Source organism: Artemia sp. Qi Xiang Cuo, chromosome 18, assembly GCF_049724085.1.
Source record: "Artemia sp. Qi Xiang Cuo chromosome 18, ASM4972408v1, whole genome shotgun sequence".
NCBI classification, from domain to species: Eukaryota; Metazoa; Arthropoda; class Branchiopoda; order Anostraca; family Artemiidae; genus Artemia; species Artemia sp. Qi Xiang Cuo.
The window spans coordinates 7,804,727-7,876,815 of record NC_142811.1 but is presented as its reverse complement, the minus strand read 5'-3'; the positions used below and the strand labels follow the sequence as shown (position 1 = coordinate 7,876,815).

Here is a 72,089-nt window from a genome sequence, read left to right as displayed (position 1 = left end):
AATGTCGTCTGGCATATGCTTCTTATGCATGATACATAATGTGGCGCCACTGTCGACCAAGAAAGCTGCTGGCCACCCTTCAATTTCGCCTTCGAGATAGAAACGTTCGCTTGCATCTTCCAATCGACTAGGACTTAGAGCTAGAAGGGTTCGTTTCCTTGGCTGTCGGCAGTCTTTGGCCCTATGCCCCTTTTTCTCACAGTTATAACAGCTTTGAAAATTCTTCTGTAACGGGGAGGTGCAAGCGGCTGTATTTTGTGCATCTTTCTTCTCTGTCTTAGACTTCTCTTTGTGATTTTGAGTTTCTCGAGATCTGTTTTCTTTCCGTGGCAAATTCTTCGAATCTTGTTTTCCGTCTCTTCTGGCGAGAAAAGACGAATCCGCTAATCTGCGTACTTCCTCCAAAGGTGGCTGGTCGAGTTCCTTGAGACGTATGCGTGGTTGATAATTTCTTATAGAACCTATAAATTTTTCAACCACAATCAGTCGAAGAATATCATCTATTTTCTGTCTAAGGATCTCAGGATCTATTTCTGTTTTGTAGTCCTGGCACTTAAACCATTTGAAAGATAGTCACTCCAGCCTCCTCCCATACTCGATGAAAGACTGATCTGCCTGTTTCTCTTCGGAGCGAAAACGAACTTGGTAGGCTTCCAATGTGACCCCAAAACTACAAAGAATTTTCCATGTGACCTCATCATAGTCACTAATTTTGTTTGGTGGGAGCATCGAAGTAGCTTTGGTGACTTTTTCTGTCAACAAAACGCACAGCCTCACTGTCCACGTCAATTTGTCCCACTTGTTTTGAATAGCCGCATACTCGAAGGTGTTGAGGTATTTATCAATGTCACCCTCATTGCTGAACTTTGCTATTGAAATAGGCAACATCCCCACTATTCCGGTTGCATTCCAAATTGCAGCTTGGCCAACATAAATGTTGGGACTTAAGTGCGTTGCAAATGTAGCAAAACGCTCATTCATCGCTTCCATGCTCAACCTAATGCTCTGTTGTAGCAGGGCTACAATTGCCTCTTGATCCATTGTGACGTGTTGATCTATGCCAACGACAATATCACCTGAGTTATCATCAGATCGAGTTAGCTCCTTTTCTCCTTCTTCCTCTGAACCTCTTGTCTTGGCCTCTAGTGGTAGATGTAGGCTAGCGTTTAACTCCGGTTCTATAATAATAATGATAATAATAATCATAAGATATTTGTTTCAAAAAATCTCTATCACAAACCCATAAAGGGCCGAATTTGGACTTTGTAGTTGACAATATAAATGGTTGTACTATCAAAGCAGATGTCTCCAACCCGGCGTCGTGGCCACCAAGATTGGAAGGAACGGAAGTACTGGAAGATGTACTAGTCTTGGGTTTAACTGTCAGTCGATAATAGCTTTTTGAAGCCTCTTGTACACTGACTCGGTGGCTCCGTCGACAACTTTGGGTTTACAGTGACTTATGGGGTGTTTGGTAAGTGTTGTTGTCATTTGCAAGCTCCTGATGCCGTGGCATCCAGCTGTCAACCAATGCGAGGGTAATATAAAACTACTGCAAAATTTGGTATAGTATCAATGCGAGAGTAATATAAAATTACTACAAAATTTGGCTTTAACCGGAGCCCTCAATACACTGAATGGTATTCTGTAGAGCCGGGACTTGAAACTTCGGCCGCTCTGATAAGACTAGCGCTTATCCACTTCAGTATAGGACACAGGATAAAGACACTAAGTCCAACCGGTCCACAGAAATTCCTCTTTACCGCTGCACCACCGATAAACTGCTCTAGAACACACGGAATACTCTTTCGAAATTGAGTTGCGTTTACTACTTGAATGTACTATTTATTGAAATTTCTCCTGAACAATATCAAAAAATAGTCATACGGCCACCTTATGTATCATGCATAAGAAGTATATGCCGGACGACAGTTTCCCTTCAAAGAAGACAGAAGTTTGCTGCGTCTATGGGGACTGTAAATTGTATCCTGTTAAAGACATTCACATCCAGGTAGGAAGGAAAGGGGAAGGTTTCAGTGACTGCGTACCCGTTGCTGTCTCAAGCGAATTACCTGTGGACGTGATTTTAGGCACATCATTCCCTCGTTTCAATTAACTTTGCAGTTGGAACTTTGGAAAGAAAAAGCCAAATATTAGAGTTCTTGTCAGCACAAGGAAAAATAATTACTCACCTGAAGAGGTTAAACACGAGGAATCCGTACCAAGGATGATTTACTCGCCTACAATGCCGAGCATTCCTAATCCACCCTCTCTGAAGAATGGGGGAGTGAATCTGCCAGAAAATGATATTTGGACAATAGAGGTGGATCTTGGAAACACTGGGAGGCCAGATAGACGGAAAAAGAGTTGAAAGGAGAAACGTACAGAGCGTGATCTGCACACGCCTCTTTCGTTTTGTACAGCTCAGGAGATAAGTCCGCTTTTGCTTACTGGGGATGAACTCAAACCACTATAGGAGAATGACAAAAGCTTGTTAAGTGGTTTCAAGCAGGCCCCGCTACGTGAAAAATATGAGATCCTTGATGGTGTACTGCATAGAAAGAGGACTTCGTCAGTGGATGAGGAGGTATTGCAACTTGTTGTGCCAAAGTCTTGCAGATCCTTCATTATTAAGTTGGCCCACGACTTGCCATAAAGTGGACATGCTGGTAACCAGCAGACTTGTGATCGGATTTTGCATCGCTTCTTCTGGCCAGGAGTAAGAAAATATGTCCGAAAATACATTAAAAACCGTGTCACGTTTAAACCGTGTCAGCTCATCGCTGGACTGAAGGCAAAGGAGAAGGTACCACTTATTTCCTTACCCAAAGCGGAAGAGCCCTTCTACCGTGTGACTATGGACATTGCAGGGCCGTTGACAATATCAAGAAATGGTCATCGGTTTTGCTGGTAATTTCCCATTATGCCAAAAGATATCTGGAAGCCTTGTTTCTATGGACAATCAATGCAAGAAAGATAGCGGAGGTCCTTGAACAATTCTTTTGCCGAGTTGGAGTCCCTTTTGAGAATTTGACCAAACAAGGATCAAACTTTCAGTCGAAAAGTTTAAGGTAAGTTTATAAAATGCTTGGTATAAAGGCAATAAAGACTTCTCCGTATCATCCTCAGAACGATTGGATGCTCGAAAGACTCAATGGAACCTTAATCCACTTCTTAAGAAATAAGTCTTGGACAATCCAAAAGAATGGGACCAGTACCATCCCTACATTTTATTCGCGTATCGTGAAACACTTCAGTCTCCACTGGGTTTCAGTCCCTTCGAACACCTGTATGGTAGGCTGCCAAGAGGACCACTGGATATCCTCAAAGCACAGTGAGAGATAACACCAGTGGCTTTAAAACAAAATCGATTAGCTGCTGAACTGTTGCAACTACGCTCTCGTATTGAAAAACTACTGAAGGAAGCTCAACAAAACTGGACAAAAGCAGCGAGCCAACAAGAGAAGCTATACGACCGTTGTACAAAGCCTTGTGAACTTCCGTTGGATGATAAAGTTCTAGTGCTTCTGACCGCAGGTAACCACAAGATGGAAATGCGTTGGCTAGGCCCCTTCAAAATCTTGCATAAAATTGGCAGAGTCAATTACGAAAATGAGATGCCAGAAGCTAGGAAAAAATGCAGAGTTATTCACATTAACCTTCTGTGATTATTTGAGAGGAGACTTCCAGAAATTTCGATGACAGCCGTTGCCAGCAATCTGAGCGTATGTGAACGTATGAACGGTGGTGACAGCGAAGTTTTTTCTGATCTGGTTGAATCAGTAACTCACCTTGCCGGAAAGAGAAAGGAAGAGGTGCTAAATGTACTCTAGGATTTTCTGGAAACTTTTTCAGGGACACCGGGAATAACAAGGATCGTGAAAAATCAGATTAATACAGGTGATTCACGACCTCTGAGGCAGAGGTCATATCGCATCCCACAAAGCTGACAGGCCCCCATTGAGCAGGAAGTCAACCACACGGTCTACTTGTGCATCATTGAACCATATTCTGGTCCATGGTGCCCTCCAGTCGTCATAGTAAAAAAATCAGACGGATCGCTACGTTTTTGTTTGTATTTTTGTGAGCTTAACAATATATCTTGTTTTGATGAGTATCCTTTACCTCGTACAGACGATCCTTGGAGATGGTTGGCAGCAAGAAAAGATTTAGTGTCCTAAACTTGGTTAGACAGTATTGGCAGATCGAACTTGGGAAAGGTAGCGGGGAAAAGACGGCATTTCAGACGTCTTCCGCGCTCTATCAGTTTCTGATCATGCCATTTGGCTTGCATGGTGCTACCACGAACTTCAACCGCCCTTATGGATAAGGTCTAAGAGTCGTGTAAAGCAAACGCTCGTGTCTGTTTGGATGATACTGTCATCCTTAGTGACTCTTATGAGGAGCACGTAGTACATGTTAAAAGAACGCTAGAAAGCAAACAAGAAGCAGGATTGAGAATCCCCCCTGGAAAGATTAAAATGGTTCTGAACGAGGTTCGTTACCTGGGTCAAAGCATTGGAAATGGTGAAATTGCCCCGTTGGGAATCAAGGTCAAAGCCGTTCAATATTTTCTTTACCTGTGTTCAAGAGGGAAATTCGTTTTTTATTGGGATGGGAGCATTTATAAAGAATTTTGCTGAAATTGCTGAGCCACTCACTTCACTTCCGAAGAAAGGTTCTCCAACCAAGTTGGAGCTGAACGATATACAGGTTGGTGCATTTGAGAACCTGAAACTAGCACTCATCGAAGCCCCTGTTTAGGCTACACCAGATTTAAGTAAGGATTTTATTTTACAGACAGACACCGCTGACACAGGCGTTGGAGCGATCTTCACCCAAAGGGATGTTGAGGAGTACCCAATTGCAATCCGTAGTACGAAACTGGTCCCGGCGAAAAATGTTACTCGACCATGCAAAAAGAAGGTCTTGCTCTAAAATGGGGAATTGAAATTTTCAAATACTGCCTGAAGTGACCCCATTTCTTCATAGAAACTGACACAGCCCACTAGGTGGCTTAATGTTGCTTGAAGAAGAATTTATTTTACTATTAATAGCTGACCAGGATCAATGAACGCTAGTGCTGATACGCTTTCTAGGCTATTCTAAGTAATGTTGTGGTGACAGTTGTATGAAATATTTTTTTTTTTACAGATGAGCCTAAATAATTTGCCAGTCTCATTGAGGCGTACTGTTGAATTGACCTCTAGCTATGAAAAACCTCTTTTGTCATTTCAACGGAGTCAATCAACAGATCCTCAGCTTTCCGTTTCTTTAACGTGGAGGCAATTGGTCGAGCTGATGCAAGTGGGAATAAATACGAGTTTCGATGCGGCTTGTTATATAGTCAAGTCATTCGTCGAGACGGGTCCGTACATTACTGGTTGCTGGTGCCTGAAAGCTTCCGTGAACGAATAATGTGGAACGCTCATATGCTTCCCGGTAGTAAAGGCAAATCCAATCATAGAGGCCGTCCTTCAACTTCGCAGATACTAATGAGGTATTTTTACTAGCCCGACAAATACTCTTATATCAAACGGTTCCTGAACAGCTGTTCTTGTCGTGAAAAAGAAGCTTTTTCTGGCTACGTGGTTAGTCTTATAAAGAATTAACTTACTTATGAATGTCTCTGCCATCCTTTTGTGGGACGGAGGGGTGTCATGAATTGCCTATGTAAATTACACTTGTAGTTAAATCCTTTTTCATCTCAAGTCTTTGTCTGGGTGGGATTTTTCAAGTTTTGCAGTTACTACTCTGACCACTACCCATTTGTGCCACAATTGAGTGCAATGTCGAAAGGTAAAACCCCGCATGAGGAAAAGTGGTTTTATTTTCAAGACAAGAGTCACGCTGATCGTCAGCTATTCTTGTCCGAGTGTGACATGTTATTCAACAAAATTAGAGTTCCTTTTTACCTACTTAGTTGAGAATTTAGGTTTATATTAGTGGGAAACACAGCTTACGAGTTGTCTTGCTGAAATCAACCATGCCCTTTGATGCGCGGAAAAGTGTGCGGTCCCATCTAGACGTGTTCGCAAAAAGACGGAAGTCACAGACTGGTCATCTAAGTCTTGTTGCATCTTGCGATTTAGCTAAATTGTGGCTTCGAATTTGGAACGGATTTGATTAACCGCATTCCGGTAAAGTAAATGAATTGCGTTTGAAGACAAAATGAAAGCTCACAAGAGCCCTTAAAGACCACAAAATAATGTTGATTCAAAAAAATGTCAAAAAGATAGCTAGCGATTCTTCATTTTTGTGGAAAAGTCTTAAACACAGTGATCGGACTTCTGTCGGTAGTATTCCAGAAAAAAGCTGGATTGATTATTATAAAAGTGAGTTTTCGTTGCTTGACCTTGTTGCAGAAAGTAAATATGAAAAAGAGCTTGGCCGTTTGCTTGCTAACTCTATGCATTGTGCTTTTATAGTGACGCCGTCTGATATTGAGTTTACTTTAAAAAATCAAACAGTTCGTGGTAACAAACTGTAACTAAGGAACGACCCGGCTCAATGGTAACCGAAACTCTAAAAAACGGAATTTTGATACCAATAGATACATCAAAAGAATCATATTTTAATTATGATTTCAAATATATAAGTTTCATCAACTTTAATCTTACCTATCAAAAGTTAAGTGCCTGAGAAAATTTTGCTGATTTTCGAAAAAAGGAGGAAAGACCCCCTAAAAGTTATAAAATCCTAATGAAAATCACACCATCATATTCAGCGTATCAGACAACCCTACTGTAGAGGTTTCAAGCTCCTATCTACAAAAATGTGGTATTTTACATTTTTTGCCAAAAGAACGATCACGGATGTGTGTGAATTTGATTTTTTTTCCCCAGTGGTGATCGTATCAACCCTTTGGTCCTAGAATATTGAGGAAGGGTTCACTGGAACGGAACAGAAAAGCTTTAGTGCCCCTTTTAAGAGACCAAAAAATTGGAGGGTAACCAGGTCCCCTTCCACGCTCATTTTTTTCCAAAAGTCACCCGATCAAAATTTTGAGATAGCCGTTTTGTTCAGCATGGTCGAAAATATTATAACTATGTCTTTTAGGATGACTTAATTCCTCGAAGCCCCCAGGGGGAGGGCTGAAATTTATGAACTTTACCCAATGTTAACATATAGCCTAGTATTGGTTATTGCGACCCGGCTCAATGGTAACGGAAACTCTAGAAAACGGTATTTTGATACAAATACATGCTTCAAAAGAATCGGATTTTAATGCTGATTTCAAATATATAAGTTTCATCAAGTTTAATCCTACACATCAAAAGTTAAGCGCCTGATAAAATTTGGCTGATTTTCGAAAAAAGGGAGAAAGACCCCTTAAAAATTATAGAACCTTAATGAAAATCACACCATCATATTACGCGTATTAGAGAACCCTACTGTAGAGGTTTCAAGCTCATATCTACAAAAATGTGGAATTTTGCATTGTTTTTGCCAGAAGAAAGATCACGGGTGCGTGTTTATTTTATTTTTTTTCCAGGGGTGATCGTATTGACCCAGTGGTCTTAGAATATCATGGGAGGGCTCATTAGAATGGATATTAAAAATTCTAGTGCCCTTTTTAAGTGACCAAAAAAATGGAGGGCAACTAGGACCCCTCCCATGCTCCTTTTTTTTCCCAAAGTCACCTGATCAAAATTTTGAGATAGCCATTTTGTTTAGCATGTTCGAAAATATTATAACTATGTCTTTTAGGATGACTTAAACCCTCGAAGCCCCCAGGGGGAGCGCTGAAAGTTATGAACTTTACTCAATGTTAACATATAGCCTAGTATTGGTTATTGGGACCCGGCTCAATGGTAACCGAAACTCAAAAAAACTGGTATTTTGATACAAATAGATGCATTAAAAAAATTGGATTTTAATGTTGATTTCAAATATATAAGTTTCATCAAGTTTAATCCTACCCATCAAAAGTTAAGTGCCTGATAAAATTTGGCTGATTTTCGAAAAAAGGGAGAAAGACCCCCTAAAAGTTATAGAACCTTAATGAAAATCACACCATCATATTCATAGGATGACTTAATCCCCCGATGTTCCAGGGAGGAGGGCTGAAAGTTATAAACTTTACCCACTGTTAACATATAGTATTGGTTCTTGGGAAGTACACAGTACAGACGTTTTCTGGGGAGATTTTTCCTGGTAGTGGGGAGGGGTGGGGGGTTATGTGGGAGGATCTTTCCATGAAGGAAGTTTTCATGGGGGAAGGGACATTGCTATGAAGGGGACGCCGGACTTCCCGCATTATTTAAAAAAAGATCTGAAATTAAATATAAAAAACAAGTTTTTCAACTGCAACAGCAGCAACATCAAAACTTTAAACGACCAAAAAATATTACATATATGATTGGGTTCACCCCTAGTCAATACCTCACTCTTTAAGCCAGACATTTTTTAGTACTTTCATAAGAGCTATTTATTCTAATTAACGGCCTTTGTGATTAAGCGGTCATTTTTAAAGAATTGGAAAAAAAATTCGAACTTTTGCTTACAGAGCAAGGTATTGACTAGGGGGCGAACCCTCTAATATACGTATTAAAAATATATGAATATAGAAGTTCGTTACGTAGGTTAATTCGTAAGTTACGTATATTTATTACTAATAAAAACGTTCGTAAATAAAATGAAACAAGTTTCGAGAAAGCTATTTAACCAAATAAAAGTAAATTAATATGAAAATTTTGTTTTAATTATTCATGTACTATGAGCCAGGATCAAAACCTGCATTTATTCAAAACCATTCAAAAATTAAATAAAAAAAACAAGTTTTTTTAACTGAAAGTAAGGAGTGACATTAAAACTTAAAACGAACAGAAATTATTCCGTATATGAAAGGGGCTGTCCCCTCCTCAACGACCTGCTCTTTACGCTAAAGTTTGACTTTCTCACAACTTTATTTTTTTTAAACAATAAAAAACTTTAGCGTAAAGAGCGAGGCGTTGAGGAGGGGACAGCTCCTTTCATAAACAGAGTAATTTCTGTTCGTTTTAAGTTTTAATGTCGCTCCTTACTTTCAGTTAAAAAAAACTTGTTTTTTTTTTATTAAATAATAATAAAAAATCATCTGCCGGTGTTGATTTGATATCTGCTAAACACTTCGAACGGGGTAGTCATCTTTTGTCGATGACAACAATGTTTCGTTACTTTTTCAAATGCCTATTTCCTCTGGTTTTGTGCCTCAACCACCGTTTTGTATTGGCCATATTACGCCTTTACCCCATAAAAGAAAAAAAGATCTCGATGATTGTCGATCGTATCGGCCTATAGCCGTTTCTAGCACTTCTTGTAAAATATTTGAGTCTATTATTCTTAGAGATATTTCCCTTAAGTTTTCTGTGCCTGCGCATCAGTTCGGTTTTCAGAAAAAAACTTAGTCGTTAGCATGATCCTTTTTCACGTTTCTTTTTCCCGCTCTTGTAGAAGTGGAAGGTTCCGGGAATTTTCTTCTTCTATCCCCACTGGACATACCCAGAGCATTTGATTCGTGGGTTTTTGCCCAGATATTGGTAGAAGCTCTAAAGAGAGGGGTAGACTTCTCAGTTACAAAGTTTCTTTGATTTTTCTGCAAACATTTTCTTGCCAAAATGAAGTGCAGTTCAGAGATTTTTAATATGCTAGAGGGCGTTAGTCAAGGGGGTTTTACTGCCCCAACACTTTTTAATAATTTGGTCATGAGAGCACTTTCTTTAAGTTAAAACTAGAATAGCAGCAGATTGGTTTAAGTTTTAATGTGAATAAAACTGTAACTGTCGGTTTCAACCTCAAAGAATACTCTGATAAATCCCTCCAAATTATTGAAACTTGTATCTCCCTCTCTAAAAACCTTATTTACCTGGGAATGACCATTGGAAATTCAATTAAAGAAACTATTAAGCTTGTCATCCAAAATCTTGGAAAAAAGACAAGGATAGCTTATGCGTCACTTGTCTCTGACGTTACACACCTTAGTCGTTTCCATCTTTCTAAACTTAACAGTAGTCTAACTGTGCCTCATCTTATTGCTCTGTCTCGATTTATTTTGAATTTGCAAAATTTCTTTTGCATTTGCCCCCTTGAACTAGCAACGCTTTTTTGTCCCAAAAGTTTAAGCTCATCTTTCCATCTACATTATTGATAAAAAAAAGTGAAAGATTTTAAATCTTCCGCCAGTAAATTCAATCACGTTTGGTCTTCTCTATTTTGATGATCTTATGATTGGGTCATGATTTTTATGTCTTATGTGTTTTTTTATTATGAATGTGTTACATTAAGGATCTTATGATTATGTCCTTATGATTGTACAACTACTTATTTTTATTCAGTGTACCAAATTTCTTCCTTTTCTCTTTTTTTTCCCTTATTTTGTAGGCCTACTCTTTCATTTAAGACATGTGGGCACTTTTTTGTTTTGAAAGGTAATAAGTTGAATTGAATTGAATATGACTAAATTAAAAACTAATATTTGTGTCATGATTTTTAAAAGGGTTTATGTTGTTAAAAATCGCTGGAAAAGTTTTTCCAGCATGGAAATAGCATGCCAAATTATAAATTCTTAAAGAAAAACCAGAAAAATCCAAACTATTCTTTTATTTTCCCCTCAAAAAAGACCATGTCAATGTAAAACGGTTCTAGGTCAATACCCCCCCCCCCCATGAATACCTTCGCGGAAAATACCCCTGGAAAATACCCCCGCAAAAAATACCCCCCGCGGAAAATACCCATTGGAGAATACCCCCGTGGAAAATACCCTCCGGCGGAAAATACCCCAGAAAACACCTCACATGGAAAATACCCCCCAAAAATACCCCCCCCCCCGCGGAAAATACCCACCCCCGGAAAATACCTCCTGGGAAATCCCCCCGAAAAATACCCCCAAGTGGAAAATAAGACTTTCCAAATTTGAGAATTTTATTTGAGTTTTCTTTTTTTAATATCAGTAGGGGGAAGGAATTTTGGTACTTGTGTATTATGCGCCGTTCTCTTAAGTTTACGCTGTGTAGCATTCGAGAACACACCGGTTTTTTTTTGTTAGTTTCTTCGTTACTTTAGATATAAATTTGCGCTATAGATTTGCACATTAGGGGTGGGGGGGGGGGGTAAGCATAGCGGGTCTGCATGCAAAATGTGTTTGGTACAATTATTCTGTATATTACATAGATAGACACATAAGTGTATTTTAAAGCCAAATATACGACCATGAACACAGAAAAAAAAACCTAAATGAAAGGCATAAATAACATAAACTTTGATCAGCGATCAAAGAGTTCGTGGTAACGAACTGTAAGTAAGGAGCGACCCGACTCAAAAGTAACCGAAACTCTAAAAAAAAGAATTTTGATACCAGTGCATACATCAAAAGAATCTTTACGCTGATTTCAAGTATGTTAGTTTCATCAAGTTTAGACTTAGCCTACTCATCAAAAGTTACGAGCCTGAAAATATTTGCCTTATTTTCAAAAAAAAGAAAAAAAAACCTAAAAGTGATGGAATCTTAATGAAAATCACAAGATTAAGCGCAACAGAAAACCCTACTGTAGATGTTTCAAGCTCCTATCTGCAAAAATGTGGAATTTTGTATTGTTTGCCAGAAGAAAGATCACGGATGCGTGTTTATTTGTTTTTTTTCTGTGTTTTTTTTTCCCCTAGGGGTGATCTTATCGATCCAGTAATCCTAGAATATCGTGTGATGGCTAATTTGAACGGAAATTAAAAGCTCTAGTGTCCTTTCTAAGTGACCAAAAAAATTGAAGGGCAGCTTGGCCCCCTCCCACGCTAGTTTTTTATTTCCCGAAGTCACCCAATCAAATTTTTAGATAGTCATTTTGTTCATCATAGTCGAAACTTTAATAAATAAAATTTGTCTTTGAGAATGACTTAGTCCCCCACAGTTCTCGGGGGAAGGGCTGCAAGTTATGAACTTTGCCCATTGTTTAAATATAGTATTGATTATTGGGAAGTATACCGACGTTTTCAGGAGGGATTATTTCTGGTGGAGGGGGGGGGGTCGGAGTAGTGGGTTACGTGGGAGGATCTTTCCTTGGGGGATGGGACATTTCTATGAAGGAGGCGCCGGATTTCCCAGCATTATTTAAAAAACGATCAGAAATTAAATTTAAAAAAAGTTTTTCAACTGAAAGTAAAGAGTAACATTAAAACTTAAAGCAAACGGAAATGATTACGTATATGAGGGGGTTCGCCCTCTAGTGAATACCTCGCTCTTTACGCTATGTTTTTTTAATACTTTCAAAAGAGCTCTCTAGTGTAATTTCAAAGCAGTCCTAGCATCCTTACTTCAGCGAAGTTCAACCAGGACTGATAAAAAATAAGGTAAAACAAGGCGATTCAATGAGATGAAAGAAAAATAATTTATTATTTAATTTATTTTCTTTCATCTCATTGAATCGCCTTGTTTTACCTTATTTTTTATCAGTCCTGGTTGAACTTCGCTGAAGTAAGGATGCTAGGACTGCTTTGAAAAAAAAATTTCACTTTTTTGGTTTTATTGGTCGCATGTTGTTTTGAGTCTTTTTTCTTTCATATATTTTTGTCTTGCTGAGGACGGCCCTTGGACATAGGGCCGGAATATTCATTCAAATTACCTCCACTGTCTTACAAAAAGATTTCCCTTTTGTTCTTCGTACTTTTGTTGTTTGGTAAGTTTAAACTTTACCACCTCCCCTCCCCCCTAATGTGTAAATATATGCCCAGAATTGGTATATATAGGGGTGGGGGTAAAATTCATTTCCGACAAAAATTATTATTATGTTTGGAAAGAACATAAAAAAGACATCGAGTGGTATGTTTACTTTATTCGTAAGTCAATAATATGATTTGCAAAAAATTTACCATATATATATATATATATATATATATATATATATATATATATATATATATATATATATATATATATATATATATATATATATATATATATATATATATATATATATATATATATATATATATATATATATATATATATATATATATATATATATATATATATATATATATATATATATATATATATATATATATATATATTATATATAAATATAATCGAGCTATATCACCTAACATTACTTACTTAAATTTCTCTCAGCTCCTTTCACTTGATGAAAATTTTCAAACTGAAGGAATTTACCCCGGGTGATTGACAACTTGGCTTTAGTTTCGATTTCAGACCATCAACAATCGAAAGGTTTCATTTTGTTAACTTTTCATTGAGCTTTGTGACGTTCGGAAGCCGGAAGTAAGTTTATATGAAAAAGGCGACAGTTTATCTTGACTGTGGTGAGTAAAAATCTGGGCTAATAATACCATTTATAGGTGAAAGAATTTTGAAGGTATTTTCAGAAAGTTTGCTTCAGGGAAGAGCACGCAACCCCAGAAAATAAATACAGAGCTTAAAAAATAAGTAGATATAAGTCTTAGCACTAATTTGGTTATGAGTGACATTTTTTTATGAAAGTAACGTGTTTTACATAATAGATTTGGAAAATGTGTCCACTTTATGTCCCAAATGTCTAAAATGTGTCCATTTTTTGCCCTATTATGTCCAGGCACATGGAAATATGTTCTCTGGACATAAAATATGTCCAGTCGGCAACCCTGTAAGGGAACCCATCTTTTAAGTGACGGGTTAAGGAAGTTAGCAATACCTACACTGTTAAGAAAGTCAAAGACGGTTAGATGCACTCTAATAGTTTTAGAGCGCTTCAAAAATTGTAATAATTGAAAAATGGTTTTCTTCAAATACGTGATGAGCTTCATGGCAATAAATTCAATTTTACGTAAGAAAAGTATACAAATAAGCAAATGCAATTTAAAGATTATTAAAACTTACATCAATAAAGTTTTATATATTTTATCATTCAAATATTATTTGAAATCTTTATTATAATCAAAAATATATTTCGAGTTGCTCAATAATATATTAATAGCATGTAACTGTTAAAACAAACTTTTTTGATCTCCAATATTATGCAAGGCAGGTGACGCAAAAAAAGCTTCCACAAGTTTGTCTGATTTATGTATAATAAAGTTTAATAAAATCGTTGATTAATATAAGTGTATAAGATTGCTCCAGCTCTATAGAAGACGCAGATTCTCAATTCATTTGATTAATAATACCCTCCCCATTCATTTGAAATTCTATATTAAATTTGTCCTTAAAAATTCTAGCACAAAAACATGGCTGATAAAATATTTTGGTAGTCTTGTATTATGGGGGCCTCTCGGGTTAAGTGCTATAGAGCAAGCAATGATAAAACCCATTTTTGACTTGCTTATCGCTATAGACTAGGCAATGATAGTGTGGTTTTCACTGTGTATACGATATTAAACTGTTATTTTTTGGGGTTAAGGGGGGGAGAAGGGACCGAGGTTAGGTATCTAGGTACTCCTGTATTAAACTCACTCTTTTATATACTGCTAGTTGGCTAATTCTAATGAAATAAAATAAAATAGGATGAATATATAATAGTTTAGAAACAAATTTGGGCTATATAATTGCACATCAGGGGGGGGGGGGTAAAGCATAGTATATATTGTTACGTAATCTAACCTAATCTAGGTACCCCCCCCCCCGAAACCCCAAAAAACAACAGTTTAATATCGTATATGCAATGAAAAACACGCTATACATTGTATTACCCTATAGTGGTGTCTTAGATTAACCCGTCAAAACCAGTTTTTTCGTGACTGGTATCCATTGCAGTGTAAAAAGAATGCGTTTAATACAGGAGTACCTGTATTTAATATATGATCTGCTCTACCCCCACCCCCTACAGTGCAAATATATATCCCAAATTTGTTTATAAACTATTATATATTCATACTATTTTATTTTATTTAATTAGCATTAACCAAATTTGACTTTTTAGAAAGGCCCGCATTATGCAAGAGGACCGAAATTTGTATTGAATACATGTTTTTGTGCAAACTTCTAATTACAATTGGGCATTATAATTCTTAGCCAGTAAACCTAAAAATGGGTTTACAATTAGGAATAGTTTTAATTAATGATAAATTATCTCTATAAAAAACGAATAAGATTTACTTCATTTTTTTCCAAGAAATGAATTTTTCTAAGAAAATTAAAAGTATATTAAATCCTAAGAAAGGAAGAAATAAAGTCATATAACAAGACAAACTTAAAACCAACACATTTTACGCTCATTGAATAAATGAGACACAAAGAGAACAGAAATTATAACGAATCCATTCAATTTGGGTTTTCTTCATTTATTGATTAACTAATCATAGGATTTTTTCCACAAAACAAGATTTTCAAAGGAAAATAAAGAGTTCCATGAAACTAAAATGAACAAAAAGCGAATTGCTAGCTGTACGAGTAGTAATTATTAAAATATAAGTATCCCTTTTGTTAACTTAAATTACTAATTTACATGGTAGCCATTTTACATTTGTTTACATTTACATTTGTTTTACGTCATAAATTTGGAAAAGGTGTCCACTTTATGTCCCAATTGTCTAAAATGTGTCCATTTTTTGTCCTATTATGTCATTATGTCCAGGCACATGGAAATATGCCATTTGGACATAAAATATGTCCAGTTGGCAACCCTGTCCGCAAGTCGCGAATAAATCTAAACCTCGCACTCTCGACCTTGCGAAAAAAAGCCCTTTATCAAGAGACCTACCGTATGTCATTTCGGTTGAAAACGGGTATTCGATCTTCAATCTGATGATAGACAAAATTAAATCAAATCGTTAAAAAACTGGAATCGACAAACGAGAGCCAATAACTGAAATTGTGCATCAAATCCAAAAGCAAAAACACTGCGTATCATATTTTCGGATTTTAGACGATTGATATATCAATAAACTTTTAACTTGTGTTAGATGTAATTATATATGTTACTCAGGCAAATTATAGCCAAATACTAGCTTTTGGTAAATTATAAAAGTCTTACAGATAAGTTCTTTCATAAGAACAAGCCGGTTTTCCCCTTTTCTCTTTCATTTCATTTACGGAAAACATTCAGATTACAATACATGTCCGACAGGCTAGGAATAACAAAAACCAGCAATAAAGGAAGAAGTCGGTACGTGTTTCCCCTCGGATATTTAAGTTTGATTATAGTCTGGGTGCATTTTCTTTGACTCTGTCAACTTGAGAGACTAAACCAGTTTTCCTATAGTAGTAAAAAGTTTCTATAGGGACAGAAAACGGGGCCCATTTGTTCCAAAAAAAATGTCTGAAAGGGGTTACGACAAAATTATGTCTAGTGTAGCAAAACTGAATTTCTCAAAACACTACAGCATTAATCGGTCCTATACACGAAAATGAAATCTTAGCTCCCTGGTGGACTTATTATATATATATATATATATATATATATATATATATATATATATATATATATATATATATATATATATATATATATATATATATATATATATATATATATATATATATATATATATATATATATATATATATATATATATATATATATATATATATATATATATATATATATATATATATATATATTATCGAGCCACCGAAGGTTGATAGTTGATACAGTGGTAAACATTTTTCTTAGTATTCCACTCAGTTCAAAGCTTCTACTTTGGCGGGCTCTGAACGAATATCTGGAACACAGGGTTCTCAAACCAATTTGAAGGCTGTTTATGAAAAAAATATCAAAAGAACAACATCTTTTTTACAACCGAAATTAAGGAGCAATAAAGAAACTTAAAACGAACAGAAATTATTCCTTATATAAGGGTGCTGCCCCCTCTTAAATCTCTCAATTTTTACGCTAAACAATTTTAGTGCTTTAAAATAGCTTCTTATTCCAATTCAACGGTCATTGTGTCGTCGTTCTTAGAGAATCGGGACAAAAAATCAGAATTTAGCTACAGAAGAGCTCTGCCCAAACTTTAGGAGTTTGAAACAGTATGTTCTGAATTTGACGGTGTGGTTTCAAGTAAGATCACTTGACTGCCTGGGGCTGTTTCCTTTCTTTTTCGGAAATTACGTAAATTTCTCAGTCTCGTAGGCTCTGATGAAAATATTAAACTTAATGAACTTTGTACATTTAGAATCAGCATAAAAAACCAATTCTTTTCATGAATCCATCTTTATCAAAATTCTGTTTTTTAGAGTTCTGGTCAACAGGCTATTTGGCCGAGTCGCTGCTTATTTACAGTTAGTTATCACGCCATGTTTGATAGTGTTATTCTAGGCATGCGGCCATTATCCATCCTAAGGATATGTCTAAGCACCATAAGCTGCTCTTTTATTATATATCCAATCAGCGGCGTCATACGACACTGTTATTGCATAAAATCAGTGCAAACGCGTAAAAGACCTCATATATAAAAATCTGACTTACATGAAAAATTAACACACAACACGGAAAGTTCCCCAACAACCTGAAATTTCAGTTCCATCAGCAAGTCAAAAAACTTGAGGTGATATGGAATGGGTGCTGCTTGCTCAAAATACCTAAAAGTGTTGGGCATTTTAACGGTTTCTTTTTTATACAGAAGTTAGAGCAGTATTCGAAGCTGAGGGGGAAGGGTTCTCATACACAAGCATTGCCGATAAATTTAAAAAAATCTAATTCATCAAGCAATAGTGCCCTTTAGAAGGGGTATGTTTCCCGATTATTTCTAAACATGTTTCAATCAATATTAAGAAAATATCATAAATAAATCTTAAACCAAACATACAATGTCATTTTACTTAGTAATTTCAGACAAATGATTAAATGATATAAATGATTATATGTCGGCTCCAATCCCCACTAGGCCATAGGTCAAGCTTTATTGTCATAACGCAACGCTGTAGTACGATAAGGAAAAATAACTTCTTTTTTTGCAATATTTCGCCTTTTCAGTACAGTGTGACTGAGGCGTTTCGTCGTAGCCGGATCATATCTAGGACTTTTTCTGGGAATTAGGGAGAGGACAAATAAAAAACTAATTTGGTTCGATCCTTTGAAAAAGACGAAAAACTTAAAACTTTCTCGCGTGCTGAGCAATGGTCTGCGTTGCGCAAGTACCGATCTCCCGATTCGATGCCTTCCGCCGGGGGTGCCATGCCTGTTTGAGGGCAAATCATCCGATGCTTCCCGTGTTTTTCTCTCAGATTTTTTCCAGGTACCTATTTACGGCTGGATCGGCTGTGGCTTAGATTACAAGGTCACACCATTGACCCCCGTTCCAAACCAAATAACACGCGACACCAGGACTTGAACCCCAGACCTCAGGACTTCAAGTCCATAGCACCAACCACGGTAATCAATTTCTTTAAAAATAAGTGCCAAGAAAAACCCAAGATCTTGAAGGCCCTGGGGCCCCTCCCCCTTGCGAACGTTCCTGCTTCACAAGGAGAGTTTTAGAGGATGTTTCTCCCCTGAACACCAGACAAAATGTTATAATTAAAATTTTATGTAGCAAGAGGCATAAAATGTTCTTTAATCCTCTCTAAAGCCTTTTTACTATTTTTTTCTCCAGTCCCAAAATATAACACCGAATATTTGACAATTTTCATCTCTACGTTTCTTTTTCTTTCGTTTTCAACCAACCCAAAAAGCTTTGAAATTTTGTAAGATTAAAAAATGCTTTACCTTGGACCACTAATCATATAATTGCTTCCGGGCGTGGCCTGTTATTGACTAAACAAGCATAGTCACCACCATCTGAGGACTTTACAGGTACGAACTGAAGTGCAAAGCCACTTTTGGCCACTTTTAATCTATCCTGGTCATAAAATACCGAAAAAGCTTCATCTCTTACAAAATCAACAAGTTTGTGGTCCGTTCCAAGAGTGGAAACTATCGGGTTGACCGACCCGAATGATTGACCTGGTTCGCAGCCTTTACAATGCCATCCCAAAATTGTGACTAATGATTGAGCGGTGATACCAGGACAAGGTATAGTGAAATTCTGTCCAGCGTCAACTTCTAACTTTTCCAGTGGGAGAACACTGTAGTCTAGAAAAGCAAAGTTTATTTTGTAATATTAACAGTGTATAAATACAAAACAAAATATTCATCTTGCAGAGATAGATGCTCGAAAGTTGATCATGGGTTCTCAAGACATGTTAAGCTTAATGGTGTCACTTTTTACGAATTGATAGTGTTTTTTTTATGTATATAAATTATTCGAGTTATCTTCTTAACTAATTGTGTATACTGTAGCCCAAAAATTGATTTTTCGCAATAGGCACCCAACGATTAATATTGGAGTCTAGGCACTATAAATCTGATAGTATGATTTATATATTTATATATTTATAGATCTATATATGTATAGATTTATGTATTTATATATCTATATATCTACTCTTCGAGTTATACTCACCTTTTCCTGGAATCAAGTATTTTCGTATAAAGTCATGTTTAATCAGGGCCGTGTCCAGGGTTTTGTTCAGGAGGGGTATTTTTATATGGGGTTTACAAAAAAAAATTTAAAAAACACATCAAAAAATTGTTTATATGCATTTTTGTAACGTTTTAGAAGTTGGACAAACATTTCAAGGCGAGGAGAGTTCAAATCCCCTTCACCCACCCCTGGATACCCTTGTGTGCAATGCATAATAAATACAAAAAATTTAAGATCCACATTTTGAATAGAAAATAATCTCATAAAAACAATATCATTTTCGTTAGCAATATTATTTTGTAAATCATTATGAACATGAAGGCTACCGGCTACCGTCTCCCCCTTTCCAGTAATATTTTTTTTTTAATAAGTCATGCATAACAAAGATACTGTAAAAATTAAGTAGCAGCTACACAGAAAACAACTTCACTCGGGAATCCCAGGGGATTTAGAGAAAATAAGATTCAATTCTCAAATGACAATCTTCCAAAAGAGCCCTTAATACTTAACAACTTATTCCTTTCTGTAGGCTATAAGACAATAACGCTGGAATTGAAGAGAATTAGATCTCTATAATGGCTAGCTCGGATAAACAAAAGAAATTAAATGAACAACAAAATGTAGGATGAAGACAGAACGTAATCCCATTGGATGAAGACAAAGAATTTCATCCATAGTTAAAAATCGCATGCTGTCCAATGGTCTGCGTAGCGCAGGTACCGATTTTCTGATTCTCTGCCTTCGGCCGGGAATGTAATGCGTGATTGGGGACAAATAACCCTACGCTTCCCATGCCCCCCCCTGATTTCTCGAGGTACCCATTTAGAGCTGGGTCAACTTCGGCTGGGCTTACGGTCACGCTGCTGAATCCTGTTCTAAACCAAATACCAGCGACACCAAAACCAGAGCTCCTGTCCTCATGGACAAAGGACATATCTAACGCACTAACCACTCGGCTAGGATAGCTGAAGTAGAGGTGGCAATTTACCTCTATACCCCCTCCCTCAGATTTCAAAAAAACTTTTTTGACATTCTCATTGAAAAAAATACCCCCTATATTATAAAAAGTACATTTTCCCCCCCCCCCACTTCCATAGGTTTTGACGAATTGACGCACTTGAATTATGCTCAGTGTTTTGTGTTTTCGTTACTCCTTAAAGGCTTTAGAACCAATGAAAAAAAAATCATCAGAAATAAAATAAATGCTTGGCTTACCCATGCATATTAACAAAAACAAATGAATGCAATCAATGCGGGGGAGGGCCGCACTTTTAGAAAACACCAGTGGTAAGCGTGGAAGAAAACTGTGCCAAGCGTAGCAGAACTGTGCTGAATATATGGCGTTTTGGTATAAATTAGGTAGGGGGCGCCCGTCCAGCTAATAAGACGCTTCTAACAAACTGACTTTCTCTCTGAAAAATTTAAGTTGGCTTCCCCTTCAAAATATTCTGTGGAGACGGTTGCATACTCCCGTTGTGTGCCGGTATATATTAAGAATCACTTCAAGGCAGTTTTGTGTACATAAAACTAAATATATTTATAGAAACCATATTTACATAAATATGGCTTCTATTTCCCCTTTTAAAACAGACACTGTTGTATTTTGAAATATTTCGGAGGAATTAGGACTTCAAACCAGCTTAACTCCCACTAAATTGGTATCATCTTTAGTTATGTCCTAAATATTATTATCCATGTAAACATATTTGCCAGGTACACAAGCATAAAATGACTTCAGAGGGATTGAAAGAGCCCATAAAATAAGTGTATTACATGCAAATAAACAAAAAAAAAATGTAGCAGAGTAGTTAAATTTGGTGATTTTCTTGAAGCGCCGGTTCAAATCAGGCGAAGACCCCTGATGCGTGATATCTAAAAGATTGGGAAGCTCAAGCACCAAAGGCCGCAAAACCTGGTTCCAAGAAGCGCTTAGTATGGTTACCATCTCTAGTGATCCTCTCTCTCTCTCTCCCTCTGTACAGCCATATGTCTTCATTCTTATGCGCATTTTTAGTTCTCCATTCCTTAGTGAGGGGGTGGATCCAAGCTCTTTTTCAAGCATTCTATTGTTACCATTTTGTTTCTTTCACCAACCTCCAGGAGTGTGATTTATATTCTGAACCTCAGCCCCCCTGTCCCTTCTATTCATATAAGCAGTCTAAATTACATATATTTACCAACACATCCTAAAATCCGGAAATAATGGTAAATAAACGAGACGGATTAAGGGAATTCTGCCACACGGTTTTTTATCAAATACCGAGCATCATTTACAAGAATATTTGATTGAAGGATTGCACACAGATAAATTATTCAGCTTACTTTGCCGATACCAGCGTTGCCAACGCCTTGAAATAGACTGTACCAGTTTCCCGACTAAAATTGTACCACGAGGTGTTTGATTTGTACCATTTAAATAGCATGTCAAAAATTTACCATAACAAAGAAGAATGTTTTCGACAATCTAAAACTTTAACAGATATCCGGATTAGAAAAAAACAAGTAACACTCAAATGTACCGGGGACTTCATATTGTACCAAACAATTTCTAATTGTAGCGCATTGTACCAGGACCTCCAAAGTGTACCAAAAACGGTACAATTGAACCGCCTTGGCAACGCTGGTCGATTCCAGAGAATGTATTATCATTTGAAAGGTATTAGATAGAGAATTAAGTCAAGTCATAAAAAACCAAGGGGAAGCGAAAAACCAAGAAACAGCCACTTGATCAAAAACATAAATTCAGAACGCCCACTGAGCGATTCTTTTACAACTTCATGGATCAAGAATATAAATAAAAAATAAATTCCTCGTATTCAAAAAAGATAACGCTTCCCCAGAAGCTCTGAAAAGAAACAAAAGACACTTTGGAAATCAAAAACTTGGATAATGATCTTGGAAAAAATACACACAGGAAACACGTAAAGAAAAGAAAAGAAGAAGAAACATTTGACGGTAAACCTGTAGAGCTTTTTCCAAAAATGTCACAACTGTATTAATCATATCCTTAAGTTAATTAGTCATATCCTTCGATGCAGACTTATTTTCCGCAAAGAATCAACCGAAAATCAAACAATTCTTTGTTAAACTAAAATGACGACCCCCCCTTAAAGGACTATCCGAGCCAATGGTTAACACGCTAGACTTGAAAAGTACTCGTCGGTTATTCGAAACACATTCAAGAATTACGCTTAGGTTACATCTCAGAAAACCGGTTTCATAGCTGCAAAAACAAGTGATGGATGATATAATGCATATGACTTTTATAATTTGGGCTATATATTTGCACATTAGAGGTGAGGGTGGGGTTTAGGTTACGTTAAGCTGGGTTAGGTTTGAATAATTTTAGGTCCTAACCTAGACCCCCCCCCTAAACCCCCCAAAAACAGTTTAATATCGTATTCGCACTGAAAACCAGGCTATCATTGCCTAGTCTATAGCGGTAAACATATCAAAAACGGGTTTTATCCTTGCCTATACTCTATAGTAGTTAACCCGAGAGGCCCGCATAATGCAAGAGTACCCAAAAAACTACTTGTGGGAGCTCAAGCCTCATCTTTCAATGAGAATTCTTCTTGACAGGTATGGTCGGTATGAGGGTTAACATTTTCACTTCCTTTGACAGCTTTTTGCCACGTTCCAGAGCACCAGATAATCTGGGTTGCCCCCCCCCCCAATCACTTTTGACTCTTAAACAGAGCACTAGAACTTTCAATTTCCAATCGAATGAGCTCCTTTCGAAGCTTTTATGACAACTCCTTATATGCGAATTGCCTTGGTCAGAAAAAAAGAAAAAAGAAATAAATAATAAATTGTGCCACATAGCCTTCAGCAGTGCTTTTGCGCTGCCTATGATTTCTAGTCGTTAAGAGATTTAATCTATTAAAGTGAATTTGTATCTGCTGAAAATATCCCGGATATTTATATATTCTTTGGACTATTTGAACAAAATGGCTATCCCACGGTTTCAATCAGATGCGTTTGGGGATAAAAAGGCGTAGGAGGGAGCGATAGTCAGCTCTTTTATCACTTTTGGCTCTTAAAAGAGAACTAGATCCTTCAATTTCAAATCAAATAAACCTTTTCTAAAGTTTACAGGACCCCCCCCCCTTCCATAAAAACCTTATATGCCCCAAGGCATAAATAACAAACCTTACCCCCATGTCGGGGGAGGGGGCCTGTGTCAACCCCAAAAGCCTTGTTATATGATCTTTAGATTTTTTGGTTATCTCAAAATTCCTATCGGATGCTCTTGGGCAAAATAGTACGTGGGGGAGGGGGGGAGGGGGTAGCGTGTCAACTTCCGATCACTTTTGATTCTTAAAAAGAGCACTAGAGCTTTAAATTTTCAATCGAATGTGCTGCTTTCAAAGTTTCTATGACAACTTCGTCTATCCAAAGTGCCTTGGTCAGGAAAAACCTAACATTTTGACCATATTGCTCCTTCCTTAAATATTTCAAACTGACAAAATTCACCCTGAGTGCCTGGCTCTTGTTTTGACACCAGACCATCAAGAATCCAAATTTTAATTTCTTTAACTTTTCATTTTCGGTTGGTAATACTTGATAAATAGATAAATGTTTTGCTTGACTATCGGAAGCCGGAAGTGAGTGCTAACGAAAAAGGTGTCTGCTTGTCTAGATCTTGACTGAAGTGTAAAAACAAGGAGAAATAAAACCGTTTATAGATAAAAGAATACGAACTTTCAAAGACTTTCAAGAATATTCTCAGATAGTTTTCTTCGGGAAAGAGCAAGCAACTCCGAAAAACGCAGTATGAAATATAAAAAAAAATAGTAGAAAGTAAGTAGTTCAGTAGATATATAGTGCTAGATAAGTAGTTTTAGCACTACTTTGGTGAAAAGTGATTTTCTTTACAAAAGTGTATATCCAGTAGTGAAATAATTTGCTTTATCTCATAAATTTGTAAAAAGTGTCCCTTTTATGTCCAAAGTTTCTGAAACATGTCCCTTAGTTATTTGCCCTATTATGTCATTGTGTCCTGACGCTCCCGACACACAGAAATATGTCCTTTGGACATAAAATATGTCCAGTTGGCAACCCTGGAGTCAACCAATTCTAAATGGTACCTGGAGATATCTGGGGAAAACACAGGAAGTGTTGGATGATATGCCTCCAACCACGCATTGCACTCCCGGCCGAAGGCATCGAGTCAGGAGATCGATACCTGTACTACGCACGCCATTGGTCAGAATGCGAAAAAAAATTTAAGTCCCTATCCAAATAAAAAAAACACCCTTAAAAACGAAGAGAGTGAGCACAGGATACATATTTTCAAAGAAACACTGCAAGAAAATAAACGTCATCGATAGACGTGCCAACCTGTTTTATTCTTCCAAAATGTCAGAAGTATGAAAAACGACGAAGAAAAAAGTATGAAGAAACAAAAGGACAAAACAAAAACAAAAGACAAAACAGAAAACAAAAGGCTAATTTTCAGTCAGTGAATCAGAAACATGTTCTCAACACTGAAGGAAATTTTCTACTTAGATTTATTTGTCTATTTTGAATACTCTGGCACAAAAGATGTTAAAAAAGACTATGAGAAAACATAAAATTAGCGCAACAAAACAGGATTAGATGCAGAAAAAAAAATTCGGAAATGGATTTTTTTGGAAAGAAGACTAAGAAAGTCAGTATTCAGTAAAGCGCAAGTTTTTTTTATGATTTTAAAAATGTCACGAACCAGTAGATTTGGAACACTTGTTTCAAGAAACATGTCATAAACCGCGAAGCAGTAATTTTTATTTGTTTTAAGTTTGAACTTGACTCTTTACTTCCACACGAAAAACTTTTTTTTTAATTTTATTAGTTTTAACAATATAGACAATAAACCTTGTAAAAATATTTTTTTTTACAATTTAGGCCAAAAAAAATAGGAGGCCAATATGAGTTTTTGCTAAAACGGAGGCTTTCCAAATTTGAGACTTTTATTTGATTTTTTTCCGTAGGAGGAAGGAATTTTGGTATTTGTGTATTATACGCCACTCACTCAAGTTTACGCTGTGTAAAACACGAGAACAAACCGGTTTCTTCATTAGTTTCTTTCAGCTTAGTGTGAGACAAGTGACAGAATAGATGGGAAATATATAATTTCGGCTATATATGAGCACATGAAGGGGAGGGGATTAAAATATTTGGACAGTTTGAAGTCAGAAAAAAATTCTTACTTCATAATATGTGGAATAACTGTACATAACACATTTTGCATGCAGACCCACTATACTTTACCCCCCCCCCCCTAATGTGCAAATATATCGCCCAAATTTGTTTCTAAAGTAACGAAGAAATTAACGAAGAAACCGGGTTGTTCTCGAATTTTACACAGCATAAACTTGAGTGAGTAGCGTATAATACACAAGTACGCAAATTCCTTACCCCTACGGAAAATAAAACAACAAAATTCAAGTAAAATTCTTAAGTTTGGGAAGCTTTATTTTCCGCGGGGGGAATATTTTCCGTGGGTATTTTCAACGGGAGGGGGGGGATTTTCCAGGGGATATTTTCCTCGGGGGGGGGGGGGGTAAACACCTAGAATCACATATTTTAGTGGCCTGAAAGAACATTAGAAGGATTTAAGAGGAATAGTTAACACATTTTACAGAAACTTGTGCTAATTATTCATGCGATTTTTCTGTCACATTGCTGCAAAGAATTTTGCCTTCTCCGTCAGAAAATATACTTTCAATTATTTTCCTTCTTAGACTTCAATATTTTCGCAGACCTGAACATTAGGAGTGAATTGGTGCATCAAAGAAATTACCTATTTCAAATAAAATATCTTTTTAAAAACTCAAACCTTGGTTACCAAGGCCAGCCCGAACTGTCGTTACTGCTAGGTCACAAAGCGTGTTCTATATTTTGCTGTTTCCAGTAACTCGTTTGTTGCATGCTAGAAGTTTTAGACAGCACCTTCACCTCAACCTCAAAGTTCTATCATCAGCTCGATGCGACTTTTTTTTATGCTCTTTTGGACTATAAATCTACAAAAAACACACTGAAATGATCTAAAGCTTTGAACTGAGACTTTACTCATCTATCTCTGGTGTTGCAGTTGTCTGCTAGCTTCAGTGGAATATACTAGGTAGAGGAGGAGGAAAGGGGTGCTGGTCCTCCCTAGTTTTTAAAAATACGTCTTTGGAGTAGTTTTTTATTGAAAAAATGACCCTGTTTTATATTTTCACTAAGAATTGAAAAACCAACAAATATCTCAATCCCCACCCCCACCCCCGATTTTGAAATTACATTCTCCACCACACTAATTTTTTGTGGTTTGAGGCCACTAGTCTAGCCTAGCCATTAGAACTAGCCTAGTTCTGTTAGTCAGCAGAAAATTTTTGAAAAAATTCAAAGACCGGTAAGAGGAGTAGACAAGAGAAAACATTATATCAACAGCAAGTGAACAGACTCTTAAAATAATCAAACAACTTAAAACCTTGTGATAGCGCAGTGAACAAAGCCGTAGTTCTGGAAACACTGTTCTGCGGTTCAATCCCTCGTGTCGCAGGGAAGGTTTTACAATATCCACAGTTCTAACATTTTTTGTTGTTGTTGTTTGAATTTCTTTTTTTTTACATAAATAAACACTATTGTCTTCGTTTTTGCTGGCTTACTGCGGGGTATGTGGAAATTTATTTATTTGTTAATTTGAGCACTTTTTTACAAAAAAGTGTTTTTCAAAAAGATTTAGAACAGGTGGTGTCAACTAAGGGAAGGAGATTCCTCTCTGATTTTTTATTGAATTAAATAAAAAAACAAGTTTTTTAAACTGAAAGTAAGGAGCGACATTAAAACTTAAAACGAACAGAAATTATTCCGTGTATGAAAGAGGCTGTCCCCTCCTCAACGCCTCGCTCTTTACGCTAAAGTTTGACTATGTCTCACAACTTTATTTTTTAAAACAATAAAAAACTTTAGCATAAAGAGCGAGGCGTTGAGGAGGTGACAGCCTCTTTCATATATGGAATAATTTCTGTTCGTTTTAAGTTTTAATGTCGCTCCTTACTTTCAGTTTAAAAAACTTGTTTTTTTTATATTTAATTTCTGATCGTTTTTTGGTTAATGCAGCTTTTATTTTGGTTCACCGTCATTGAATAAGTAAACAAAATTTGCATAAAAAATTTTACTTTTCTTTTGCTAAATGGATATATCTAGATTTGGTTATGACGTAATTTACAAATTAACTTACGTAACTAACTTCTATAATAATAATAATAATAATAATTTTATTATAAGCCAAAAAACAGGCCATACAGAACAGTATTCTTAATCACACTCCACAAGAAAAATAACATAAATATCAAGTTTCACTCACTGATGTCAACGCTTCATTTACATATTTACATAACTGCCTGATTGACCTTTTTACAGTCGTTTTCAGGATCCCCGGGAACTCCAAGTTACCACCCTCAAAATACATTTCCCTTAATAGAGAAAGTTTCTGGCACTCGGTGAGAATATGGGCGACATCCTCAATACCTAGGTTACATCTGGGGCAAGAGTAATCTGCATTTGCATCTGGGGTCACCCTATTTCTTTCAAATACTCTTTTTCTATTTTTTAGTGGCAGGCAATTCGCTCGGATCCGAAACCAAGTCCTCAATGTCTCCCCCGGTAATCCTAGTTTAAAATAATATTCGAATCCAAACATCTCTTTTACATGGGAATAAAACTTCAATGTTTCAGATGTTTTAACTGCCTGGGTCCACATTTGGACTTCCTGGTCTTTTATTCTTTCTACAAACATCGCAAAAAACGACTCACCCTGATCTGAGGGTCCTAGCCCCTCATTCCAAATATATGATAATCCTAATCCATCTAAAACATTTTTTATTTGATACGGCCACGATCTTTTACGTTTCGACCGTAGCATCTCCACATAAGCTGCTTTTGCTAACCTATCTTCTGACAGACTTAGAACCTTTAGCCAGTACCGGATCATCTGTGCTAATCTACTCATTCTCAGCGAAAATATACCTAGGACACCTTTTATAGCCTGATTGTGGGTCGTTACGTGAAGACCAATTAATCTCTTAAAGTGTTGCAGCTGAATTGATTCCAATTGTGGTGCCGGGTCATGCCCCCAAAGTTCAAAGTTCTAATATGCAGAAAAATTGTATGAAACTCATTTTGCATGCAGACCCGCTGTGTTTATCCCCCCCCCCTAATGTGTAAATCTATAGCACAAATTTTATTCTAAAGTAACGAAGAAACTCACAAAAAAACGGTGTGTTCTTGAATTTTACACAGCGTAAACTTAAGTGAGTGGCACGTAACACACAAGTACCGAAATTCCTCCCCCCCTACGGAAATTAAAAAAATAAAACTCAAATAAAATTTTCAAATTTGGAGAACCTTATTATTTGGGGGTATTTTTTGGGAGGAGTATTATCTGGGGGATTTTCAGGGGGGGTGTAATTTCCGGGAGAGGGGTATTTTCCGGGGGATGGGGTATTTTCCAGGGGGTGTCCGCGGGGGCGGGGGTATTTTCCGGGGTATTTTCCGGCTGGTATTTCCCACGGGGGGGGGGATATTTTCTGTGTGTGTGTGGGGAGGGGTATTTTCCGGGGGTTATTTTCCGCGGGGGTATTTTTCGGGGGAGTATTCGTGGGGGGGGGGGTAAACGCCGGCAACCATATAAAATGAACAGAAATAATTAAAAAATACTTTTTCCACAAAGTAAGTTTTTGAAGAAAAAAAATAAAGAGCTCCATTAAACCAAGAATGAACAAAAATAGAATCAAATAATCTATCATGCATACAACTACCACATATCAGCATCAATAAATAAAAGAAACCCAAAACGATCAGAAATTGCAATAAATAACCGATTCAAACTAAAACGAGCAGAAATTAAAAGGAGTAGGGTTCAAAACCCCTGCGCTTTCTAAAAGCCAGAATACAATTTGTACTTTACAGAAAAAATTCTTTTAAATGTTTTCATTTTTATAAGTTTAAACATAATTTGCACAATACCGAAAAAATTTCTTTTAAATATTTTCTCTTTTATAACCTTTAAGAAATCAAAATTAATCAAGATTTGAAGGAATAAATATCAGCAATTCAACATATGCAGCATTTGTATATTAAACTGACAATGCAAATTCATTTGAATTTTTTTCAGTAAAGTGCAAATTATATTCTGGCTTTTAGAAAGCATAGGGGGTTTTGAACCCTGCTCATGTTAATTTCTGCTCGTTTTGAGTTTGACTCGGTTATTTATTGTAATTTCTGTTCGTTTTGGGTTTCATTTATTGATTTATGCTGATGCGTTGTACTTGTAAGCTTGGTAGATTATTTGATTCTGTTTATTTTTTTTTGGTTTAATGGAGTTCTTTACTTTTTTTTGAAAAAATGGTTTTGTGGAGAAAGTTTTTTTTAATTAATTTAACAAAAGAAACAACAAAAAAGGACATCTATCTGGTAATAAGGATTATGGGGTCTAGTATCTTCTCCTCATACTCTCCTCCTTGCTCGTTATTTTTGTAATTCTTAGCAATTTCGGTTTCTGGGCCCATAAACATGTCAAATCAAAGCACTGCCCGTTTGTCCGATCATTGAGTAATTTCTTTGTTATGTATCTGTATTTTTTTTCAGGATATCCTATACTTTAATATCCTATGCATTATATCACGATGTCCAATAAAATACATTTCTAGTTGCGTTCCTATTACACTTTATCTAAAATATTTTTAGCTACCTCAAAGAGATTTTTATATCTTAATTATTCTTTAAAATCGTTATCAAATGAAATTTCAGCACTAAAAACTTCAAATTACTTTTTTTCTTAATTTCATATCCTTGATTCTCCTCTCGATCTTATTACCTTATTTTGCAGTCGAGTTAAGTGAATGTTATTTCTTGCTATTTTTTAGGTTATATTCGGCCAATGTTTTCTTTCCTTTTCTATTGTTTGTCTTCACAGAAGCATACTCTCAAGTAAATCGGCAACAATTTCTAGACAATCTGTTTAGACGAAGAACAAGTATTATTCTTACAACTTACACGATAACCACTACAACAACAATACATCCAACATGTGTTCAGCTTTTGTCATCTTCATTGCCAGCTTGTCAGAGGAAGAAAAGGCAATATATCTGGGAATATGACTCAAATACAAGAAGCTACCCATTTTGGGCAAAGACTGTACAGTTCAACGCCTTACCCCTCCTGTATGCAGTAGAATATATCAGGTTTGTCCAAACGCCATTAAATCTTGAACCCCAATTTTGATTTTATAAGGGTTTATCTTAATTGGTTAAGAATAGTGATGAAATCTGTCATTTTCCAAACAAAACTTTGAAAAGTGAGCAATATAGACAAAAAAACAACGTTTTTTTTTTCTTACCTATCAAATTCGTTCTTATTTGGAAATTATATAAAAATTTAACTGAAGGTTAGAAGCAGCATTAAAACTTAAATGAATAGAAAAGTCTGTTTACGAATGGAACAACCCCTATCTAAACTTGCGATCTTTACTCTAAAGTTCTAGTTTTTTTTAAACACACTTTACTCAAATTCAACGGCCCATGTGTTTGAGCAGTCTTTCTTAAAGAATTATGACGAAAAGTCAAACTCTAGCGTTTTAAATGAGGGTTGAGGAAAAGGTAACCACCACTCAAGTATGAAATAATTTCTGTTCGTTTTAAATTAAATTTAAAATTTTAATCGCTCCTTACTTACTTTTAAATTTAGTTACTCCTGACTTTTAGTTGAAAAAAAGTAGTTTCTTGCCTAATTTCTGATAGCTTTTCAAATCATGCTGGAAAATCTCCTCCTCCCCCCTCATTAAGGAATGAAGGAAGTTGCTATTGATGTCTGTCACTCATTACTTACAATTTTTTACCATAAATGGTTGATAAAATCTGTTCACTGACGTTTGAGCATAAGCTTCTTAAGATGTAATTTCCTTATTATTCGTATTGCTCTAATTATTAAAAGACCAAATAATTACTGGAGGTCGAACATTACCAATTACTGGAGGTCTTGTGGTACCAGCGCATGTGGCAGTTTGAAGAAAAATTACGTTACAGAAAAAAATATCCAGGTCGAGCTGTTTTTAGGTTTCTACAATTTCTTCCCTCAGTGATATTACAACCAGTGGGGGTTCGAAAGGTGCACTACCTTTCATGGAGGTAAGGGCAAATATATTTGGCCCGAGGTGCCACGATCTTTGTCACTAATTATATCTTCCTATTATCTCTTTCTAGGGGAAATGGACCCCCCCCTGCATACATTGTAATGACGGTACTTCTCGAAAATTCTTTTAATATCCCACAAGGGTTGGAGTAAAAATATCATTAAAATGCTAATATTGAATTCTGAGACCGCCATAGGACCATGTTATTCTGAGACCGCCATAGGACCATGTTATTCTACGACCGCCATAGGACCACTTTATTCTACGACCGCCATAGGACCATGTTATTCTGAGACCGCCATAGGACCATGTTATTCGACGACCGCCATAGGACCATGTTATTCTGAGACCGCCATAGGACCATGTTATTCTGCGACTGCCATAGGACCATTTTATTCTACGACCGCCATAGGACTATGTTATTCTGAGACCGTCATAGGACCATGTTATTCTTCGACCGCCATAGGACCATGTTATTCTACGACCGCCATAGGACCATGTTATTCTACGACCGCCATAGGACCATGTTATTCTACGTTACTCTATGTTCCGTCCTGTGCTATTTGGGATTGCGTAATATGTTATGAAGGACAGGTTTCTGACATAATTTATGTAGGCCAGATTTCTACTTTATAATAAAGTTGGCATGATATAATGTTGTCAAACATGTTTTGAGAGTATGCAGTTTGTTATTAAAAAATTGGACACTACAATCAGAACTGTTTGATTGACATTTAAAAAGGGGTAATGAGATTTGCGAATTGGAGTGTAGGATTTTGTGAATTTGATCCTATTAAGGATTGACTTGAAATAAAATTTTTTAACAAGAAATGGCTGAAAAGTGTTTTGGGGGAGATGGGGATGATTGTGTACTGTATAATACACAAGTGATGTTTGGACAGTGTTGTCAATTTAAAACAATCGAAATTCATTGATTGACATTTGCAAAAAAGGGGTAATTCGTGATTGGATAATATTTTAACATGAAATCTCTAAATAAAATATTTTTGGAGCATGTACTTGACGATGGAGAATAAAGGTTAAAGTGATTAGCAATTACGAGCGAGGATTCCCCCCACTGGTTCATGGCAGTAGGCTACGCATATCAAGTTGAAAATTCGACAGAATGAGGTATTTGAGGTGGAACTTGAACTAAATCAAAATACACTATGTGCACGCAGATTTTCAAAATGGCCTATCTCAAAAAGAGATTTGTGTATTAAGTTGGAACTTTCAGAGAGTGCTTAAAGGGAAAGTCAATTCACCAAAAGGAAATATGTGCACGCTCAGGCCTGGAGAAAAGAGTTAAAGTGATTAGCAATTACGAGCGAGGATTCCCCCACTGGTTCCTGGCAGTAGGCTACGCATATCAAGTTGAAAATTTGACAGAATGAGGTATTTGAGGTGGAACTTGAACTAAATCAAAATACACTATGTGCAAGCAGATTTTCAAAATGACATATCTCAAAAAGGGATTTGTGTATTAAGTTGGAACTTTCTGAGAGTGCTTAGAGGGAAAGTCAATTCACCAAAAGGAAATATGTGCACGCTCAGGCCTGGATAAAAGGGTTAAAGTGATTAGCAATTATGAGTGAGGATTTCAACTTCTGCAGTAGGGTTATCTGATACGCTGAATCTGATAGTGTGACTTTTATTAAAGTTTTACGACTTTTAGAGGATATTTTCCACTTTTTTCGAAAATGTGGCAAATTTTCTCAGGCGCCTAACTTTAGACGGGTATAACTAAACTTGGTGCAACTTATATATTTGAAATCAACACACAAATCTAATTCTTTTGCTGTATCTTTTGGTATCAAAATTCCGTTTTTTAGAGTTTGGTTACTATTGAGCTGGGTCGCTCCTTACTCTCTTTTGATAGTACTAAAGAACTTTCAACAGAGAACTTTCAAAACTTTAGATATCTCTTTTGAAAGTACTAAAGAACTTTAGCGTAAAGAGTGGGGATTTTGCTTCATGGACAATCCACTTCTTCCATACAAAAACCCTTCCTGAAAATATGTCCCGCGTACACACCTCCCCCGCCCCCCTCCCCCCGCAGAAAAGTCCACCCGGAAAACATCGGTATACTTCCCAATAACAAAAACTATATGTAAACAATGGGCAAAGTTCATAACTTGCAGCCCTTCCCCTGGAGACTGTGGGGGATGAAGTCATCCTCAATGAAATAGTTATTAGATATTTTGACTATGCTGAACAAAATGGCTTTCTAAAAATTTGGATCGTGTAACTTTGGGAAAATTGAGCATTGAATGGGGCCTAGTTGCCCCTTCAGTTTTTTGGTCACTTAAACAGGGCACTAGAACTTTTAATTGTCGTTCAAATGAGCCCTACAGTAGGGTGTCCGCTACTATCCTAAGCTTCTGCTGAAGCTAGCTTCGAATATTGAACCTAAGAGATTCATATTACCATGGTTACGAAGTGTTTATAGAATTGTTAGTCTTTAAAAAGACCGTTGGGTAGTCATGGGTGTGATGACTATTGTAAAAATTCATCATGTTTGTCATCCACTCAGTATGATTCCAATCTATATCACGGGTTTGTTTGTTCTTCTTCTTCCTAGGATATCTCACACACATATTCCGAGAAGGAATATCTATCGGTACCCATTTGCTAAAAAATCGAACCTCGTCCACTGGGTTGTGTATTTTATTCGAAAATACCTCACAATTAAAACTTCCAAGTTGCATATTGGTATATCTGATTTGCATTTGTCGATTAAAAGTTTATCAGTGGGCACATTCCCTTTTGTGTACAGTGCTGTTACGCCAAAAAAACAGCATATCTCTCTAACTTCCTCTTGTACATAGGATAAATCCTTCCCTTTGTTATATATTGGAAGTATCATTCTATTATATAAACCTATTTTGTTTATAACGTATAGTGTATTGCGCCACCTGTCTTCATTGTAGTCATACATATTGTAGTTTATATGCCACTGGTAAAAAGAGACTTCTTGATGATCTGTAGTCAGCAGTAGAAACGCACATTCAAAAATCACTCCACATGACGATTTCTTCAAGCCAATGTATTCGCAATCGAAAACACCATACATCCTTGAAGTTATATCGATAGAATGGATATTCAAACTGTATAAAATTCCAATTTGAAACTCGATTTTATACTAAAGAAACTGAATATGTTAACACATACCCAAGACGCCCTTGTTTATATTTAATAAACTATTTTTTTATTATTAAGGTCTCAGAATATTTATCTTCGCGAATGACAAGTAACGATTTTCCATAAATTAGAATATTAGATAGATATCACATGTAAACAAGAAACTGCCGGTGTTTTAGACGTAAATTTCTCACACCTAGAAGAGACTTGCATCTCATTACCCTAAATATACATGCTAATTCGGTTTCATCTCGTGACATATTTTTACATGTCAATTGCTAAAGAGCTTTATTCATCTCAAACATAGAAAGGAATCAATTTAATAAATTATTATAATATTTTCGTTTTTATATTGAATTTCTGGTTGTTTTTTTTGTATTCACAATGGAAATCCCCCCTATGTGGAAGATTAATTTCCATTCGTCTTAGTTTTTAACGATGCTCCTTATTTCTAGTTGAAAATGCTTATTTTTTAATTTAATTGGAATGAAAAGTCAAAGTCTAACATAAAGAACAAGGTATTTCGGAGGGGGTAGCTAACTTCATATACGGGGTAATTTCCATTCGTCTTAGTTTTTAACGATGCTCCTTATTTCTAGTTGAAAATGCTTATTTTTTAATTTAATTGGGATGAAAAGTCAAAGTCTAACATAAAGAACGAGGTATTTTGGAGGGGGTAGCTAACTTCATATACGGTATAATTTCCATTCGTCTTAGTTTTTAACGATGCTCTTTATTTCTAGTTTAAAATGCTTAATTTTTAATTTAATTGGGATGAAATGTCAAAGTCTAACATCGTTTATGAGTGCTGGCATATCTGATGAAATAATTTAGATCGTATGATAAATTTAATTTTTTTTTTTAATCCAGTAGTTTTTCAGTAAGGACATTCGATATGCTAAAAGTGTTTGATTCAAACTTTTACCTTGATCATCGATGTTGTTAGCAGAATTTCAAAAGGATCGCTTATGAGTGCTGGCGTATCTGATGAAGTAATTTAGATCGTATGATAAATTTAATTTTTTTTTTATTTTTTAATGCAGTAGTTTTTTTTATTAAGGACACACGATATCCTAAAAGTGTTTGATTAAAACTTTTACCTTGAGAATCGATGTTGTTAGAAGAATTTCAAAAGGATCGTTTGTGAATGCTGGCGTATCTGATGAAATGATTTAGGTCGTATGATCAGTTTAGTAAGGACAATCGATATCCTAAAAGTGTCTGATTCAAACTTTTACCTTGAGCATCGATGTTGTTAGCAGAATTTCAAAAGGATCGCATATGAGTGCTGCCGTATCTGATGAAGTAATTTAGGTCGTATGATAAATTTAATTTTTTTTTTATTTTTTAATGCAGTAGTTTTTTTTATTAAGGACAGTCGATATACTAAAAGTGTATGATTAAAACTTTTAACTTGAGAATAAATGTTGTTATAAGAATTTAAAAATGATCGTTTATTAGTTCTGGCGTATCTGATGAAATAATTTAGGTCGTATGATAAATTTAGTAAGGACATTCGATATCCTAAAAGTGTCTGATTCAAACTTTTACCTTGAGCATCGATGTTGTTAGCAGAATTTCAAAAGGATCTCTTATGACTGCTGTCGTATCTGATTAAGTAATTTAGGTCGTATGATAAATTTAATTTATTTTTTTAATGCAGTAGTTTTTAGTAATGACACTCGATATCCTAAAAGTGTTTGATTCAAACTTTTACCTTGAGCATCGATGTTTTTAGCAGAATTTCAAAAGGATCGTTCATAAGTGCTGGCGTATCTGATGAAATAATTTAAGTCGTATGATAAATTTAATTTATTTTTTTAATCCAGTAGTTTTTCAGTAAGGACATTCGATATGCTAAAAGTGTTTGATTCAAACTTTTACATTGAGCATCGATGTTGTTAGCAGAATTTCAAAAGGATCGCTTATGAGTGCTGGCGTATCTGATGAAGTAATTTAGATCGTATGATAAATTTTATTTTTTTTTATTTTTTAATGCAATAGTTTTTTGTTTTTTTAGTAAGGACAATCGATATCCTAAAAGTGTCTGATTCAAACTTTTACCTTGAGCATCGATGTTGTTAGCAGAATTTCAAAAGGATCGCTTATGAGTGCTGGCGTATCTGATGAAGTAATTTAGGTCGTATGATAAATTTAATTTATTTTTTAATGCAGTGGTTTTTAGTAATGACACTCGATATCCTAAAAGTGTTTGATTCAAAATTTTACCTTGAGCATCGATGTTTTTAGCAGATTTTCAAAAGGATCGCTCATTAGTGCTGGCATATCTGATGAAATAATTTAAGTCGTATGATAAATTTAATTTTTTTTTTTAATCCAGTAGTTTTTCAGTAAGGACATTCGATATGCTAAAAGTGTTTGATTCAAACTTTTACCTTGAGCATCGATGTTGTTTGCAGAATTTCAGAAGGATCGCTTATGAGTGCTGGCGTATCTGATGAAATAATTTAGATCGTATGATAAATTTAATTTTTTTTTTTATTTTTTAATGCAGTAGTTTTTTTTTATTAAGGACACTCTATATCCTAAAAGTTTTTGATTCAAACTTTTACCTTGAGAATCGATGTTGTTAGAAGAATTTCAAAAGGATCGTTTATGAATGCTGGCGTATCTGATGAAATGATTTAGGTCGTATGATCAGTTTAGTAAGGACACTCGATATCCTAAAAGTGTCTGATTCAAACTTTTACCTTGAGCATCGATGTTGTTAGCAGAATTTCAAAAGGATCGCATATGAGTGCTGCCGTATCTGATGAAGTAATTTAGGTCGTACGATAAATTTAATTTTTTTTATTTTTTAATGCAGTAGTTTTTTTTTAGTAAGGACACTCGATATCCTAAAAGTGTCTGATTCAAACTTTTACCTTGAGAATCAATGTTGTTAGAAGAATTTAAAAAGGATCGTTTATGAGTGCTGGCGTATCTGATGAAATAATTTAGGTCGTATGATCAATTTAGTAAGGACACTCGATATCCTAAAAGTGTCTGATTCAAACTTTTACCTTGAGCATCGATGTTGTTAGCAGAATTTCAAAAGGATCGCTTATGAGTGCTGGCGTATCTTGATGAAGTAATTTAGGTCGTATGATACATTTAATTTATTTTTTTAATGCAGTAGTTTTTAGTAATGACACTCGATATCCTAAAAGTGTTTGATTCAAACTTTTACTTTGAGCATCGATGTATTTAGCAGAATTTCAAAAGGATCGTTCATAAGTGCTGGCGTATCTGATGAAATAATTTAAGTCGTATGATAAATTTAATTTATTTTTTTAATCCAGTAATTTTTCAGTAAGGACATTCGATATGCTAAAAGTGTTTGATTCAAACTTTTACCTTGAGCATCGATTTTGTTAGCAGAATTTCAAAAGGATCGCTTATGAGTGCTGGCGTATCTGATGAAGTAATTTAGATCGTATGATAAATTTTATTTTTTTTAATTTTTTAATGCAATAGTTTTTTTTTTTTTTAGTAAGGACACTCGATATCCTAAAAGTGTCTGATTCAAACTTTTACCTTGAGCATCGATGTTGTTAGCAGAATTTCAAAAGGATCGCTTATGAGTGCTGGCGTATCTGATGAAGTAATTTAGCTCGTATGATAAATTTAATTTATTTTTTAATGCAGTGGTTTTTAGTAATGACACTCGATATCCTAAAAGTGTTTGATTCAAAATTTTACCTTGATCATCGATGTTTTTAGCAGAATTTTAAAAGGATAGTTCATAAGTGCTGGCGTATCTGATGAAATAATTTAAGTCGTATGATAAATTTAATTTTTTTTTTTAATCCAGTAGTTTTTCAGTAAGGACATTCGATATGCTAAAAGTGTTTGATTCAAACTTTTACCTTAAGCATCGATGTTGTTAGCAGAATTTCAAAAGGATCGCTTATGAGTGCTGGCGTATCTCATGAAGTAATTTAGGTCGTATGATAAATTTAATTTTTTTTTATTTTTAATGCAGTAGTTTTTTTTTTTTTTTTTAGTAAGGACACTCGATATCCTAAAAGTGTCTGATTCAAACTTTTACCTAGAGAATCAATGTTGTTAGAAGAATTTCAAAAGAATCGTTTATGAGTGCTGGCGTATCTGATGAAATAATTTAGGTCGTATGATAAATTTAGTAAGGACACTCGATATCCTAAAAGTGTCTGATTTAAACTTTTACCTTGAGCATCGATGTTGTTAGCAGAATTTCAAAAGGATCGCTTATGAGTGCTGGCGTATCTGATGAAGTAATTTAGGTCGTATGATAAATTTAATTTATTTTTTTAATGCAGTAGTTTTTAGTAATGACACTCGATATCCTAAAAGTGTTTGATTCAAACTTTTACCTTGAGCATCGAGGTTTTTAGCAGAATTTCAAAAGGATCGTTCATCAGTGCTGGCGTATTTGATGAAATAATTTAAGTCGTATGATAAATTTAATTTTTTTTTTTTAATACAGTAGTTTTTCAGTAAGGACATTTGATATCCTAAAAGTGTTTGATTCAAACTTTCACCTTGAGCATCGATGTTGTTAGCAGAATTTCAAAAGGATCGCTTATGAGTGCTGGCGTATCTGATGAAATAATTTAGGTCGTATGATCAATTTAGTAAGGACACTTGATATCCTAAAAGTGTCTAATTCAAACTTTTACCTTGAGCATCGATGTTGTTAGCAGAATTTCAAAAGGATCGCTTATGAGTGCTGGCGTATCTGATGAAGTAATTTAGGTCGTATGATAAATTTAATCTATTTTTTTAATGCAGTAGTTTTTAGTAATGACACTCGATATCCTAAAAGTGTTTGATTCAAACTTTTACCTTGAGCACGCACGTAACCCCGTCTAATTTTTTTTTTCATAATTTCCTGAATTAAATTTCTGTATTGTGTATTCTGTCTGTGCGTGTGTCGTCTCAATATGTGTGTCATCTCTGTGGGCGGGTCGTCTCTGTAAAAGTTTGAATCAAACACTTTTAGCATATCGATTGTCCTTACTGAAAAACTACTGGATTAAAAAAATTAAATTAAATTTATCATACGACTTAAATTATTTCATCAGATACGCCAGCACTTATGAAGGATCCTCTTGAAATTCTGCTAAAAACACCGATGCTCAAGGTAAAAGTTTGAATCAAACGCTTTTAGGATATTGAGTGTCATTACTAAAAACTACTGCATTAATAAAATAAATTAAATTTATCATACGACCTAAATTACTTCATCAGATACGCCAGCACTCATTAGCGATCCTTTTGAAATTATGCTAAAAACATCGATGCTCAAGGTAAAAGTTTGAATCAGACACTTTTAGGATATCGAGTGTCCTTACTAAATTGATCATACGACCTAAATTATTTCATCAGATACGCCAGCACTCATAATCGATCCTTTTGAAATTCTGCTAACAACATCGATGCTCAAGGTAAAAGTTTGAATCAAACACTTTTAGCATATCGAATGTCCTTACTGAAAAACTACTGGATTAAAAAAAATAAATTAAATTTATCATACGACTTAAATTATTTCATCAGATACGCCAGCACTTATGAACGATCCTTTTGAAATTCTGCTAAAAACATCGAAGCTCAAGGTGAAAGTTTGAATCAAACACTTTTAGGATATCGAGTGTCATTACTAAAAACTACTGCATTAAAAAAATAAATTAAATTTATCATACGACCTAAATTACTTAGTCAGATACGCCAGCACTCATAAGCGATCCTTTTGAAATTCTGCTAACAACATCAATGCTCAAGATAAAAGTTTGAATCAGACCCTTTTAGGATATCGAGTGTCCTTACTAAAGTGATCATACGACCTAAATTATTTCATCAGATACGCCAGCTTTCATAAACGATCATTTTGAAATTCTTCTAACAACATCGATTCTCAAGGTAAAAGTTTGAATCAAACACTTTTAGGATATCGAGTGTCCTTACTAAGAAAAACTACTGCATTAAAAAATAAAAAAAAATTAAATTTATCATACTACCTAAATTACTTCATCAGATACGCCAGCACTCATAAGCGATCCTTTTGAAATTCTGCTAACAACATCGATGCTCAAGGTAAAAGTTTGAATCAAACACTTTTAGCATATCGAATGTCCTTACTGAAAAACTACTGGATAAAAAAAAAAATTAAATTTATCATACGACTTAAATTATTTCATCAGATACGCCAGCACTTATGAACGATCCTTTTGAAATTCTGCTAAAACATTGATGCTCAAGGTAAAAGTTTGAATCAAACACTTTTAGGATATCGAGTGTCATTACTAAAAACTACTGCATTAAAAAAATAAATTAAATTTATCATACGACCTAAATTACTTCATCAGATACGCCAGCAGTCATAAGCGATCCTTTTGAAATTCAGCTAACAACATCGATACTCAAGGTAAAACTTTGAATCAGACACTTTTAGGATATCGAGAGTCCTTACTAAATTGATCATACGACCTAAATTATTTCATCAGATATGCCAGCACTCATACACGATCCTTTTGAAATTCTTCTAACAACATCGATTCTCAAGATAAAAGTTTGAATCAGACACTTTTAGGATATCGAGTGTCCTTACTAAAAAAAAACCTACTACATTACAAAATAAAAAAAAAAATTAAATTTACCATACGACCTAAATTACTTCATCAGATACGCCAGCACCCATAAGCGATCCTTTTGAAATTCTGCTAACAACATTGATGCTCAAGGTAAAAGTTTAAATCAGACACTTTTAGGATATCGAGTGTCCTTACTAAATTGATCATACGACCTAAATTACTTCATCAGATACACCAGCACTCATAAGCGATCGTTTTGAAATTCTGCTAACAACATCGATGCTTAAGGTAAAAGTTTGAATCAAACACTTTTAGCATATCGAATGTCCTTACTGAAAAACTACTGGATTAAAAAAAAAAAATTAAATTTATCATACGACTTAAATTATTTCATCAGATATGCCAGCACTTATGAACAATCCTTTTGAAATTCTGCTAAAAACATCGATGCTCAAGGTAAAATTTTGAATCAAACACTTTTAGGATATCGAGTGTCATTACTAAAAACTACTGCATTAAAAAAGTTAATTAAATTTATCATACGAGCTAAATTACTTCATCAGATACGCCAGCACTCATAAGCGATCCTTTTGAAATTCTGCTAACAACATCGATGCTCAAGGTAAAAGTTTGAATCAGACTCTTTTAGGATATTGAGTGTCCTTACTAAATTGATCATACGACCTAAAATTTTTCATCAGATACGCCAGCACTCATAAACGATCCTTTTGAAATTATTCTAACAACATTGATTCTCAAGGTAAAATTTTGAATCAGACACTTTTAGGATATCGAGTGTCCTTACTAAAAAAAAAAAAACTACTGCATTAAAAAATAAAAAAAAATTAAATTTATAATAAGACATAAATTACTTCATTAGAAACGCCAGCACTCATAAGCGATCCTTTTGAAATTCTGCTAACAACATCGATGCTTAAGGTAAAAGTTTGAATCAAACACTTTTAGCATATCGAATGTCCTTACTGAAAAACTACTGGATTAAAAAAAATAAATTAAATTTATCATATGACTTAAATTATTTCATCAGATACGCCAGCACTTATGAACGATCCTTTTGAAATTCTGCTAAAAACATCGATGCTCAAGGTAAAAGTTTGAATCAAACACTTTTTGGATATCGAGTGTAATTACTAAAAACTACTGCATTAAAAAAATAAATTAAATTCATCATACGACTTAAATTACTTCATCAGATACGCCAGCACTCATAAGCGATCCTTTTGAAATTCTGCTAACAACATCGATGCTCAAGGTAAAAGTTTGAATCAGACACTTTTAGGATATCGAGTGTCCTTACTAAATTGATCATACGACCTAAATTATTTCATCAGATATGCCAGCACTCATACACGATCCTTTTGAAATTCTTCTAACAACATCGATTCTCAAGATAAAAGTTTGAATCAGACACTTTTAGGATATCGAGTGTCCTTACTAAAAAAAAACCTACTACATTAAAAAATAAAAAAAATTAAATTTACCATACGACCTAAATTATTTCATCAGATACGCCAGCACTCATGAACGATCCTTTTGAAATTCTTCTAACAACATCGATGCTCCAGGTAAAAGTTTGAATCAGACACTTTTAGGATATCGAGTGTCCTTACTAAATTGATCATAGGACATAAATTATTTCATCAGATATGACAGCAGTCATAAACGATCCTTTTGAAATTCTTCTAACAACATCGATTCTCAAGGTAAAAGTTTGAATCAGACACTTTTAGGATATCGAGTGTCCTTACTAAAAAAAAAAACTACTGCATTAAAAAATAAAAAAAATTTAATTTATCATACGACCTAAATTACTTCATCAGATACGCCAGCACTCATAAGCGATCCTTCTGAAATTCTGCTAACAACATCGATGATCAAGGTAAAAGTTTGAATCAAACACTTTTAGCATATCGAATGTCCTTACTGAAAAACTACTGGATTAAAAAAAAAAATTAAATTTATCATACGATCTAAATTATTTCATCAGATATGCCAGCACTCATAAAAGATGTTAGACTTTGACTTTTCATCCCACTTAAATTAAAAATAAGCATTTTCAACTAGAAATAAGGAGCATCGTTAAAAACTAAGACGAATGGAAATTATCCCGTATATGACGTTAGCTACCCCCTCCGAAATACCTTATTATTTATGTTAGACTTTGACTTTTCATTCCAATTAAATTAAAAAATAAGCATTTTCAACTAGAAATAAGGAGCATCGTTAAGACTAAGACGAATGGAAATTATCCCGTATATGAAGTTAGCTACCCCCTCCGAAATACCTTGTTCTTTATGTTACACTTTGACTTTTCATTCCAATTAAATTAAAAAATAAGCATTTTAAACTAGAAATAAGGAGCATCTTTAAGAACTAAGACGAATGGAAATTAATCTTCCACATAGGGGGGATTTCCAGTGTGAATACAAAAAAAAACAACAAGAAATTCAATAAAAAAAAACGAAAATATTATAATAATTTATTAAATTGATTCTTTTCTATGTTTGAGATGAATAAAGCTCTTTAGCAATTGACATGTACAAATATGTCACGAGATGAAACCAAATTAGCATGTATATTTAGGGTACTGAGATGCGAGTCTCTTCTAGGTGTGAGAAATTTACGTCTAAAACACCGGCAGTTTCTTGTTTACATGTGATATCTATCTAATATTCTAATTTAAGGAAAATCGTTACTTGTCATTCGCGAAGATAAATATTCTGAGGCCTTAATAATAAAAAAATAGTTTATTAAATATAAACCAGGGCGTCTTGGGTATGTGTTAATATATTCAGTTTCTTTAGTATAAAATCGAGTTTCCAATTGGAATTTTATACAGTTTGAATATCCATTCTATCGATATAACTTCAAGGATGTATGGTGTTTTCAATTGCGAATACATTGGCTTGAAGAAATAGTCATGTGGGGTGATTTTTGAATGTGCGTTTCTACAGCTGACTACAGATCATCAAGAAGTCTCTTGTTACCACTGGCATATAAACTACAATATGTATGACTACAATGAAGAAAGGTGGCGCAAGACACTATACTTTATAAACAAAATATGTTTATATAATAGAATTATACTTCCATCCTATAACAAAGGGAAGGATTTATCCTATGTGCAAGAGGAAGTTAGAGAGATATGCTGTTTTTTGGCGTAACAGCACTGTACACAAAAGGGAATGTGCCCACTGATAAACTTTTAATCGACAAATGCAAATCAGATATACCAATATTCAACTTTGAAGATTTTAATTGTGAGGTATTTCCGAGTAAAATACACAACCCAGAGGACGAGGTTCGATTTTTTAGCAAATGGGTACCAATAGATATTCCTTCTCGGAATATGTGTGTGAGATATCCTAGGAAGAAGAAGAACAAACAAACCCGTGATATAGATTGGAATCATACTGAGTGGATGACAAACAATGATGAATTTTTACAATAGTCATCACACCCATGACTACCCAACGGTCTTTTTAAAGACCGTCAATTCTATAAACACTTCGTAAGCATGGTAATATGAATATTTTAGGTTCAATATTCGAAGCTAGCTTCAGCAGAAGCTTAGGATAGTAGTGGACACCCTACTCTAGGGTTCATTTGAACGACGATTAAAAGTTCTAGTGCCCTGTTTAAGTGACCAAAAACCTGAAGGGGCAACTAGGCCCCATTTAATGCTCAATTTTCCCAAAGTTACACGATCTAAATTTTTAGAAAGCCATTTTGTTCAGCATAGTTGAAATATCTAATAACTATGTCTTTAAGGATGACTTAATTCCCCACAGTCTCCAGGGGATGGGCTGCAAGTTATGAACTTTGCCCATTGTTTACATACAGTTTTCGTTATTGGGAAGTATACAGATGTTTTCAGGGTGGACTTTTTCTGATGGGGGAGGGGGTCGAGGGAGGAATTTACTTGGGAGCATCTTTCCATGGAGGGATTTTGTATGGAAGAAGGGGATTGTCCATGAAGGAAAATCCCCACTCTTTACGCTAAAGTTCTTTAGTACTTTCAAAAAAGATATAAAGTTTTGAAAGTTCTCTGTTGAAAGTTCTTTAGTACTATCAAAAGCGAGTAAGGAGCGACCCAGCTCAATAGTAACCGAAACTCTAAAAAACGGAATTTTGATACCAAAAGATACAGCAAAAGAATTAGATTTGTGTGTTGATTTCAAATATATAAGTTGCACCAAGTTTAGTTATACCCGTCAAAAGTTAGGCGCCTGAGAAAATTTGCCACATTTTCGAAAAAAGTGGGAAATACCCTCTAAAAGTCATAAGACTTTAATAAAAATCACACTATCAGATTCAGCGTATCAGTGAACCCTACTGCAGAAGTTGGAATCCTCGCTCATAATTGTTAATCACTTTAACCTTTTTATCCAGGCCTGAGCGTGCACATATTTCCTTTTGGTGAATTGACTTTCCCTTTAAGCACTCTGAAAGTTCCAACTTAATACAAAAATCCCTTTTTGAGATATGCCATTTTGAAAATCTGCGTGCACATAGTGTATTTTGATTTAGTTCAAGTTCCACATCAAATACCTCATTCTGTCAAATTTTCAACTTGATATGCATAGCCTAGTGCCAGGAACCAATGGGGGAATCCTCGCTCTTAATTGCTAATCACTTTAACCCTTTTATCCAGGCCTGAGCGTGCAAATATTTCCTTTTGGTGAATTAACTTTCCCTTTAAGCAGTCTCTGAAAGTTCCAACTTAATACACAAATCCCTTTTTGAGATATGCCATTTTGAAAATCTGGGTGCACATAGCGTATTTTGATTTAGTTCAAGTTCCACCTCGAATACCTCATTCTGTCAAATTTTCAACTTGATATGCGTAGCCTACTGCCACGAACCAGTGGGGGAATACTCGCTCATAATTGCTAATCACTTTAACCCTTTTATCCAGGCCTGAGCGTGCACATATTTCCTTTTGGTGAATTGACTTTCCCTTTAAGCACTCTCTGAAAGTTCCAACTTAATACACAAATCCCTTTTTGAGATATGTCATTTTGAAAATCTGCGTGCACATAGTGTATTTTGATTTAGTTCAAGTTCCAACTCAAATACCTCATTCTGTCAAATTTTCAACTTGATATGCATAGCCTAGTGCCAGGAACCAATGGGGGAGTCCTCGCTCGTAATTGCTAATCACTTTAACCCTTTTATCCAGGCCTGAGCGTGCACATATTTCCTTTTGGTGAATTGACTTTCCCTTTAAGCACTCTGAAAGTTCCAACTTAATACACAAATCCCTTTTTGAGATATGCCATTTTGAAAATCTGCGTGCATATAGTGTATTTTGATTTAGTTCAAGTTCCACCTCAAATACCTCATTCTGTCAAATTTTCAACTTGATATGCGTAGCCTACTGCCAGGAACCAGTGGTGGATTCCTCGCTCGTAATTGCTAATCACTTTAACCCTTTAATCCAGGCCTGAGCGTGCATATATTTCCTTTTGGTGAATTGACTTTCCCTTTAAGCACTCTCTGAAAGTTCCAACTTAATACACAAATCCCTTTTTGAGATATGCCATTTTGAAAATCTGCGTGCACATAGTGTATTTTGACTTGGTTCAAGTTCCACGTCAAATACCTCATTCTGTCAAATTTTCAACTTGATATGCGTAGCCTACTGCCAGGAACCAGTGGGGGGAATCCTCGCTCGTAATTGCTAATCACTTTAACCTTTTTTCTCCATCGTCAAGTACATGCTCCAAAAATATTTTATTTAGAGATTTCATGTTAAAAAATTATCCAATCACTAATTACCCCTTTTTTGCAAATTTCAATCAATGAATTTTGATTGTTTTTAAATTGACAACACTGTCCAAACATCACTTGTGTATTATACACTACACAATCATCCCCATCTCCCCCAAAACACTTTTCAGCCATTTCTTGTTAAAAATTTTTATTTCAAGTCAATCCTTAATAGGATCAAATTCGCAAAATCCTACACTCCATTTCGCAAATCTCATTACCCCTTTTTAAATGTCAATCAAACAATTCTGATTGTAGTGTCCAAATTTTTAATAACAAACTGCATACTCTCAAAACATGTCTGACCACATTATATCATGCCAACTTTATTATGAAGTAGAAATCTGGCCTACATAAATTATGTCAGAAACCTCTTCTTCATAACATATTACGCAATCCCAAATAGTACCGGAAGGAACATAGAGTAACGTAGAACAACATGGTCCTATGGCGGTCGTAGAATAACATGGTCCTATGGCGGTCGTAGATTAACATGGTCCTATGGCGGTCTTAGAATAAAATGGTCCTATGGCGGTCGTAGAATAACATGGTCCTATGGCGGTCGTAGAATAACATGGTCCTATGGCGGTCTCAGAATAACATGGTCCTATGGCGGTCGTCGAATAACATGGTCCTATGGCGGTCTCAGAATAACATGGTCCTATGGCGGTCGTAGAATAACATGGTCCTATGGCGGTCGTAGAATAACATGGTCCTATGGCGGTCTCAGAATAATATGGTCCTATGGAGGTCTCAGAATTCAATATTAGCATTCTACTAATATCATAGAGTTGTAGAAAATATCTTTTATTTTCCAATGTCAACTCGGACAAAGCTCATAAGATTAACATAGAAACATAGACTCTGAAGTATATTAATTAAAAAAAACTTTGCGGTAGTTATTTTTATTCGATTCAAACTTGATTTGCATATTCAATTTAAGTTTCATTCATTTTAAGATTTATTTATTCATTTACATTAATCTATATTGTATGTTTGTTCGCATTGATTGTTTATTTAATTTCTGTTCCTTTTAAGTTTCATTTATACTTTAATAGCAAAATAATTGTTTTCATTTTAAGCTTGATTTTCTTATTCAATCGAAGCATTACTCGCTTTAAGATCTATCTATTCATTTTTATTCTTACTTGTTGTATTTATTTAATATCTGTTTGTTCTGGGTTTCATTTATTCTTTAATATTAATTTCTGGTCGTTTTGAGTTTAAATTTTAACAGGTATTTGTATCTCCTGAGGTTAAGTTTAAAATGGCATTTACTTGTCTTTGAAAAACTTATTTTTCGCAAAGCTTTTTTTAATTAATTTTTGTTAGTTTTTGATTGCAAAATGTTTCAAGTTTTTTCTGGCATGGGGGGGGGGGGGGTGCTTACTCTCCGATTATTCTTGACTTAAAAAAACGGATCTAGAACTTTCAATTTAAATCGAATGAGACTTTTATAAAAGTCTATACGATTACCTCTTTGATAAAAACCTTATATATGAACAATAGACAGCTTGCAAAACTTGTGGACAGTGATTGACAACAATGAATGGATTAAAAAAATAGCTCCAATAGGGGGGTTTAGACCATTTCCCTTGCTGACACAAAGGGATCACGACTGTTTGGAATTGACCTTAATAGGAATTTGTGTGCCAAAGCAAATTTTCATCTATCACAGAGTATGTATTTTAACCTTATAATTGGATAATTATAATAGATTTCCTATGTGTTCTTCCCAAACAAAACCCCTTCCCATAAGTTATAAACCCCCTTAATAAGTTATGCCCCAGGTCATAACTTACAACGCCTACCCCTGGGCCCTGGTGGCCTGTGTTGACACCGGAGTTTTTGCCGTCAGAACTTTGAACTATTTTAACAAAATGTCTATCTCAAAATTTTTATCTGATGCATTAAGGGCGTGGAGGAGGGAGAGGGACTAGTTGCCCTTCAATCTATTTTGACTCTTAAAAAGTGAACAATAAATTTCAATTTTCGATCAAACGAGCCCTCTATAAAGTTTATACGAGCATTCTTCCATAAGATATAATATGAAGGATTCGGAGAATCCTTAAATTACAACCCTTGCCCTTAGGGATTTGGGGGAGTTGTAATCCTCAAAGACCTAATTTCCAGAACTTAAAACTACGTTTAATGAAATGAATGTCTTAACATTTTCATTGGATGTGTTTGAAGAATAGTTGGCCGTGAGAGGAGGGTTAGTTGCCTTCAAATCCCTTTTGACTTTTACAAAGGGCACTAGCCCGCGGAATTTCCAATCGAATGAGCCTTTTTTGAAGTTTTTACGACACCGCCGTCTATAAAAACCTTATATGCCCCCAGGGCATAACTTAAAACCCTTGCCCTGAGGGTTGTGGGGGATTGTCCTCCTCAAAAGCAAATTTTCTATCTGGAAATCAACCAGGCTGAACAAAATGGCTATCTCAAAATTTTGATTGGATGTGTTTGGGGGAATGATGGGCGTGGGGGGGGGGCTAGTTACCCTCCAATCACTTTCGACTTTTAAAAAGGGCACTAGCCCTTTGAATTTCCAATTGAATGTGCCTGCTTTGAAGTTTCTACGACAACGTCTTCTATAAAAATCTTATATGCCCCCAAGGCATAACTTAAAACTCTTGCCAAGGGTTATTGGGGAGTGTCCTCCTCAAAAACATATTTTCTATCTGGAAATCAGCTAAACTAAACAAAATGGCTATCTCAAAAGTTTGATTGGATGTGTTTGGCGAAATGATGGGTGTAGGGGGGGGGGGCTAGCTGCCCTCCAATCGCTTTCGACTATTAAAAAGGGCACTATCCCTTTAATTTTCAATCGATTGAGCCTGTTTTGATGTTTCTACGATAACGCCTTTTATGAAAACCTTAAATGCCCCCAGGACATAACTTAAAACCCTTGCCCTGAGGGTTTTGGGGGAGTGTCCTCCTCAAAAATATATTTTCAATCTGGAAATGAACTATGCTGAACAAAAACGGCTATCTCAAAATTTTGATTGGATGTGATTAGGGGAATGATGGGCGTAGGGGGGGCTAGTTGCCCTCCAATCACTTCGAACTGTTAAAAAGGGCACTATCCCTTTGAATGTCGAAACGAATGAGCCTTTTTTGAAGTTTCTACGACAACGCCCTCTATAAAAACCTTATATGCCCCCAAGCATATCTTAAAACCATTGCCCTGAAGGTTCTGGGGGAGTGTCCTCCTCAAAAACATATTTTATATCTGGAAATCAACTACGCTGAACAAAATGGCTATCTCAGAATTTTGATGGAATGTGTTTTGGGAAATGATGGGAGTGAAGGGGGGCTAGGTGCACTTCAATCACTTTCGACTTTTAAAATGGGCACTAGCTCTTTAATTTCCAATCGAAGTAGCCTGTTTTAAAGTTTATGCGACAATGCCTTCTGTAAAAACCTTATATGCCCCCAGGGCATAACTTAAAACCCATGCCCCGAGGGTTGTGGGGGAGTGTCCTCCTGAAAAATATATTTTCTATCTGGAAATCAACTACGCTGAACAAAATGGCTATCTGAAAATTTTGATTGGATGTGTTTGGGAAAATGATGGGCGTGGGGGGGAGGGGGGTAGTTACAAAAGGGCACTAGCTCTTTAGTTTCCAATTGAATGAGCCTTTTTTGAAGTTTCTACGACAACGCCTTCTATAAAAATCTTATATGCCCCCAGGGCATAACTTAAAACACTTGCCCTGATGGTTTTGGGGGAGTATCCTCCTCAAAAACATATTTTCTATCCGGAAATCTACTACGCTGAACAAAATGGCTATCTGAAAATTTTGATTGGATGTGTTTGGGGAAATGATGGGTTTTGGGGGGGAGGGGGGCTAGTTACACTCCAATCACTTTCGACTATTAAAAAGGGCACTAGCTCTTTAATTTCCAATCGAATGAGGATGTTTTGAAGTTTCTACGGCAACGCCTTCTATAGAAAACCTCATATGCCCCCAGGGCATAACTTAAAATCCTTGCCCTGAGGGTTGTGAGGGAGTGTCCTCCTCAAAAATATATTTTCTATCTGGAAATCAACTACGCTGAACAAAATGGCTATCTGAAAATTTTGATTGGATGTGTTTGGGGAAATTATGGTTGTGGGGGGGGGGGGGGGCTAGTTACAGTCGAATCACTTTCGACTATTAAAAAGGGCACTAGCTCTTTAATTTCCAATCGAATGAGCCTGTTTTGAAGTTTCTACGAGAACGCCTTCTATAAAAACCTTATATGCCCCCCGGGCATAACTTAAAACCCTTGTCCTGAGGGTTTTGGGGGAGTGTCCTCCTCAAAAATATATTTTCTATCTGGAAATCAACTACGCTGAACAAAATGGCTATCTGAAAATTTTGATTGGATGTGTTTGGGGAAATGATGGTTGGGGGGAGGGGGGGGAGGGGGCTTGTTACAGTCGAATCACTTTCGACTATTAGAAAGGGCACTAGCTCTTTAATTTCCAATCGAATGAGCCTGTTTTGAAGTTTCTACGAGAACGCCTTCTATAAAAACCTTATATGCCCCCAGGGCATAACTTAAAACCCTTGCCCTGAGGGTTTTGGGGGATAATCCTCCTCAAAAATATATTTTCTATGTGAAAATCAACTACGCTGAACAAATTGGCTATCTCAAAGTTTTGATTGGATGTGTTTGGGGGATTGATGGGCGTGGGGGGGGCTAGTTGCCCTCCAATCACTTTTGATTATTAAAAAGGGCACTAGTAGAACTCTCGATCGCCAATCGAATGAGCCCCCTTTGAAGCTTCTCCGACGACCCCTTCCATATGAAGTGCCTCTGGGAAAAAAAATAATAAATAATAATAAAACATTGGAGCCGTATGGCCTTTACTATAGGCAACGCTACGATGTTGCCTCTGATAAACGAGCTCTGAGGTCTGAAAGCAAACTAACTACAAAATCACTATTTTCATAAAACGAAAGCTTGTGTTGAGGTGGACCCCAGAAGTGCAAGAACCAATCGAATAAGCTAGAATTCATATCAACTGGCTTTTTGGCATAACATTTTCTTCAATGACCAAGATTAGCCAGACAAAAATAGATTCTAACCAAAACTTTACTTATTGTGAATGACTGCCTTAGCAACGAGAACTAAGCATGTACCTTCAAAATCTACTATAAGCAAATCTAATCAAAAGAAAACGGGTCATTTATCTGAATAGGAAAAGGGGCAGAGCCTCAACACCTCCCCATTTTGATTAATGGCTACCCACGCGCCTCACTTGTCCACCCTAACAAATATAAAACACAGGACGTCAGGTTTACAATCTCCATTAGCCTTCTTTCTTTTATCTATGGCCAAAGTCTGTGCTGCTGCTTCTACGGCCAGCCTCTGGATCGGTCGCCGTCCACAAGTTTCCTCGGCAAAACAAGCAGGATCTAGATTGCATGGGCATCAGCATGAGGTTTGACAATCTGAAAAATACACAAAATTGAAATGTCAACAAAATTTCTAGAAAATAATCTCCCCAATCTAATCAAGCAATCTTGTAGCCTAACCAGAGTGATTCCAAACTCCCTAATTCACTAGCATAATGGAAACATCACAAAAGGGACAATAATCATATAGGTCTGAGTCAATCTTAATCCGGGGTTTGCATTACGATTAACAAGAATATTCTTGCTCTCATAAAATTTACATTGGGGAGAAGGGAAGAATCAGGTTCTGGCATATGTGACAAAGCCAGCCGACAAAAATAGATTGGCTGAACTAGCTTTTTAATCTTCAGTGATGAAAAAATGAGTATCTTAATTGAAACATGGATTATCCCTTGGCATTATTTGAAATATTAAATGGCCGAAAAGACAATGGCCTGTGAAAATGATAGGGAAACAGGAAAATTGGTTTAAAATCTGAGGAAACTATAAATCAGTTTTTTCTGGGTCCTTTCTCCTGAAAAAACAAAATGAAAAATGCGTGTCGATTCTAGCTGATGATGAAACTTGGGTACGTAGCTCAAGGTACAAGGTTTGCAGGAAATAACTGTCGAATCCCGTGAAGAGTAAGAACAGTGAATAAGGCTACTGAGCAAAGATTTGGATGAAGTATTGAGTGACTTGGAGAGAGTATCTCCCATGGAATCAAGATTGGAGAGTCAAAATCTCGGTAACAGGATCACAGCTGGCCCACCAGTTTTCCGTTGAATTAACCGTCCTAATATAATAGGACTAATCTCAAATTCTTTCCCAAGCGCTTCCAATCCAACCTGAAATTCAGTACGTCTCGACTTTTCCGAAACCCGTTTTGGTTCATTTAATTGTATTTTATCTTGTTTTATTCCTAATCGGTTGTGGACTTCTTCATTTTTCCTTAGATTTTTTTTTGCTTTCTATATTTTAAAATACTCCCAAGATTTTATTTTCCACCACTGCCGACTGAATTCGCAAATTTTGTCTCTTTTTTGCATTTTTTGTTTCTTTTTTTACTTTTCTCAACTTTTTTACTCGCGAAAAATATGTTTTGAAGTTTTCTGTTTTCTTAAATTTTCCCATAAAATCAATTTCACGCGTCTAGTACAGGCAAATTGACCAAAGGTGTGGGTCGACCCAAAATAAATTACAATAAAAATTATTTTTATACCGTGTTGTAGAGAAAAAAGGTTTAACAACATATCCAATGTTGCACATTCTAGGTCGAAGCAAGACTAGTTTTTTGCTTTTCAATTTTTTAATTTTTTTTTTTAAGTGAAGTGTCAGTAAATGTTCGTTTTTCTGTATATGAAGTACAGTCCCGATGTAAAATGAAGAGCTGAGCCCGAAAATGAAAGCAAATTTGATGTACAATGTACCAGAAAAAATGCTTCATAATCACCAATATGTGATTTTACCCTTCTCATCGTTGTGACCTCTTTTTCACCCTACTATCAGAAGGCAACTATTCTGACATAAAATGATGAGCAGAGCCCGAAGATCAAATTAACCTTATATAGTTTCTACTAGAGAACCCGTTTCATATTCATCAACAAGCACTTTTTTATTTTTATTGTCCACCAATTCGTCGATTGTTGGTAAAACAAAAAAAGTCGTCTGATATATTGTGGCTGGCTCGTTTAGAAGACCAGTAAACACACAGAAGGCAGCTACACCACTTATATTACCTTCGTATGCAATACATTATACCAATGTTTTTTCCCACGCTTTGTCCAAGTGATTTCTCTGCTATTCTACTTTCCGAGGTTTTTGTCAAAGCAAGTTCCAGTGCTAGTGAATCAATTCATTCTACAGCCTAAATAAATATTGGAACTCAAAAATCTGTACACAAAGCTTATAAACAAGGAAGCGATGGCTGCGGATATAGAAGGAAACTCTTCCCTGAAAAAAAAATGGGATTCATCAATAGGAAGAGATTTGAATTGCTCCAGTACTGAACCTCGGAACTGCGGTTCCAATACTCCGATATGGTATCCCTACTGCGAAATTTCTTAAGAGCCGAATGATCTAGGTCATGGGATCTCCACTTAAAATCCACCTCTGACATGCTACCTTATCAGGCGGCATCTGGACACAACAATTACACAAAATCCCGCCAGCTTTACCTCCAGCAAATGGTCAAGCTCCAAGAAACCCGTCCTGCCGTTTATCAAGTCTTTCAGAATGGGATGCATGTATTCAGACGTTCTGATAGATTCTGGGCTGGGCTCTCCACGGGAACTTGTCATTGAGCAGGAGTTCATGCGTTGTCTCAAAACGGCCGGTGACTTTACCGATGGAAGTGGACAGAGGTTCATAGGTCTTTAAAGGTTATCTCTCGACCAGTCTACTCTCCACTAAATCTTGTGATGGAGGGTATCTCAGAGGTTTTCTATGGAACTAGTGAACAAGATCAGGGAATGTCCAAGGCGAGGCAGGTAAGAGACTGTAAATACAACCAGATCGTTATCGATTTCCTAGAAAAAGGATAACCATTTAATGGGGAACTTCAACTAAGAAACATCACCAACGGTCTGAAAGCCTAAAAATCTGACAACGTTGATTCTGCTGGATATTTAGACCTAAAAGTCCTTGACCCTATGTCTGGAAAGCTGGTCGGTGATTTTTTGTTTCAACGAAAACAACAGGAAGTACAAATTACTACAAAGCAGAATCCAGGTTGAGATTGCAATCGAATTATTCCATTTTGAAGTTTATATGAAAACGCTTTCTTAAAAAAAACTTATATGCCCCAGGGCATAACTTACAACCATTATCCTGAGGGCTGTGGGGTGAGTTTCATCCTCAAAAACATAATTTCTGGACTTTTTAACTACGTCGAACAAAATGGCTGTCTCAAAATTTTGATTGAATGTGATTGGGAAATTGGTGGGTGTGAGAGGGGTGTTGGTTATCCCTTCTGACTATTAAAAAGGGCTATTAAAAAAATTCAAATAAATTTACCTAAAAAAATGTGCATTGCCAGTTTAATACACATATGCTGATATTTATTCATTAAAATCTTAATTAATTTTTGTTTTCTTAAAGTTATAAGTGAAAACATTCAAAATGATTTTTTTTTCAGTGAAGTACAAATTATATTCTGGATTTTAGGAAGAATAGGGTTTAGAACCCTACTCAGATTAATTTCTGCTCGTTTTGAGTTTGACTTATTTTAAGTTCTGTTTGTTTTGGGTTTCATTTATTTATTGATATAGATAATGAGCAAGCATTCAATTCTGTTGATAGAAGAGCTTTAGTAAAGGTTTTATCCTTGTATAGTATACCAGACAAATACATTAAAGTGATTAGTGCTATGTACAAGAATAACACTGCTGCGGTTAAGGTAGGAAATGAGGTTAGCAGCTGGTTTTGTATTTAGTCAAGAGTTAAGCGGGATTGTGTTCTATCCCCCTTTATATGGATTATTTTGATGGAATTTGTCTTAAGGAGCACAGGAAAAGCAATGGGAGACCACGGAATCAAATGGGGAGGAAAAAGAATCCTGGACTTAGATTATGCTGATGATTTAAGCATCCTAGTTGAAAGTGTGAGCAAAATAATTGCAGTTTTAGAGGTTTTGCGAGTTCAGGGTGCTAGAATAGGTTTGAAAATTAATGTTAAGAAGACTAAGTCACTAAGGCTAGGAATAAGTGAAGATGAAAAGGTAAAGTTGGGTAATGAAAAGATTTAAGTGGTGGACAGCTTCACTTACCTTGGTAGTATTATTAGTAAAGATGGTGGGAGCAGTGAAGATATCAAAAGTAGAATAGCCAAGGCTCAGGGTGTTTTTTCACAGTCAAAATATAATTTAGAAGAATAGGAAGATAAGTCTGCAAACCAAGATTAGAATGCTAGAAGCTACAGTGATGACAGTGGTCAAATATGGCTCTAAAGCATGGGCACTGCGAAAAGCGGATGAAGATTTGCCAGATGTTTTCCAGAGAAATTGCTGAAGTATTGTTCTGGGTACCCGGCTGACTGACCGTATTTCAAAGAATAGGTTATACGAAAAATGTGGTCCAATAACGCTCTCTAGGGCTATAATGAAAAAAAAGGTTGAGGTGGCTAGGGCACGTTGTACGAATGAAGGATAACAGGTTGCCGATGATTGTTCTTTTCGGCAACCGTCTAGGTCTACAGGGAAACCAGGTCGTCCTCGTCTGGGGTGGGAGGACCTCATAAAGAAAGGTTTAAAGGAAATGGGAACTTCATGGGCGGGTGTAAAAAGGAAGACTTTGAATAGATTGGGAAGGAGGAGGAGCATGCGTAGCTTTGTTGGCCTCAGGTGGCTTGGTGCTGCGGTGATTTGTTAGTAGTAGTACAAGTATTTGTGGTAGTTGTTTGCTTGGTAGATTATTTGACTCTATTTTGTTCATTTTTGGTTTAATGGAGTTCCTTACTTTTTTTTGAAAAACTTATTTTGTGCAAAAAGTTTTTTTGATTAATCTCTGTTCGTTTTATATTGACATAGTCTTTTTCAGGGAGAAAGACTGAGCCTCTTCTGAAGTTAAACAACCATCCCTTCCATAAAACCTTTAATACTCCCTGGGCATAATTTACAACCCTTGCCTCTAATCTCTGGGGTTTGTTTCAACCCTAAAAGCCTTGTTACATGATATTTAGACTATTTTGAATAGAATGGCTATCTCAAAATTTCTATCAGTTTTACGACAACACTTTCAATATGACTTTATATGCCCCCAAGGCACAACTTATAACTTTAGCCCTGAGGGCTGTTGGGGGTTGTCATACTCAAAAACATAATTCTTGGACCCTTCAACAGTGTTCAATAAAATTGCTATATCAAAATGTTGATCATAAGTGTTTGGGGAAATGATAGGTATGGGAAGGGGGCATTCACCCTCCGATTGCTTTTGAATATCAATAAGGACACTAGCCCTCTCAGTTCCCAATTGAATGAGTGTTTTTTGAAGTATATAGGACAACGCTAGTAGGGAGAGGGGTATTACTCCTGGGCAAACACTTTGCTGCCATCTATAATCGAGTCTAAGGGTACATGCCCACATCGAAAATGTTATTGATCCACTAACAGGTCAATGACACCTTTTTAAAGTCAATCAGGAGATGTTTCTAAGTGTATTGACTCCGAGACGTGATTTAATGTCCTTGGTAAAAAGTCTGAACGAGATTTAATGTCCTTGGTAAAAAAAGTCAGGAAGAGATTTAATATCCTTGGTAAAAAAAAAGTCAGGAAGAGATTTAATGTCCTTGGTAAAAGTGTTCTTTCTAGATCAGTTTGAAAACTTGGAAACACCGTGGGGAAAATGCGCATGCGTACAGAATTCTAACTGTACAATGTTATTGAATACTGACAGTACACAATTTATGCATGGTGTATTGATCTGCTAACAGTACTTAACTGCATAGACAATGTTATTGATCCGCTAACGGGACAGGATCACGTGTCTCTTTCTAAGCCAATCAGGGGATGTTTCTTAATGTATTGATCGAGTCTAATGGGACAGTATCAATGACACTTTTACTAAGTCTAGAGTTAGCAGTGTGATAACATGAGTGAACAAATTGAGTTAGAAATATCCTTTTATTGCAACTGTTCTATATATAAAGGACATTATCATGATTTTGAACATTCTCATGAACCTACTACACGTTTAGACAGTGTAGACGTAGGGATAGAGGAGAAAAATCTTGAGGAAATAAGGAGAAAAATCATAATATATGCAGAAAAATTTATACAGATTGCAAGCAAGCTCGCATAAAACAAGGTTTGCTGCGACAGAAAAGGAAGATCGAAAGAAGAGACAGAGAAAAAAGGGCTTTCTCTACAGAGATTTCTCAAAATATAGTATAAAAGACAATGATGAAAAGTCAAAGAAAAATGTGCATAGTGCAAGATATAGCGGTGAATATTATAATGAATATGATCTAAGAGAAGGGAAAAACTGGCCCTTTAAGAGACAACATAAGAGGTTATTCAATGGAATGGATTTTAAACATCAAAAATTGTTCTGGAAGAGTTATCATATACCATTTTACAGTAAATCTCATTATTGATTTGATTGATAAGTTATGTATCGTAACCTTGCAATAAGTTTGTTTGTACTGTATTAATTTTCTCCTACTCGATAAGCCTAGAGTACGAATACCAACAGAGACTTCTGTACATGAATAGTTTAGATGGAAAACATGTTTGAGGACTGATAACACTCTAAGGGGTGATCTATTCCATCTAAACTATTTATGTACAGAAGTCTCTGTTGGTGTTCGTACTCTAGGTTTATCGAGTAAGAGAAAATTAATATAGTACAAACAAATTTATTGCAAGGTTACGATACATAACTTATCAATTAAATCAATAATGAGATTTATTGTTAAATGTTATATGAGAACTCTTCCAGAACGATTTTTGATATTTAAAATCCATTCCATTGAATAACCTCTTATTTTGTCTCTTAAAGGGTCACTTTTTCCCTTCTCTTAGATCATATTCATTATAGTATTCACCGCTATATCTTGCACTATGCATGTTTTTCTTTGAGTTTTCATCAGTGTCTTTTATACTATACTTTGAGATATCTCTGTAGAGAAAGCCCTCTTTTCTCTGTCTCTTCTTTCGATCTTCCTTTTCTGTCATATCAAACCTTGTTTTATGCGAGTTTGCTTGCAATCTGTATATCAATAAAATTCTGTATATCAAGCGGATCAATAACATTGTCTATGTGGTTATGTACCGTTAGCCGATCAAAACACCATGCATAAATTATGTACTGTCAGTATTCAATAACATTGTACCGTTAGAATTCTGTACGCATGCGCATTTTCCCCACAGTATTTCCAAGTTCCCTGACTGGTCTAGAAAGAACACTTTTACCAAGGACATTAAATCTCTTCCTGACTTTTTTTTTACCAAGGACATTAAATCTCGTTCAGACTTTTTACCAAGGACATTAAATCACGTCTCGGAGTTAATACACTTAGAAACATCCCCTGATTGACCTTGGAAGAGGTGTCATTGACCCGTTAGTGGATCAATAACATTGTCTATGCGGTTAGGTACCCTTAGACTCGATTACAGATGGCAGCACAGTGTTTGCCCAGGAGTAATACCCCTCTCCCTACTAACGCTAGCAAAGACCTAATTTCCAGATCTTTCAACTACCTTGAATAAAACTTCTATCTCAAAATTTTAATTGGATGTGTTTGGGGAAAAGGTAGGCTCGAGAGGGGCGTTAGTTGCCCTCTAATTACTTTCGACTATTAAATAGAGCACTAGTGTTTTCAATATTCAATCGAATGAGTCCTGTTTGAAGTTTCTAAGACAACGCTTTCTATAAAACCCTATATTCCCCCAGAGAACAACTTACAATCCTTGCGCTGAGGGCAATGGGGGGAGTGCCATCCTCAAAGACATAATTTCCGGACTTTTCAACTACGTTGAACAAAATGGCTATTTCAAATTTTTATAAAATATTTTTGGGGAAACGGTGGGCGTGGTAGGGGTATTAGTTTTCCTCCAATCACTTTTGACTATTAAAAAGGTCACTATCCCTTCGGAGTTTCCGAAGTTTCTATTACAACGCTCTATAAAAACATTAAATGCCCCCAGGGTAAAACTTATAACCCTTTTTTCTGAGTGGCGGGGGGTGAATCATCCTCAAGGACATAATATCCAAAACTTTAAACGACGTTGAAATAAATGGCCATCTTAAAATTATCTTGGATGTGTTTAAAAAAATGGTGGGCGTAAGAGGGAGGTTAGTTGCCCTCAAATCAGTTTCAACTAGCCTATTAAAAAGGGCATTAGCCCTTTCAATTTCCCATTGGATCAGCCTTATTTGAAGTTTCTACGACAAAATTTTATATAAGAGACGTTATATGCCCCCAGGGCATAACCTACAACCTTAGCCCTAAGGGCTCTGGGAGGAGTGTCATCCTCAAAGACCTAATTTCCAGAACTTTCATTTAAGTTGATTAAAATAAACATCATTGAATATCTACAGACCGAATGAGCGTTTTTTGAAGCTTCTACGAAAATGCTGTCTATAAACACCTTATAAGCCCCCAGTGCATAACTTACAACTCTTGTCCTTAGGGATTTGGGGGGTTTGTCATCCTCAAAATCATAATTTTCAGAACTTTCAATTATGTTGAATAAAATGGCTATTTCAAAATTTTAATTGAATGTGTTTGGGGAAATGGTGGGCGTGAGAGGCAGGTTAGTTGCTCTCCATTCACTTTCGACTACTAAAAAGGGCATTAACCCTTTCAATTTCAAATCAATTGAACCCTTTTTGAATTTTCTACGACAACACTTTCTATAAAAACCTTATATGCCCCAGGACATAACTTACAACCCTTGCCCTGAGGGCTGTTGGGAGGGTTTTCATCCTCAAAGACCTAATTTCCAGAATTTTCAACTACGGTGAACAAAATGGCTATCTCAAAATTTTCATTGTTTTGTTTGGGAGAATGGTGGGCGTGAGAGGAGGGTTAGACCTCCAATTATTTTCTAATATTAGAAGGCTACTAGACATTTCAATTTCCAATGGAATGAGTCCTTTTTGAAGTTTCTACGACAACGCTTTCTAAAAAAAAACCGTATATGCCCCTAGGGCATAACTTACAACCCTTGCCCTGAGGACTGTGTGGGGGGGGTCATCCTTAAAGACCCAGTTTCCAAAACTTGTAATTACGTTGAACAAAATTGCTATCTAAAAATTTTAATTTTATCTGTTTCGGGAAAAGGTTGGAATGAGAGGGGTTAGTTGCCCTTCAATCACTTTCGACTATTAAAAAGGGCACCAGCTCTTTGAATTTCCAATTGAATGAACCCTTTTTTAAGTTTCTACGGCAAAACTTTTAACGAAAACCTTATTTGCTCCCAGGGTATAACTTATAGCCCTTTCCCTGAGGGCTCTGAGGAAGTTATCATCCTCAAAGACTTAATTTCCAGAACTTTCAACTATGTTGTACAAAATGGCTATCTCAAAATTTTTATTGGATAAATGGTGGGCGTAGAAGGGGTGTTAGTTGCCTTCCAATCTCTTTCGACCATTAAAAAGGGACACCAGCCATTTCCATTTCCAATTGAATGAGACCCTTTTGAAGTTTCTACGGCACCGCTTTCTATGAAAACCTTATATTCCCCGAGGGCATAACTTATAACCCTGGACCCAATGGTTGTTGGGTGAGGGGGGTAGTTATCCTCAAAGACATAACTTTCAGAGTTTTCAACTAAGTTGAACAAAATGGCTGTCAAAATTATGATTGGATGTGTTATGGGACAAGGTGGGCGTGAGAGAGGGGTGTCAGTTGCATTCCATTCACTTTCGACTATTAAAAAGGGCACTAGCCACTCCAATTTCCAATCGAATGAGCCCTTTTCGAAGTTTCAGCGACAATTCCTTCGATACGAAGTGCCTTGATCTAAGACCAAGAAAAAAAATAATACATTGTGCCAACATCGTTCTTCACTCAGGCAGCTTTATTGCGCTGCCTATGATAAAACGGGCTTTTAAAAAAATGAAAACAAAAACGTGTCCTTTATCTGAAAATCTTTCTCTTAGGGAAGGTCTTACAGGTCTTACCTGGGAATTTTCTCTTAGGGAAGACCTTTACCGATCTATTGAAGGAAGTTGGTCCCATCAACCCTGCCCGTACAGGGATTGCTATGAATAGAAGGGCTGATAAAAAAAATCACAATACAATATATAGCTTCACACTCATTACAATTCCTCTAACTTATGATTAATGCTTAATTTATTTATATTACTTTATCGCTTCTCTTTTATGGGAATAACTTCAGTTTATTTGTTATTTTTGTTTATATGAGTTCCTTCGGTGTTTATGAAGTAATAGTTAAGAGGGAGGAGTGGTCTAGCCAACAAAAGTTCATCTCCAGCCATATATACTTCTATCATCTGTTTTTCAGGGTAATGTTTTTGTTAAGTAATTTTCGCTGTCACCCTATATGCGTAGAGATATTGTCATCCTATTCATGCCCACTCATTCAGTTTTCTTGGAACTTAAATTAAAAGACAGCACTCATGATTCTAGTTACTTTCAAATTTCAAGGTGCCTAAAATACTAAGCTAATGACGTCAAATTAGACCCAAAGAGGCCTGTCCCAAGTACTAAAGAACTCCCTTTAGTTTTAAAAGGTAAACAAAAAAAAGATAAGTTTTGCAACTTATTTAAGAGTTAGTTGACGTTAATTAGACTCTTGGGAATAAACTCCTTCTTGACCATATTGTTGTTTCACTGCGCATTTCCTAATTCAGCAATACGTCTCTGTTATGTTTTTGGAATATTATATGTACTGTTAAAATTCTTTTATTAATTTTCAAGAAATTCCTGGATATCATCACCACAACTTTAAAGTTTGTTAGTTAGCAAGAAAATTTTTTAATATTTCAGTTCTGAACCTTTTTTTAGGCCAAATAAACTTTTTGAAAATGAAGGATTATTACCTTATCAACCATATGAAGCAATAGAACACCATGATAACGAAGATAGTAACCTGATTGAATCTAGTATTGAAACTCCAGCAGCTGCAGAGGGAAGATTTTTTCTTAGAAAAGAGGTTGTTTCACCTTACATAACAATCGTAAGTGTCTGTTACTCAATGATATTTTTATTGTAAAATAAGAATAAAATTTATAAGTAAAATTTTTATAGTAATGGTAACTCACTATAAGAAATTTGCCACAAGTGGTGTTGAATCCAGATCCTTTTGCTAAAAATTGGGTAGATTTCGCTGACAATTGAGCCACTAAGGCTTATCTGTAAATTTTTTAGCATTTTTTATTTTTCATTTTCTACTGTGAATTTTTGCAAACAATAAAAAATTTGTTTTAGCCTACAAGAGTTTTCAATAGAAAAAAAAATGTGAATAAGAGTATGACCGAAAAGTTTATGTTAATATTTCTTAAATTTATACTAAATTACTATCGAAATACGTTACACATAATGATTCGATACTTAAAAATCATTTTGCAAGCCACGGCGTCGGCTGACCGTTATAAAAACAAATGGTAAATTATTTATTTCTCCCAGGGAACTAGTTATCACTGAAAGTCATTGGAATTTTGTTGCTAAACTATAAAATTTGATTTAAGAGATAATGGAAGTGTTTCGTCAAGTCTGTCAATAAAAGAGAGTGTCAATACAGGAGCTCTCAAAGTGGCCAGGATTATAAGTAACATTTCTTTTGAAAAGATTATCGCGTTTTTTTTTTCAAAAGGTATGCCAGAATACTCTTAGAAACTGCCCCCTCCTGAACTTTAAAAAGAAAATTCTTCTCTTTTTAATCTAAAAAAAAGAAAAATTCCTAGTTTCTGATGAGGCAAGTTTCATTATTTTAATTATCGCTATACCCTGCAAAAAATGAAAGAAATTAAATGGTTTTCGAAGATTCTTGGAAAATTAGGTATTGGCTTGTAGTTTTCTTTTGTTGATTCAGATTTCTTATCCATGCAATACAAGTAAGGGCAAGACTCTTCAGTTCTAAATACTTAAGCAACGTAAATTTATAATTATAATAACGTTAGTTTATAATTATCGAGATTCGGCTCATTGTTTAAGATTGAATTCCCTTAAATATTTCTAATTAAATAAACTAGTTAAGAGCAATTTTAAACGTGTCTGTTTTTTACTAGCTCCAAGGCTCATTTTACTTATGTATTACTATTTCACCGGAAACTCAATATCTGTTAAATTTCTAAGTCCAGCTATTAGTTAAGACATCAAGTACATCTAAAATAAATGGTGGCAATGTTTCCGAGCAGTAGGGGGTCAATTACTTCAAGCGGCCGAATAGCAGTTTAACATGGTATTTCTACCCACCCATTAGAGGTGTATAAGTGGAGCTTATAGTCCCTCGTATCTGGCCAATACGGTCACCTTGCAGGCTTCCCGGGATTCCAGGTGTTCCAAAACTGTTCTAGTATTTCCATATGATTAATCTAACTTCTCGATTGTTGTCGGTATATTTAACAAATAAGAAATTAACATGGGATTTCAAGCTATCCCGGAATACAAGTTCAAGTTCAAGTTCTTTATTAATCAATAAAAAAAAAATTTTTACAAAACTATCAAATTAATTACCCACAGTGAGAACAACTCGTGTGTGGGTTTATATACACTCAACAATAAATAACAAATACTATCTCCAGATACCGGAATAAAAAGATTTCTCTTCAACTCTCCGTACGGTAACAACAAACAAAATCCGCAAAAAAATCAAAATAACCAAATAAATAAAGTGAAATGAGGAGCATCCACCCCAGAAAATAAATCAAATTAATAATTACTGATTAAGTGATTCATTAATCTAATTTTATTAGTAACCAATGAGTTATTCAAATCTATAAAACTATGAAATTTATTCCAATTATATATAATACTATGCCTTGGTGAAGCACGGGACCTTTCAGATTTTATTAAAGCATGACGGACAACAGAACTGCCACGGGTCAAATATGCATGCAAAACCTGATTATCATCCTTAAAAAAATTATTATTCAAATAAAAATACTCAGGCAAAAGACCTTGAACGTGTTTAATCATATAAAGAACATAATGGAATGAAGGGAAAAGATCTAGTGGAAGGATATTTAAAATTTGATACATACTTTTGTTGACGATTTACCAGCGTAAGAAAATAGGCCAGGCATGCAATTTTTCAATAGATGCAGAGCTTTATTATGTTGCCTCTGAAGAGGAAGAATTTGAGTTTTAAAAGTATTCAAACAAATTGTCAGACAGTAATTTATTTATGAATGAATTAGAGAATGATGAAGAGATTTCAGGGCAAAAAACGGCAGAACAAATTTCAGATGATTCATCATACCAATATTTCTTGCCAGTTTCTTTCGAAGATAAACTGCATGGCTTTTAAATGATAAACTTGAATCCAGTATTATCCCGAGATATTTAATATCATCAACTCTTTCAATTTCAATGGGTAGGTCTTGAATATTAATCATCATAATTCCCGGTGCTGTTTTCCCAGTACAAGAAAAGACGATGAATTTTGTCTTATTACAATTAATAGTCGATTTATTTCTCAAAAACCATAAGATAAGCCTCGACAGCGTTGATTCCAACCTAAGCTTCAAAGATCTAGAGTCGGGGCTGCTGACATTGCATGCCGTATCATTGGCGAATAATATGTTAATGCCAATATCATTGATGCTATTACTGATGTCATTAACATAGATAAGAAATAGGAGTGGACCCAAAATAGAGCCTTGTGGGACTCAGACTGACTGAGAGTGAGATACTGATGAGGAAGAAATATCACCTCCTTCTACATACTGATTTCGGTTTTTTAGGTATGACATTAATAAGTCATTAACTGGGCCTCTTATGCAGCAGTTATCAAGTTTAGTATGCAATATTTTATGGGAAATCGTATCAAATGCCTTTTTAATGTCAATAAAAATTGTAGCAAATATATCACCTTTGTCCAGGGCGTCATGAACAAACTTAGTCATTGCCATAATAGCATGTTCAGTAAAGTGAGACTTCCGTAACTCAAATTGTATCGGACTAAAAAATTTAGATTTCATTAGAAAGCTGACTATACGGTTATATAGGCACTTTTCAAGCAACTTCCCAAATGTAGACAGGATCGAAATCGGCCGATAATTTGTTGGGTTCTTCGGGTCTCCTCCTTTATATAAAAGAGATAATTCTTGCAGACTTGAAACAAGAAGGAAATCTTTCGGTTTTAAAACAGAGGTTGAACACATGGGAAAGCGGGTTTACAATATTTGGTGCTATGCACTTAATCAGATTAGTCGATGACCCATCGGTCCCTTCCGAAGATCCATTCTTTAAAAGGTTTGTTGTAAGTAAAAGTTCATCTGGGGTTACAGGAGTAAGAAAAATGAAGCAATCGAGAGACGGGGTTAGATATGATTGAAAGTCCTCTCCAGTTTCATTATCCAGATGACGGGCCAGGTTGTTTCCAGCAGTTGACATGGTTTCCTCACCAATTTTTGCAAAGTGTTTATTTAATGCATTGATAACTTTCACTTTCCTTGTAGCAAGTTTAGTTCCATCTTCAGCTATTAATTCATCAGGATGATCAGGGGTCTTATGCTTTCCTAAGCACTTCTTAATTATTTCACATGTCTTCTTGTGGGACCCTTCTGCTTCAAAAATTGCTTCGGCGAAGTAATGACTTTTTGCTGATCTTAAAATTGTTGTTAAATAATTTTGTATCTGCAAAATTCAGCTAATTTGACTTCAGATGGATTCATTAAGTATGCCTTATATAATAGATTCTTTTTTTTATTGATACCAACAATCCAGGAGAAATCCAAGACTTAATTGGCTTTATACTATTTCTTCTTGATATTTGGTGGAGAGGGAAAGCATTATTGAAACAACGTTTAAACTGATTCACAAAATATTCAGCAGCAAAATCAGGGTCCGAAGACTCTAAACAAGAAGAAAAGTCACTTGAAGAAAGCAATACTTTAAGTTTACTTAACGAGTTTCTATTAGTCATCCTCATTTTTATTTTAGTAGGCCTATTCAACTCTGTAATCAAGTGAAAGTCGGTCACAAGCATCAAATGGTCTGAAAAATCTTCAATAACCACATCACTAGACTTTAGTTTCAGATTCGTAAACAAATTATCAATAAGGGAAGCAGAAGCTTTCATTATTCTTGTTGGGACTCCATAAGCTGGTAAGAGACCACCGGACAAGCAAACTGATAACAAATCAGCCCATTCAGAAGATATTCCGTGGAAATTACCACTTGAATTATTAGAATTATATAAATCAATATTAAAGTCACCCATTATAACTATTTTTGCATATTTTTTCGAGGCAATAAGCACAAAATCATCAAGAAATTCCATGAATTTTGAAGCAGGAGAACTTGGAGGCCGGTAAAAACACAACACAAAATTTTCATACCATTTACATCTATTTTAACTGCCAAAAATTCAAACGCCATTTCAAGATATAGGTGATCAAATTTGCTCACAAGATCTGACTGAATTGTTGATTTAATGGAAAAACCAACCCATCTGTGTTTTTGTTAATTCAATTCTTATGAAAAAAGTATAATCCTGTTTATTAATAAATGTCTTTGTCGAATAATTCAAAAATGTTTCACAAGAGGCGAAGACATCTATATTATGATGAGAAATAAACAGTGATATTAGATCAACAATATTTAATAACCCGTGACATTTCAAAAATGAAATTCTAAAATTAGAGACTTTATTAAAAATTTGGTTGGGGAGTAGATATTTATTTTTTGGAATAGAATGAACCATCGAATCAAAAACATCATCATTGCATAAATTCTCAAATATTTTACCTAAATCTCGGTGGAGCTCCTCAAAATTACGGCTTCTATCATCCATTATCTCGATGCTGGGTATGCTTATTGACAAAAAGTGACCTACCAACCATACGGAGAGTCAAAGGAGACACAATTGTGACCAGAACTTCTTCTGAAAGAAACAGACATAAACAAAAAACTAGAACTATATAACATGAAAACCTTAAATAAGAAAAAACAGGAATAGTGTGGCGCAAAGTAAAGAATTTAAATATACAGTTTTGATAACAAAAAAAAACAAAGTAAGGAGAAACCAAATAATACTCATTATGATACTTTTGTGAACGGGCCTCCGAAAATAAGATAATCATAATCCTCAAACAATCATAAATTATCAAATAACTTAACAACCAGACCACTAAACACAAAATAACAAAATATTCCACAAAATCATATAAATCTAAACTCAGATTACTACTATCCAATTCAGTTATTGATCAGCTCTCTCCCATATCACCGAACCCTTTTTTTTTATCTCAAGCCATGCGTGGGTTCCTTTATTTTTAACTCGAGAAGCAACAATCATTCCAGACTCCTTCATCTCTTTTGCTTTAGTGAGGAGTCCTGTGCGTAAAGTGTTAAGTGCTGGAGGAAGGTCCGTGCAAATTCTTATTCCAGAGCCCTTAAGCTTAGATACGTTTTACATAACTAAATACGCTTCAGCTTCATTCATGAGCCTAATTAGCACTGGATTAACTGCCGGTTTACGTGTCTGACTTTGAGTACGGCGTCTATTCGTTATATTAACAGTTTTTCCTCCTCAGCACTAACATTTGTTAATTGACACAGATGACTCAATTATTAAGGCATTCTTAAGTAGATCTTTCACGTGAGCTTCAAAGGATTGATTCGGATTAATATCTGTCGGTAAGCTGTTTATGATCAAATTCGAACTTCTTTCTTTTACTTCAATTTGTAGCATTTGACGCTCAAGCAACAAGCTCTTCTGCTTTTGATCTTCCAGTGACCTTTCTAATTTGGCTATTTTTTCATCTCTTTCTAAAGACTCATTGTTTAACTCCTGTATTTCTGAAGACAAATTGTTAACTGCAGTTATTAAATATCCCTGCTAACTAAGTAGTCGGTCTAATTTTTTGTTTTGGAGCTCATTAGCTTGGTCGAACTTGACTTGAGATACTGGAATATTCATTATATAATTTGGCGATATGCCCGAACACAATTTTTTTTTTAAACATCATTAAAGCGGTCCCATGTTTCTAGCTGGCAAGATTCCTGGGATTTCAGGCGCTCCAATATTGTTTAAGTATTTCCATATGATTAATATAACTTCTTGAGTGTGTTCAGGATATTTAAAAAATAGAAAATTAACATGGGATTTAAAGCGGTCCCGGAATACAAGCGGTCCCATGCTTCTAGCTGGCAAGATTCCCAGGATTCCAGGTGTTCAAACATTGTTTAGATATTGGTAAGATTCCCGGGTTTCAGGTGTTCTATTAAAGGGGACCCAGCTGGCAAGATTTCCACGACACACCCTCGTACTTTAAACTGTCAGATAGAGAAATTAACATAGGATTTAAAGGGTCATATAGAGAGTCTATAAGTGGAGCTCCAAGTTTCTTGCACCTGGGAAATGCAGTTACCTGGCAGGCTTCCTGGGATTCCAGGTGTTTATATTTTGGTTGCCATGTAACATGGATGACACAATCTAGTTTCACTAATAGAAGGAACACAGCTGCCAAAAATCCCGGGGTTCCAGGTGTTCCTATGTTTTACCTAGCAACTGCCATTTTTTCACGATGTGCGCCCATTTTTGGCACATTTATTGTTTTCTTTATTATCCTTCCTTCGTCCAGCTATAAATCGAAACCACAATTCGTAGCCATTTTTGGGAGGTCTATTGTTTTCTGGAAGACACACAGGAATCCCGTGACCAAGTGTAACATGGATGACGCCATCGTTTGTGACAAGCTAGACTTCAAGAACCTGTTATGGGGGGGGGGGGGTTGAGGATTAGCTTGCAAATTAACTTAGGATTCCTTGGGAAGTGACCAACATTGCCCGAGTGTCGTCAATCCAGGCATATAAACATCCTTCATGAAATTGTCAGATACCTTGGGGGCGTTACCAATGGATAGCATACGAACTAGAGGGCTACTCTTGAAAACTAGATACGAACATGTAAAATAAAACTGTAAAAATAGGAAAGTAATAGGTTTATTAGACTTACATGATTAAACATACGGCATCGAACTTCAATAAGCAATGGCAAATACCAGAATGTTCAATACAGGAGTGACAATAATATGATAAACTTATTAGAATGCCCGAAAAACACTTCTTCACTCGCATATAACATGAATTCTGATTCTGAGCAATAATCACTATTTTCTATTTGGCCCACCTCCTTTCGGAGGGCCCGTCACTTAACTCTTATGCTGACAAAATCAAACATTATGTAGCCAAAACTACCCAATAGTTTTTTCGCAATATTAATCACTAAATACCCATATTTCTAATAATACTTCATACTAAGTTTTAGACAATGTCCTACTCTGTCTTTCTAATACTTTATGTGATATTCCAATCAATCTCATTAGCATTATGCTTGTAAAAAGCCCATAGTTTTCTCGGCATTGAAATTTGTCCAAAGCGTATGAAATGTTCAAAAGCATTTCGTTTTGTAGAACAAAGAATGCGAATCTCTACAGAGTACAACAAAAGTACCTTTTGGAATTCTTTGAATTTAATCATCTCTTATTTGGTGCTTTTCAAAGGGATATTTGGCTGATTTTTAAATGGCAGTTTAAAACGGAATTTAAAACTTAATTAAGGTTTAATCTACATCGAAAATATATTTAGAATAAAGTAAACTTTTCATATTTCAAAGTAAACGTTGTACATGGTACATATCACCCATCCCGTTTTTGAATAACGTCCCGTTATTAGTATTTGCTTGCCTTCGGGTTTTAAATTATTTTGAAATTTACTTACTATTTGTTTCATACAATTTAAACTGATTTTATGTTATTATAAGTCTATTTGGTCTTAAGAGATTAAAATTCTTTCTATATTACTTTTCTTATTGTAATTCATATAGTCTGCTAAGTTTCCTCTATCGGACTAAGATAGCTACTTACACCAAGGTTTTTTTTTGTTTTTTTTTCTATATATAACACTTATAATTCTTATATTTATAACAATAATGTGTATTCTTGATCTCATTCTACCACTAATAAAAAAAAATTTTTTGTTTTTTTTCAAAATTATCTTTAAATTCCTTCTATATATTCTAGTTACGGAATAATAGGACAATAATACACATAATTCTACCTAAATATATAGTGATACATAAATTAATATTTTATAACACTCAATATTGAATTACCATTCTCACTTTTAATAGAAATACTTTCACTGGGTTTTGTTGTGTAAGCACCACTATTACAATATCAATACCGTTGGATTATCAAAGTTAATAAAACGTGATATAAGTTCACACCTATTTTACCACTATACGTGTCCTTTAGTATACTCGCTTTTTCTGCTGTAAATTATGGTCCTTCGCTAGTATTGTTGAAACAGAAAAGATACTTCATATATAGTTTCTTCACAGGTTAGTATCACATTATAGATGCGTTCATCTCAGACAAAATGATTAAATTTATGATTGCAGGTGCGTAGAATTTCGCCATTAGGGTTCGTTCTCACCTGTTGCTTTTGAATGGCTTGTAGGGTGCTTTGTTGTTAAAGTCTTGAGCACTGGGATTACGTCGACGATACAGATGGTTATTATTTAAAAACAGCGGGATATAGCATGTTACCTTTCGGTTATTTTTATTACGGAGATAATGTAATTGTTAGTAAAACTGTTTCTTTGTGCACTTAACCATTACAGTTCATAAACTTGTTCATGCATGGCTAGTTTCAATTAGCTTATTTATTGATTCATTGTTCAATCGTGGGGGAATGACGCTTGAACTTGGAGTGGGTCAACTTCAAACTTTAGTAACTCATTTGACAAACTGTCTTTGACTCGTGGTGGGAGTAAATTGTAATTCAGGGGTTGTCAGTAGAATTACTTTAATTTCTATGATTCTGTTTTCGAGTTGATACTTCAATAATTATCTAATAATGTTTACGGTAATGTCTCTATTGTCTCTGTAACTTCGTAATGGAGAAATATTTGAAGGTGACTTGAAGTGTAAATCGTCGCTGTATAGTGCTTTTTTTACTTTCATTCTTTAACACACTCTACGTGGTAAAGTGGGTTCATCAATCTTATTATTAAGGATGATATTTTACATCTTA

General features: G+C 35.5%; 1 protein-coding gene across 1 annotated transcript; it reads left to right on the top strand.

Moving 5' to 3' along the window:
* Positions 1-24,448: 24,448 nt before the first annotated feature.
* Positions 24,449-63,096, top strand: LOC148941162 (uncharacterized). The gene is made up of 3 exons (XM_089104599.1): positions 24,449-24,573; positions 30,261-30,578; positions 62,889-63,096. Exons 1-3 carry the CDS (start codon positions 24,449-24,451, stop codon positions 63,094-63,096), a joined length of 651 nt encoding a protein of 216 aa, XP_088960725.1.
* Positions 63,097-72,089: the final 8,993 nt, after the last annotated feature.

Excerpts from the sequence above, each read along its gene's own strand:
- LOC148941162 (XM_089104599.1), top strand. The coding sequence starts at position 24,449 with ATGGTACCTGGAGATATCTGGGGAAAACACAGGAAGTGTTGGATGATA. Across the intron at positions 24,574-30,260 it reads CTGTACTACGCACGCCATTG|GTTATATTCGGCCAATGTTT; the intron begins GTCAGAATGCGA and ends GCTATTTTTTAG. Across the intron at positions 30,579-62,888 it reads TATGCAGTAGAATATATCAG|GCCAAATAAACTTTTTGAAA; the intron begins GTTTGTCCAAAC and ends ACCTTTTTTTAG.